This window comes from Callithrix jacchus, chromosome 1 (assembly GCF_049354715.1).
Source record: "Callithrix jacchus isolate 240 chromosome 1, calJac240_pri, whole genome shotgun sequence".
In the NCBI taxonomy this organism is placed as follows: Eukaryota; Metazoa; Chordata; class Mammalia; order Primates; family Cebidae; genus Callithrix; species Callithrix jacchus.
The window spans coordinates 176666605-176735829 of record NC_133502.1 but is presented as its reverse complement, the minus strand read 5'-3'; the positions used below and the strand labels follow the sequence as shown (position 1 = coordinate 176735829).

The 69225-nt window shown below is 50.6% G+C and overlaps 3 protein-coding genes and 1 pseudogene across 14 annotated transcripts in view; 3 read left to right on the top strand and 1 right to left on the bottom strand.

Moving 5' to 3' along the window:
* PTGES2 (prostaglandin E synthase 2) overlaps positions 1-3431 on the top strand; it is a 7671-nt gene extending 4240 nt beyond the window's left edge. For 2 of the 4 annotated variants that reach the window (XM_078328399.1, XM_002743345.6), the window contains exons 4-7: positions 393-542; positions 1105-1305; positions 1755-1872; positions 2853-3431. In XM_078328399.1, coding sequence (XP_078184525.1) covers positions 430-542; positions 1105-1305; positions 1755-1872; positions 2853-2981 — 561 coding nt within the window. In that variant the 5' untranslated portion in view covers positions 393-429 and the 3' untranslated portion in view covers positions 2982-3431. The remainder of the gene's footprint in view (positions 1-392; positions 543-1104; positions 1306-1754; positions 1873-2852) is intronic. The other 2 variants (XM_078328394.1, XM_078328389.1) reach the window with 1 other exon arrangement.
* A 9245-nt stretch (positions 3432-12676) lies between these two features.
* Positions 12677-50017, bottom strand: SLC25A25 (solute carrier family 25 member 25). Of its 8 annotated transcripts, XM_078328326.1 has the most exons (12): positions 49657-50017; positions 42240-42356; positions 20583-20709; positions 20409-20496; positions 19505-19540; positions 19135-19246; positions 17888-18046; positions 15951-16103; positions 15571-15678; positions 15310-15477; positions 14662-14812; positions 12677-14581 (listed from the first exon to the last, which is right to left on the bottom strand). In XM_078328326.1, exons 1-12 carry the CDS (start codon positions 49912-49914, stop codon positions 14397-14399), a joined length of 1662 nt encoding a protein of 553 aa, XP_078184452.1. In that variant the 5' UTR covers positions 49915-50017; the 3' UTR covers positions 12677-14396. The 8 variants fall into 8 exon arrangements, with proteins under 8 accessions (XP_078184452.1, XP_078184459.1, XP_009001655.1 ...); XM_078328333.1 differs by lacking the exon at positions 19505-19540; XM_009003407.4 differs by lacking the exon at positions 42240-42356.
* LOC108593238 (thymosin beta-4-like) lies at positions 47548-47857 on the top strand (annotated as a pseudogene).
* A 949-nt stretch (positions 50018-50966) lies between the features above and the next one.
* NAIF1 (nuclear apoptosis inducing factor 1) lies at positions 50967-56519 on the top strand. Of its 2 annotated transcripts, XR_622636.5 has the most exons (3): positions 50967-51720; positions 53965-55848; positions 55933-56519. XR_622636.5 is itself a non-coding variant. In XM_009003428.5 (2 exons), the coding sequence occupies exons 1-2, from the start codon at positions 51210-51212 to the stop codon at positions 54435-54437; spliced, it is 984 nt and encodes a 327-aa protein (XP_009001676.1). In that variant the 5' UTR covers positions 50967-51209; the 3' UTR covers positions 54438-56519. The 2 variants fall into 2 exon arrangements, 1 of the variants encoding a protein (XP_009001676.1); XM_009003428.5 differs by having other exon boundaries at positions 53965-56519.
* The last annotated feature ends 12706 nt before the right edge of the window (positions 56520-69225 follow it).

Sequence of the window (69225 nt, the reverse complement as noted above, 5' to 3'; positions counted from 1 at the left end):
TTAGCCAGGCGTGGTAGTTCACACCTGTAGTCCCAGCTACTCGGGAGGCTGAGGCAGGAGAATCTCCTGAACCTAGAGGCAGCGGTTGCAGTGAGCTGAGATTGAGCCACTGCACTCCAGCCTGAGTGACAAAGCAAGACTCAATCTCAAAAAGAAAAAAGATTTCTGGAGTAGGCCATGGCCGTCCTCCTCTGAGACGCCCCCTTCATCCTCCCCACACCTCCCTGTCTGGGGAAGTTGTGCTGCATCCACTCCAAATCCCTCTTACTGCGAGAGTGTGAAGAGCCTGTTTGTTGTCCTGGCTCCACTCTGAGGCTGGGGCAGCCGGGTTGGTAGGCCACAGGGGACAAGAGGGGAAAGGAGTCAGGGTGAGACGGTGGCTCTCTCCAAAGGCAGCCCCTGGAAGAGATCATCACCTACTACCCAGCCATGAAAGCTGTGAATGACCAGGGCAAGGAGGTGACTGAGTTCGGCAATAAGTACTGGCTCATGCTGGACGAGAAGGAGGCCCAGCAGGTGTACAGCGGGAAGGAGGCCAGGACGTGAGTGGGGCTGGGGCTGGTGGGGGAAGGTCGGGAGGCAGGGTCTTCTCTAGAGAAGGCCAGGCTGAGCCAGACGCCATGAGCGGCGAGCAGTGTGGGAGACTGGGGGGACTGGGGCCGGGCCACGCTGGCTGTCAGTAAAGACCTTTCTGTGGCCAGGCGCATTGGCTCACGCCTGTAATCCCAGCACTTTGGGAGGCTGAGGTGGGCAGATCACCTGAGGTCAGGAGTTCAAGACCAGCCTGGCCAATATGGTAAAACCCCCAACTCTACTAAAAATACAAAAATTAGCCAGGTGTGGTGGCACGCGCCTGTAGTGCCAGCTGCTTGGGAGGCTGAGGTGGGAGGATCGCCTGAACCTGGGAGGCTGAGAATGCAGTGAGCTGAGATTGCATTACTGTACTCCAGCCTGGGCGACAGCGCGACACTTTGTCTCAAAACAAAAACAAGCTTCCTGGCCAGGCTTCGCTTCCCACCCATGCCGTGGGTATGTTCTAGAGAATGCAGCCTGCTCCCAGCACTGCCCAGGTCCTGGCTCAGGAAGTCTCTCCTGTGCCCGCAGGGAGGAGATGAAGTGGCGGCAGTGGGCGGACGACTGGCTGGTGCACCTGATCTCCCCCAACGTGTACCGCACGCCCACCGAGGCTCTGGCGTCCTTTGACTACATTGTCCGTGAGGGCAAGTTCGGAGCCGTGGAGGGCGCTGTGGCCAAGTACATGGGTGCGGCGGCCATGTACCTCATCAGCAAGCGACTCAAGAGCAGGCAAGTGTGTGTGCACGTCCGGGGCCTGCTGTTCCCAAGCCTCCAGCACCATGAGCATGGTGTTCCCATCACACCTGTCAGGAGACCAGTGGGCTGCTGAGGCCTAGGGCAGGCGGGAAACGAAGTATGGATTATGTGTCGCTTGGCGGTCAGGACTCGCACCCAGAGCTCCTGCTCACCTCCCCAGGGGCAGCAGGGCCGGCCTTGAAGCTGGGAAGCCCGGGCCATGACTTTGCCTTCTCTGCAGCTTTCTCCCTGAACTGGTCTCTTGCCCTTGCCACAGCCTCCCCATCTGGGACAGATGCTCTCTGAAGTGGCTATAGGTGTGATGCTGTCACCTGGCGTGCCGCCCTGGCCTCCACACCTTCCCACCTTCCCCAGAAGAGACCCTCTTCCCTGCTGGGCTGGGACTGGCACTCCCCTGAGAGGCTTTTCCCTTCCCCACCCAGGCACCACCTCCAGGACAATGTGCGTGAGGACCTTTATGAGGCTGCCAACAAGTGGGTGACCGCTGTGGGCAAGGACCGGCCCTTCATGGGGGGCCAGAGGCCGAACCTTGCCGATCTGGTGAGTGTGGTGGTGGCGGGCAGTGCCCAGACCGAGGGTTCTGTCCTCAAAGAGGGGGAGGTTTGCAAGGGAGCATCCGGACAGCACCTGCGCCAGCCAGAGGAAGCTGCCTCTCCGCCATCACGGACAGAAACTCACCTCAGAGTGGCTCCAGGAGAGAAACGACAACCAGCAACAGCTTGGGTCAATATAACTGACAAGTTCAGGGAAAGGGTCGGCTGCAGGCCCTGCTGGATCCAGAGGCCCTGGTGGCGTTACCAGGGCCAAGGCTGTCCCTCTCGCTATCAACCCTGCCCTTCTTGGAATTGGCCTCAGGCTCAGGCAGGCTGGGTCCGTCTGGTGCTCCAGGCTTCTTCCAGCAAGACCCCTGGGACAGGGTCTCACTGGCCTGGCTTCCTTGCTCTTTTTTCGAGATTGAGTCTCGCTCTGTCACCCAGGCTGGAGTGTAGTGGCACAATCTCAGCTCACTGCAACCTCCACCTCCCGGGTTCAAGCAATTCTCCTGCCTCAGCCTCCCAGGTAGCTGGGATTATAGGCCTGCGCCACCACACCCAGCTAATTTTTGTACTTTTAGTAGAGACAGCGTTTCAGCATGTTGTGCAGGCTGGTCTTGAACTCCTGACCTTGGGTGATCCACCCACCTCGGCCTCCTAAAGTGCTGGGACTATAGGCGAGAGCCACCACACCTTGCCAGATGCTCATTTTTAAAAATATCCTACCCCTGGGCGGTGGGCTCTCTTCTCTCCAATCTCAGGCCCTGAGAGTAGAGGAGGGCATTTATCCCAAGGAAACTTGCTGGGGGGTTTGTAGCAGGTGTGAAGCAGGCGAGGCCTGCAGCCACCCCACATGCTTTGTTCAAAGCCCCACTTGTGCTGTTGGCCCTTGAGTGTGTCACGAGCCCTGGCACACAGCTGGCAGAGAAGGGGAAGGTTTGGATGCCTATCAGGCCAGCTGTGGTGATGCTTTTGTTTCATGCCCAGGCGGTGTATGGCGTGCTGCGAGTGATGGAGGGGCTGGATGCCTTTGATGACCTGATGCAGCACACGCGCATCCAGCCCTGGTACCTGCGGGTGGAGAGGGCCATCACCGAGGCCTCCCCAGCTCACTGAGTGTCTCCACGAGCAGCAGGGGGAAGGCAGCGGAAGACGCCAGCTGCCAGGGCCTGGGGCCACTGGGCCAGCACCTGGCAATGCTGGTGGGGGAGGATCATTCTGGCTCTTGTCCACTCCCTGACCCCCCCAGCCCTCTTGCTTCTAACACAGGGCACCTGCTGGGGCCCAGGGATGTTGGGATGAGTTCCAGCCCTGCCCCTGCCCTGGGCCGGACCTTCCCTGTCCTGGCCTCGCTGCTCTGCTGCCTCTCTCCCAGGCCCTCAGTGGCTGTCCCGTGGCTACATCCTGTGGGTGGGGGCCCTGGCAGGACAGTAGGATGGTTCATTTTCAGTGGAATCCCATCACTGGGTTTCCCTGGTTCCCACTCTTCCCAAGCCTCCTGGGACTGGGACATGTTTGCAATAAAGGAAAGGTTTGTGGCCCCCATCACGGCGGGCATTGCTTGGAGCTCTGTGTGGCTCAGTGCTGCGTGGGGCTGGTGGTCAAGGGAGGCGTCAGACTTGCGCTGCAGCGGCCCTGGCGGTAACTAACCGCTGGCCCGGTGCTTCCCAGGTGGCAGCATGGGACGGCTGCGCAGGATACCACTCGGCACATAGCCTGCTGTGGAGGGTGCAGGTTGGGGCTTGTCCATATCCACGGTGGGACTCTGAGGTGGGATCCCTAATCAGGCCTCAGTTTCTTCATCTGTCCCTGCCGTGCAGGAGAGTCCAGTGATAGGAGCAGGGCAGGCTATTCAGATGTCTGAGCTACAGAGGGGACCCAGTTTCAGGGAGCACAGGCCCCTCAGGTGGCCACCCCTGGCTTCAGTCCCAGCTAGGCCAGGGTCTATGGGAGAAGAGGCTCCGCCTTTGAGGGTGAGTATGGGTTCCTGCACAGAGCATCCAGGAAGGGGCTCCTCAGTTCCCTGACTTCACTGAGGTTGGGTGCACTGCTGGGGGCCTCCTACTGGGCCCTCCCAATTTCATGGACTGGGCAATGCCCCATGGGAATTATGGGTATTGCCCTCTTGAGAAACTTTTTTGAGACAGTGTCTTGTTCTGTCACCCAGTCTGGCATGCAGTGGCATGATCATAGCTCACTGTGCCTTGACCTCCCAGGTTCAAGTGATCCTCCCACCTCAGCCTCCAAGTAGCTGGAACAACAGGCCCACATCAACATGCTCAGCTAATTTTTAATTTTTTTGTAGATATTGGGTCTTGTCATATTACCCAGGCTGGTCTTACACTCTAGGGCTCAAGCGAACTGCCTGCCTCAGCCTCCCCAAGTGCTAGGATTACAGGTGTGAGACCCCATGCCCAGCCAGGCAACTTTTTTTTTTTTTTTTTAAACAGGGAGTTATTTTATTTTATTTATTTTTAGAGATGGGGTTTCACCATCTTGGCCAGGCTGGTCTTGAACTCCTGACCTCTGATCCACCCATCTAGGCCTCCCAAAGTGCTGGGATTACAGGCGTGAGCCACCACACCCGGTGAAACTTTGTATTTTATTAGTAGTATTTTAAAAAAATAATTCCCATTTCTGTAATAGCTAACATTTGAGAACTTGAGGCAGGCAGTGTGACATTTGGAAGCACCGTGTGACATTTGGAGCCATGGGTAGGGGCAGGTACCCTGTGTGGTTGGCGACCTCAGTTTCTCCCACAGGGGCTTGTTTGCCACCTGCTATGTTCTCATCCCCGTCCTGGGCATCTCCCTGTTGGCTTGTGTGTCACACTGGCCTGTCCGTATGGCTGCACGGTGCCCTGCCACCTGGATGCACCACAGTCCACCAGCCAGCGCCCCCACTAGCTCTCTGGGGGTGCTAACTCCAGGTACTGGGGCTGCAGGTGGGAGGCGGCAGCCAGGCCTGAGGCTGTGCCCATCTGTGACCTGAGGAGCCGTGGCAGCCACCTGAGGGGCCAACAGGTGTGGGAGCCCCAGAGCCACCACAGTGCCCAGAATGGCATTTCCACTTCACTGGTCAGGCCTAAAGTCCTGAGGGGCCTTTGCTCCAGGGACCCCTCCATCCCCGCACCCCTCCATCCTCCATGCCTCCATTCCTGCATCGCTTCGCCTTTCCACCCCAGCATCCTCCATCCCTGCTCTGTACTCTCACTTCCCTTCCCAGACAGGCTTTTCCTGCTTCTTCAGACCTCACCCATGGTTACCTGATACCTTTCCAGCTGCACATGGAGGCTGACTCACCTCTCTCTCTTCTTTTTTTTCTTTTATTCCCTCCTTCCCTCCCTCCCTCCCCGACTCACCTCGCTTTGTCTCAGAGCCAGAGTCCTGAAAGAGCATCTGATGTGGCCAGCTTGTTACAAGGCATCCACCTTCTGTTCATAACACGGAGGCCAGGGAAGGGTCTCACTGCCCAGAACCCCACCCTGTGCTCCCAGCCCTTTCTGTTCCTCCTGCTCAGCCCAGTGACTGCAGGTCGGTGCTCTTCCCTACAGCCTCCCGTTGAGGCCCTGGTCTGTCTTAGGCGGCCCCGGATGTAGGCCTGGCCTCAGCCACCAGGCATTGACCCTTTCTCTGGCTTCACAGACTCAGGGATAAGGTTTCCTTCCTTAAGGAGGAGGAAACAAGGAGATCCTGTTGGCAGCTGAGCCACGCTAGGAACAGGGGCCTGAGTCCTGGACCAGGGCTCTTTCCCCGGGGCTGCTGATGGGGAGGAGCCTGCACCCTCCTCCCCTGAGTGCTCACTTTGATGAAAGGGCCCAGGACTGTGCTAACCAGACCTCTCTGACAGGCTCACCTCTCTCTGGAGAATGGCCAGTCAGCCTGAGGCCACCGCAGGACACCGCTTCGACTCAGCTTCTCCCCGCGAGTTTCCCTCTCCCAAGAGGCCACAACTCTGCCTCATTTTCCCCATTGTTTCTCCGTCAGACCTCTTGATATGGTTCCTGACAGCCACCAGAGGGCGCCAGAGCCCACCAGGCCGCGTAGGAGATGGAAAGAAGGTCTGGTGCTTCCACCTCGCGGCCAATTCCTGGAATGAATCTCGGAACCCTCATTACTCAGCGACTCTGCCCATCTGTAAAATGGGCTTAGCTGTAAGAGTCCGAAAGTAAGTGGCTAGGAAAAAACATGCCTCTAGAGGTTGGGGCTCATCCCTGCAAGCCCAGCACTTCAGGAGGCTGGGGTGAGAGGGTCATCTGAGCCCAGGAGTTTGAGGCTGCAGCGAGCTATGATTGCACCACTGCACTCCAGCCTGGGCAACAAAGTGAGACCCTCAAAAAAAAAAAAAAAAAAAAGGCTGGGCATGGTGGCTCACGCCTGTAACCCCAGCACTTTGGGAGGCCGAGGTGTATCACCTAAGGTCAGGAGTTCGAACACCCTGACCAACGAGGTAAAACCCTGTCTCTATTAAAAAAAAAAAAAAAAAAAAAGCCTCTTCTTAGGAACTGGCCCAAAGCCAGGAATCCCTGCCCCATTAGTGCCATGTTCAGGTGATGGCATGGCCCTTGTGGTCTTTTTTTCTTTCTTGAAAAAATAGAGGCCAAGGAGGTTGCAGTGAGCCTAGATCACACGGCCACTGCACTCTAGCCTGGGAAGCAGAGCGAAACTCCCTCTCAAAAAAAAAAATCTTGGCCAGGCGTGGTGGCTAATACCTGTAATCCCAGCACTTTGGGAAGCTGAGGCAGGCAGATCACTTGAGGTCAGAAGTTTGAGACTGGCCTGGCCAACATGCAAAACCCCATCTCTACTAAAAATACAAAAATTAGCTGGGTCTGGTGTTGTGTGCCTGTAATCCCAACTACTCAGGAGGCTGAGGCAGGAGAATCACCAGAACCCAGGAGATGGAGGCTGCAGTGAGCCAAGATTGTGCCACTGTACCCTAACCTGGGTGACGGAGCAAGACTCCATCTCTAAATTAAAAAATTATAAAAAATAGAGATAGGTTCGTGCTATGTTGGTCAGGTTGGTCTTAAATTCCTGACCTCAAGCAGTCCTCCTGCCTGGGCCTCCCAAAGTTCTAGGATTACAGGTGTGAGCCACCATTCCCGGCTCCCTGTGGTCTTGATGGCTTCAGAAGGTCTGAGTTCAGGACCTGGCCACTGGCCACTGGGCACTGTGTCCTTGGGCAAGCCCCATCCCGACTGAGAAATGGCATCAGTAAACCTCCATGGGACGGGTAAGGCCAGGGCTTGGAAGGTGTTGTGGGTGATGATACACAAAGTCGATATTTGAGGGGTGTTTTATGAAGCTGGCAGGGTCTGCTGTCTGTTCTCAGAACATACTCCCTGCTGTGTTCCACACTGGCTCCAAGAGCTCAAGGTCAAGGACTCCAGGAAGTAAGAACGGAAAGTCCTGAGAACAGCAAGCTCCCTCCTCCCTGGGGAGAGTGAGCTCATGGGGGGGATGCTGGTTTGCTTTTGTGTCTGTTCCTTTTTTTTTCTTTGAGACAGGGTCTTGCTCTGTTGTCCAGGCTGGAGTACGGTGACATGATGATGACTCACTGCAGCCTTGAACTCCTAGGTTCAAGTGTTCCTCCACCTCAGCCTCCTGAATAACTGGGACTATGGGCACATGCCACCATGCCTGGATAATTTTTTTTTTGAGACGGAGTCTTGCTCTGTTGCCCAGGCTGGAGTGCAGTGGCGCAATCTTGGCTCACTACAACCTCTGCTACTGGGTCCAGCTCGGCCGTAGAAACCCCCACCCAGGCGGCGCTGAAGGCATTAAGAAGCAGACACTCAGATAGAACAGCAAAGAGGGACTATCCGGGGGCCAGCAGCCTTCCGAGCTGTGAGCCTCAGGGGCTGACAGCATTCCGGGCTGAGGGCCTCGAGCGGACTCTGACCCGAGTATTTAGTCCCTCTGAACAGGTGATTATTATTAACAAACAGGTGTCCTGTGTTTTCTCATAGAACAAAAATAAACTAGGTAGGCAGCTGGTGCCTGCTTACCACTGATCACAGACAAACTAAAAAGTATTCTCCACGAGGGAGCCCAGGGGGCAGGGTCACGCATCCCGTGCTTAAATAATTGTTTTAACCGGTGTATGATATACATATACTGTTTCGCTACTTTAGAGTGCCCCAAGTAGTTTTCCACTTGGTGGCGGGGGGGAGGGGGCGGGCGGCCAGGTTTGCCTTGCCATCATTCTCAGCAAACAATATACTTTATCATACATATTAGGACTTGTCCCAGTACTCCACCTCCCAAGTTCAAGCTAGTCTTCTGTCTCAGCCTCCGGAGTAGCTGGGACTACAGGTGTGAACCACCACACCCAGCTAATTTTTGTATTTTTAGTAGAGACTGGGTTTCACCATGTTGACCAGGATGGGCCCGATCTCTTGACCTCATGATCCACCCGCCTCAGCCTCCCAAAGTGCTGGGATTACAGGCTTGAACCACCGCGCCTGGCCAGAAAAATGTTTCTTTTAATGTTTTGCAGATATGGACTCACTATGTTGCCCAGCCTGGTCTCCAACTCATGGGCTCAAGTGGTCCTCCAGGTTCAGCCTCCCAAGTAGCTAGGACCACAGATGTGTGCCACTACACCTGGCTAATTTATGTATTTTTTGTAGGATGATATCTTACTATATTGCCCAAGCTGGTTCAAGCAATCTGCCTGCCTTAGCCTCTCCAAGTGCTGGGATTACAGGTGTGCACCCTGGCTCCCAGCTATTTGTGTTGTTCGAAGTTACCAAGTATGTGGTTATTGGTCGAAGCTGCTCCAGGACACTAATACGTAAGATTTAAGCCAGGTGTAGTCTGAGAAACAGTGAAGAAGAGAAGAGAAACAGTGGTGGGGCACATGGTGACCTGGGCAAGTCCCAGGGCTTCCAGTCTGTCAGTTTCCTCATCTGTAAGATGAGGGGTGGGAGGTTGGGCTCTTTGGTTCTGCCAGGGGTACTCCATACTGACTAGCTTGGGTGGAGCCAGCTCTGTCTCTTTAGCCTCAACAACTGCTGTGGGTGATAACGGCTCCTCCTGGGCCACCTGTGGCCACTGTTCCCTGGCCAGCCCCTGTGTTCAGAGGAGCTGTGAGCAGGAGAACCTAGGTTTATCTTGCCCCTCGGAGAACTGGGGCAGGCCTGGAGCCCTCCCTGGCCTCAGTTTACCTGTCTGCAGGATAGGGGTGCTATAATGACATGCCCTTCCTGCTGCCTGTTCCTGGCCAGCCCAGGCCACGTGGCCTGCTGCTGCTGTAGGTAGCAAAGTCCGCACCTGGGCAGCTGGGCCCAGCACACCCGCCCTACCTGTTCCCACCCTTCCCCTACTTTCCAATGCACTCAGACCTGTGAAATCTGGACTAGGGCAGCACAGGGCAAGCCCCAGGTGAGAACAGGGCTTCCGGGTCAACAGAGCTGGTTTGAATCTGTTTCACATTGACCCTTTACATGAACCAGAGCAGCTGCTTCCCCCACGAGCTGTCAGAAGGCTAACACCTGTCTTGCTAGTGAGGAAACTGAGGTTCAGAGAGGCAGAAGACTTGCTCAAGATCACGCCACCGGGACCCAGGGTTCAAGTGCAGGCCTGCCCAACATTTCCCAGGTTCTCTGTGGCCTCCTGGCTTCGAGGAGGAAGCCAGAGACCAGGTGCCACCTTTCTGAGGTGAGGCAAGGAACGCCTGGCCCTGGGGCATGTCTGACTTGGTGAAGATCCCATGGGTTGGTTGCGGCACGGTTCCAGCTTGCAGGGTCTGGTGTGGGCAGCAGCTCTCTGCCTTCCCCCCGTTCCTGGTGGGTGGCGCCAGCAGAGCCCACCCCAGCTTCACTCCCCTGCATGCTGCTTGCCAGTCGGGGGTCTGCTGCATCCAAGGTCCTGGCCAATCCCCTCCACTCCTGAAACCTTCGTTTCCTTGTCTGTGAAATGGGGATGTGGAGGCACCTCCTACACCTGCTGAGAGCTGAGTGAAGTCCTGCGTGGGCAGTGCCCCGGCAAGGAGGACCCACCGACCACACGGCTCAGGCGGCTCTCTGGTTGGCTTTGGATTTCCTCACAGATGCAGGAGATCCCAGGCAGAGATGATTGAAGTGGGATTACTGTGAGTGTGTCTGAATGCTGGAGGAAGAAGGGCAGCTGGGAGATGAAGCCAGTAGGACTGGGTCAAATCCCATTTCCTGCCTCGTTTCAATTCAACTTTCCAACAGCCCTCCCAGTCTCATCTTGCTCTTATCTAATGGACAAGCAAACAGGCTCAGAGAGGTGGTGTGACTTGCCCAAGGTCGCTCAGCTTGGATGCTGTGGAACAGGGACTTCCACTGCCCCAGTCTGTCTATGGGAAGCCACTCTGTAGCTGCCCTGACCCCTCGTTCTCTGGACCAGTGTGGCCCAGCTCCAGGTTCTTGGGGCCTTTCCTGAGAGCAGGCAGCTGTGACTGTGTCCCCAAAGACCTTAGTGTCTGAGAGGGCCCCACAGAGCTTGGGCTCCCTGGTGGAAGAGGAGGGGTCTGCCAACCACCCACCCTACCCCTGCCCCAGGGCTCCCCTAGAGCTTCTATGCCAGCCGGATTCAGGTGGGCCCCAGGGAGCATCGTGCCTCGAATCAGACTTTGAGATGTGCCCTGTCCCCCGTGCCCTTCCCTGCTCAGGACTATGGTTAGAAACCCTGACTAAGGCCGGTCGTGGTGGCTCATGCCTGTAATCCAAGCACTTTGGAGGCCAAGGTGGGCGGATCACCTGAGGTCAGGAGTTCAAGACCAGCCTGGCCAACATGGTGAAACCTGTCTTTAAAAAAAAAAGAAAAGAAACCCTGACTAGGGCCGGGCGCGGTGGCTCATGCCTGTAATCGCAGCACTTTGGGAGGCCAAGGCGGGCGGATCACCTGAGGTCACGAGTTCAAGACCAGCCTGGCCAACATGGTGAAACCCTGTCTCTACTAAAAATACAGAAATTAGCCAGGCGTGGTAGCATGCCCCTGTGGTCCCAGCTATTTGGGAGTCTGGGGCAGAAGAATTGCTTAAACCCAGGAGGCAGAGGTTGCAGTGAGCTGAGATTGTGCTACTGCACTCCAGCCTGGCAACAGAGCAAGACTCTGTCTCAAACAACAACAACAACAACAACAAAAAACCCTGACTAAGGGGATTTTATCTCCACCAGGGGGCCAGTAGGTGGGAAGTGGCTTAAACAATGTAGGTTTATCATCTCACAGTTCTGGAGGTCAGAAGTCTGAAATGGGCCTCACCGGGCTAAAATCAAGGTGTCTGCAGGGCTGTGTTTCTTCTGGAGCCTCCAGGGAAGGAAGGGGAGGATCTACTTCTGTACCTTTCCAGCTTCTGGAGGCTGCCTGTGTTCCTTGTGGTCCCTTCCTCTACCTTCGAGCCAGCAGCAGAGGGCTGAGTCCTTCTCATGCCGTGTCTCTGTTCTCTCTCCTGCCTCCTTATCCACACTGAAGAACCCTTGTGATCACACTCAGGATAATCTCCCAGTTTGAAGGTCAGCTGATTAGCAACTTTCATGCCATCTGCTACCTTCATTCCCCTTGGCCATATGATGAGATTCACAGGTTCTGGGGATTAAGACATGGACATCTTGCGGCAGGGGCATAATTCTGTTGATGACACCAAGAAATACCTGGATGTTAAGGATTCACTGAACACTGTTCAGGCTCCAGGTGCTGGGAGCAGCAGTGAACAAAGCCGACAGACACGGCCACCCTTAAGGAGTTCGTTCACATTCAAGGGTGAGGGAACAGAATGAAACCCGGCAATGAAAATAAGTAGCATAATTGACAGAGAAGACATGGAGAATGACATCCGGCCCCTTATTTCTTTTCTGTTTTCGTCTGAGATGGAGTTTCACTTTTGTTGCCCAGGCTGGAGTGAAGTGGCGTGATCTCGGCTCACTGCAACCTCTGCTCCCGGATTCAAGTCATTCTCCTGCCTCAGCCTCCCGAGTAGCTGGGACTACAGGCACCTGTCCCCACGCCCGGCTATGCACTTAGGTTTTTGAAGGGTCCCTCAGGCTTGGGGTGGAGAGTGAAGGGAAGCAGGGGGCAGTAGTTTAGGTCTTGCAATTGTCCAGGCGAGACATGACATTGCCTTTGACGGTGGCACGGGTGGAGTTCATGAGAATCAGTCAGAGAGCACATCTGTTTTGAGGCTGGAGCTGAGGGTATTTGCTGGTGGACTGCCCTAGAACAGAGGTTAAGTGCAGAGTCGGGCTGACTACAAGCTGTCTGGTTTAGGTTGATAGAAGAAAGAAGTTGCGTTTGCGGCATGAGGAAAATGGAAGCAGATTTTGGGAGGAGAATGAAGGGTTTGGCTTCCAACACGCTGCGCTCGAGGTGCTGTTTAAGATGTGGAGTTCAGTTATACTGATGAGGCTGGAGTTGGTTCAAATATAAAAGGAGGGTCATCTAAATATAGATATTAAAGGTAATCCTGAGGGAGATGAGGTTACTGAGAGGGTGTGGGGAGGCAGGAGCAGAGTGAGGCTGGGGAGGGGCAGCTGGGAGGAGGGAGAGAAGCCCAGCGATGTCCTTGGTGTCCCTGTGAAGATGGCACTTCCGGCGGTAGGAGAGACCACCCCTCCCTCCCTGCTTCTGAGATAGGCTGAGAAATGACCCTACACAGCAACTCAGGGCACTGGTGACTGTTAGCACACCCCAAATCAAACAAACACCCATTAAAGAGGGAGTGCCTCTAAGAAGCAAAAGGGGTGCTGCCCAGGCTTCAGAGGGGAGACATGGGTTCATTTTCTAACATGCCAATACCCCTAGACCACCCATGCCCCTGTCAGAAAAATCCTGGCTCCACGATCAGCTTTGAAACAACTTTATTAGAAGGCTTCTTTAAATGACAACTTCCAATTCTTTCTTAATTTGCTTTTTGACAATTCCAGTTATAACTATATATATATATTCATATATAACAGTATTTTTGCATTGATCTTTGCATCCTATTGAAGGTTTGCCAGTGGGCCGGCGTTGTTGAGCAAGGGCAGCAGAAGGCTGGGAGGGAGGGAGCCAGCCCCCCACCCTCTCTTCCAGCCCTGCCCACCGCAAATGCACAGGGAGAGGCACCTCACTGCCTTGCCGTTCAGAAAGAGTGAAATACAGAAACCCCCCCAGTGCAGGAGGTGACTGGACTTCCACCTTCAAGTTGATTGGGGATCCCCCCACCCTCTCTAAGCCCCCAGTCAAACCCTGAAATCCTAAGGCTCCCTGGGGGTGGGGCAAGTCCTTCCCCCGCTCCTCTGCCTTCAGTCCCAAGAAGAATTTCTTTGAAATTCTAAGACTGTGGTTGCCCAAGGCCCCTCCTTCCTCTCCTCTTCCCACCCCAGCAGGCGGGCTTGGGAAGGTACAATCAACCATGAACATAAATATGAATAAAAAATGAACTTGAAAATGACAAGCTATTAATTAAATCTATAAAAATAGTTAGGACATAACTCTGTTCAAATAAATACAAAATAAATAGGTTCCAAGCAGTGACACGAGTGGAATGTGAGGCTGGTCCCGCTGTGGCAGGGGCTGAATAGGAACCCCCAGGGACATCAGAACAGAGTCTGAGCAGACAGCCAAACTCCCGGCTCCCTTGTCTTCCTCTAGAAGCACAGAACTCGCTCGTTTGTCCAGCTTGTCTTTCTGGACAAAACCCTTTTCCCAACAATGCATAATTAAGGCCTCCAACACCTTTTCCTTCCCTCTCCAGGACACACAAACGCTCTGCCCTTCTCTCTCAAACACAGTGTTCCACTGCCCTCAGGCCACAGCGGGACAGTGAGTTTGGTTTGGAGCTGGTGCCAGTCCTGGCAGGGTCTGGGCCAGCTCGGAGCACCGTAAGCCCAGCATTTGCCTTCGGTGCAGCTGGGTCAGGCGGCCCAAGCCCCCTGCACTCCCATGCATGCCCAGTAGCCCCAGCCATCAGCAGGGCTCAGACACCAGTCAGTGCAAGGCCAGACCCTTTCCTCTTCCTGGCACAGCCAAGTTGGCATCAGTGCCACAGGCTGGGAAGTCAGGCCTGGGAGGCCACGTGACCTTACCTTTTATCATGGATTTCGGGATTGGATGAGGTGGTGGGATGTGGCCTGCAGCCCTCCTCCCACCCTATTACATCAGCAGCGAGGCAGGAAGCAGAGGGAACAGGGAGATACGTGGCAGGCCAGAGGGCAGGGGCCGTGCCAACCCCTGGCTGCAAGGATGAAATGGAAGAACTAAGCCGGCTTCCAAGCTCACTGTTGGTAGGCACTGCAGAAAATGTCCCGTCACTACACATGTGAGCCCAGAGCCTGCTGACCCTGGACCCTGAGGAATGCCTGTGGTCTTCCCTGGAACCAATAGGAGGGTCTGCTGGGGTCAGCAGGACCAGCCCCGGGCCTGCCAGCTCTCCCCACCCTCCCTGCGGGTTCGTCCAGGGTTTTCACAGCTTGGCTCGAGTCAGCTTAGTGTTGGCACATTCACAGAATGAGATGGCTGCATACCCTGGGCAGCGGCTGCCCAGGATCAGCGAGTCCACCGCGTGGTGGCCCTCCCCCCGTCACCGCGACTGCACGCCCAGGGTGATCTTCAGGTTCTCGTAGACCACATAGCTGATGCTCACGGCTGGGATGACCTTCATGAAGTTGGGGGCCAGCCCCCTGTACAGCCCAAAGGCCCCTTCAGTCCGCAGGATGTGTTTGAAGAGGCTGCTCATGGTCACCTCCGGAGCGCCCTCAATGGAGGCTGCAGGACAGAGACCACCAGTCAGATGCTTCCGTCTGCACCCTTTGACCTCCCAAAAGACTGCTCAGGGCCAGCCTTACCTTGTGCCTGCATCCGGGTCCTGACTAGGGCCAGGGGGTAGCTGGCCAGCTGGCCACAGGTACTGGACATGGTGCCACAGGCCAGGAGCACAAACACGCCGGGGTCCGCACTGTTCACTGCATAGCGCTGCAGCCAGGCATTCTTGAGCGTCTAGAAGGGGAAAGGAGCATGGGATAAGCCCTAGGAAGGGCTAGTCAGGCAGCAAGAGATGGGAGGTGGGGCTGTTACTGGATCCTTAGGCCACTGGAACCCAACTGCCGGGCCCAGGCCTGGCTGCCCTGTTTCTGCTGTCACTGGGAATTCCAGGACAAGGCAGAGGGAACACCTCCTTCCCCACACAGAAGGGCTGACTTCTGGGGTCTGTCTGGAGTGTGCTTGGGCCTTCGAGCCCCTGGGGCCACCCTGCTCTGGGGATCTGCCTGCTGAGCCCCTGGCAATGCAGAGCCTAGGGAGCTGCTGGGGGCTGCCAGAGACAGTCAGGGTAAAGGAAAGCCTTGCAATGAACAGAGGAGCTGGAAGGAGGCGCAGTGGTTTCCTGTGCTAACCATGCATCCGTCAAGGAAGGAGACAGCAGGCGGAGGTGTGCTGGGAGGGGGTTTCTAAACCTGTCTGGCTTGGGCCAGGGGCCTGAGCCCTCTTGAGCTCACCTCGTAGACTGCTAGGTCAATGCCGGCGTAGGGGATGATGCCCAGCATGTTGGGGACATAGCCTTTGTAGAAGGCAGCCACCCCCTCTCTGGCCAGGATCCTCCTGGCGCAGTCCAACATGCCTGAGTACTGGCCCGTTTTCCGCAGTGCCATCCGGGTCTTCAGGACCTGCACAACAGGAGCAATGGGCAGCGTGAGCACAGCCTGTGCCTCCCTAGCCCCAGGCACACTGCCTGCCCCAGGACCGAGGCGGCCCCTCACCTCCATTGGGTAGATGCTGCTCTGGGCGATGGCTCCTGCCAAGGACCCTGCCACAAGCCTCTCGTGAATCCTCAGAGTCTCCTGGTCACTACCAACAAGGCGCTTGATCTAGAACCAGGAGCAAACAAACCACCCGATATACCCAGAGGCTGGGGCACCTGCTGCTGCCCCTCCCTTCCTCCTGGAGCCCCTGGAGTCCCTGGCACATTTTATGCTGCCCAGAAATGTAGAGAACTGACAGTGAGCCCAGGCCTTTCACCTCGCCCTGCCACCCCCTGGCTGGCTCCAAGTGTTAGGGAGCTCAGTCCAAGGAAAGCCAGCAAGTGCAGGCAGTGAGTAGCCGCTGGCCAGTGACACTCTCTGGGGAGCTGGGTCCTCACCTGCTCATAGGCCATGAATTTGATGGCTGATTCGGGGGCAATTTTGAGGACGTTGATGCCATTGCCCCGCCAGAGTGACCTGGCCCCTCCTTCTCGAATCATCTGGGTGAAGCCGCCAATAATGCCCATGTGGTTGCTGCGGGAGGCGTGGACCTGGGAGAGAGGAGCAAGCAGTCAGTTGGACCCGAGGGCTACACGGCTGCCTCATCCAGCCAAGAGCATCTGCTGGCCAACCAGCTGAGGCCAAAGAGAAGGGTCTTTCTTCCGTGGGTTTTGCAGATGAGCTTGGCACCATGAGACCAAAGTAACCCTCTAGCTAAGTGAGGTTCAGCTAGATTGTACTGGGCATCCACTGGCTGCCAGCCTTGTCCTTAACAGCTCTGTAAAGATAACTTCAAAAAAAAAATCAAGGCCAGGCAGGGTGGCTCAGGCCTGTAATCCCAGTACCTCGGGAGTCTGAGGAGGGTGGATCACTTGAGGTCAGGAGTTTGAGACCAGCCCTCCAACATAGTAAAACCCCATCTCTACTGAAAATACGAAGTTAGCCAGTGTGGTGGTACGTGCTTGTAATTCCAGCTACTTGGGAGGCTGAGCCAGGGAGAATCGCTTGAACCCAGGAGGTAGAGGCTGCAAGTGAGCCAAGATTGCACCACTGTACTCCAGCCTGGCGACAGAGTGAGACTGTCTCAGGAAAAAAAAAAAAAAGGCTGAGCATGGTAGCTCATGCCTGTAATCCCAGAACTTTGGGAGGCTGAGGCAGGCAGATCACATGAGGTGAGGAGTTCGAGACCAGTCTGGCCAACATGGCAGGTCTTGAACTCCGTCTCTACTAGAAATATAAAAATTAGCTGGGCATGGTGGGGTGCGCCTGTAATCCCAGGTACTAGGGAGGCTGAGGCAGGAGAATTGCTTGAACCCAGGGGCAGAGGTTGCGGTAAGTCAAGATCACACCACAGCACTCTAACCTGGGTGACAGAGCAAGACTCTGTCTCGAAATAATAACAATTTTTAAAAATCGAGTTTATTATTAAAAAAACTTCAAACATATTAAAAAATAGAATGAATGCCCACCCAGTTTCGACAATGATCAAACCACAGCCAATCTCTAGCTCCTGCTGCCCCCACCCATGCTGATTTAAAGGCACATCCCAGGCCTTTTATCATTTCACCCAAGACCTGCTTTTAATCTCCACAACATTCCTGATAATTCTGCTAAAAAAACAAGCCCCTATTTTCACAGAGGAGGGGAAGTCCTGGGAGGAAAAGGCCTCAAGAGGGAGGGAGGCAGCTGTGGTGGCGCCCCGGGCAGAGTCCAAGTCCAAGGCTCTCTGCCCTGAACCACCTGCTTCCTTTGTCTCTGTGCAGCACAAGGAGGCCCAGCGAGGCAGGGGGGAGGGAACGGAGGCAGCTCTTCCAAGCTGGGCTCCTGGAACAAGGTTAGGTACAAGCAAGGAGATAGGTGGTGGCCAGTCACCATTCAGACATCAAAGTCCACAAGTGTCATTGTGTGGGTCAGTTTCCCAATTCTGCCTTAATGTCAGCCCAGCTTATCTCTGTTGTGTGGACATGGATTTGTGTACCTGGCCAAGGTAATGGCGTGGTTTCCGACTGGGGTCTGAGTCAGGTGAGGACAAGATGTGCTTATAGAAATTGGTTCCTGCCTCACCCAGCCTCCCTGGCTTCACTTGTCCACGTTATGCCCTTGTAATGTGATACCTGGCTTAAGTGCCTCAGATAAAATTAGATCCACTCTGCACAAAATGTCACCTAGAGTAGATATGATGGTACTCCTGTCTGAGTAACAATTCCAGTCTAATTTATTGGGTTGGAAAAGTTTGGGCCCAAAGTAGGCACCAGTCAGAGAAAGGGAAAAGTAGCCAAGCAGGATCCCCCAAGTGAAAACTGCCCCCCAGGTCTGGGGCCTTTTCCTTACATACCTGCATGAGCACCTTGAGTCTGTCCAGGGGGGCAGTGCAGGTTCGGGATACGGCTCCTGCCCCACCTCCTGCCACCAGGTGTCTCCACCACATCCCCGTCTGCCTCTCCTCCACTGTGAACTCATCAGGGACCGTCAGATTCTCACCCACATCAAAGATCTGTGAGGAAGGTTGGCACAAGCCTGATTCAGGACCCTTGGGGCAAGGCTGCTGGCACCGGTCACCTTCTACCCTCTAGCATGGCTCCAGGCCAGGGGCCACAGGACAGGGAGAAGGCCAAGGACCCTGGGTAGGAAGTGGGCTGGGGCCCTGGAGAGGCACAGGTTAGAGTCTTAGCTGAACACAGCAGGAAGGTGCCAGTACCAAAACCATCCACCAACCCTTCCCAGTGCTGCCAGGCAGCTCCTGCAAGAAAAGCTCACAAGGCCTGTGTGAGGTCACCAGGCTGGCTGTGCTGGAGGGATCAAGTCGGGATAAAAGCCGTCCGAAACCTCACGTGTAACCGGATCACGCTGGCCGAACATTATGCAAGGCCTCGGCAAACACGAGGACTCACTGCCTGCGTAACCTCTCTCCGAGTGGCATCCAGACTGATCACAGCCACCTCCGCTCTGATCCCAGGGCTAAAGGCCAGAGTTCTGGGCCAGCTGCTCCCACCCCTAAGCTGTCCACTTAAGTTCACTCAACGAATCCTGGCCTGGCACTGTGAAAGGCAGATGAGGAGCACCTCTGGCCTCCCCTCCTGGAGTGGATAGTCCACTCCAGGACTGCACACCAAGACTCAAGAGAGGGACACGCCATGCTGAGGGGCTCGGGGGCAGAGGCTGACACAGACTTGCATTTCTGAACATGAAACCACAGTGAACAGGGGTGAACGGGCAGCAAGTGTGCCACCGTGGGGACACCTCATAGCTCTCTGCAGAGTAGCTTCTGCTCTCGCCCCCTCCCCCTGGGAGGAAGGGTCACACCAGCTTTGGGAGAACAGGCAGCACTGTGGAAAGGGGTACCTGAAGTGGCCCATGAAGAGCAGGGAGCATGTGGGGACAGAAGGCGTTCCTGGAAGAGGAACCCTGTGTGTGAACAATGGGGCTGTTCAGGTTGGCCGGTGCCAGAACAGGGGGAGCATGTGGAGAGCTCTACTGGGCTGGCAGAGGAGGGGACAGTCTCCTGTGGAAGAGGAGGTGGCTGGAAAGCCTCAGCTGCACTGAGTGGTGCTGGGCTCAGGGTCCCTGGGGCATGGGGCTCACCGTGGAATGCTTCCAGTAGAGGATGATCTCCGGGATGTTTTCCACAGGGTGCAGGAGGTGGTAGTCTCTCCACTCGTTCCAGTCAATGGTCATCGTGCCATTTTTATCCATGCTGCGAGACAGAGGCGAGGCTGCCCACGGGTCCACATGCCCACCTGCCAGCTGCACCCCCCCCACCGCCTCCCAGTGAGCCAAGGGCAGGTGCCGTGGCTGCCCAGAAAACACAGGAGGCGCCTCTGCCCCCAGGAGAAAAGGCAGGGGACTCCACACCCCACTTAGCACAACAATGGGAATATAATGGCCCACAAGAACCCTGTTCTGATCAGGCACAGAAGTCAAGGGAGGCAGTCACAGCTACAAGGATACTTACTAGGTGACAGGGCCCCAGAAATGGCCCGTTCGTATTCTGACAGACAGACAAAGGATGCAGAGGAGAGAGGAGAAACAATGCACATAAGTGGTTGGAGCCATGTTAGTGAAGCAAGCACATACCCAGAGACGTGGGCACAGCACAGCATGAGATGAGCCCGCCACAGCGACTGAACCCAGGGAGTGGGCGCCAGGGCTGATGTCCCTGAGGACCAGCCAGTCTTCAGCCCGCAGGGTATTGGGAAGGCCCAGCCAGGAGACCCGGGAGCGGGTGCCAGGGCTGCCGTCCCCGGGGACCAGCCAGCGTTCAGTTTACAGGGTTTTGGGAAAACCACAGTGGCTGAACCCAGGGAGCAAGCACCAGGACTGCTGTCCCCGAGGACCAGCCAACGTTCAGTCCACAAGGTCTTGGGAAGGCCCAGCCAGGACAGATGGCAACTCCGGGGCTGTTCCATGCGATTTCCTGGCAGCTGCTCCTCACCAGGGAGCTATCTTTTGGGGCAGCACCTCTGACTAAAGAGTTAAGTGCAAGTTACCAGCATGGGGAAGAAATTTACCTGGGATCCAGGCTGCAGTGTGAGCCCCTCTGCACCACCCCCAACACATGCACAGGTGCTCGGTGCTGGCCTTTTACCTACTTCAACCACCCCCAAATTAGTTTTCACTTCATGGCTGCTGGCCAATGGGCAAAATTCCAGGTGATCTGTGATTCTTCAAATGAAAGCTGGCCTGCAAGCCTGGGGAGGGGCTGGCCTCCACAGGGGTTACTTATTCATCCTTTCAAACCATGAGAAGGCCAAGTTCAGAGCAACAGGATCAGCACAGGGAATAGCATTGCAGGGTTAGTCTAAGAGCCTTCCTTTCATCACACTTAATCCAAATGCAGAGGCTGGCTGAGCACTCACCTCTTGAGAATTTTTTCTGCCTGCTGTTCAGATATCTTAACTCCCAGGTCCCGCAGGGACTGCATGATCTCCTGTGCGTCGATGCGTCCTACAAGAACAGAGGCTGTGAGCAGGAGTCGGACACACAGGGAGGCCCGAGGCTGGACCAGGTGCAGCTCTGAAGGCAGCACTTACCATCATTCTTTTTGTCCAAACTCTTAAACACTAGCCTCAGTTTCTTCTCATGATCTTGGAGATAATGGACAAATTCTTCAAAGTCTAGTTGCCCATCAAGGTCCTTATCCCCAGCTTGTACAATTTTCTAGAAAAGAAAAGTAAGGTTTTGGGTTTTGGCTCCTGGACCAGCCTTTCCTTGTCCCTTGTGGGGCCCCATCCCCAATGACTGCACTAATCCATGAGCAGAGCTGGCCCCAAGATGCTTCTGCTCTACCCCCAGAGCCACCACCTAGAGCCCCAAGTGCTGGCCAGAACCTCCCTCCCAAGCAGAGGGAACAAGGAGCCTGGGAAGAGCCCTCTGGACAGAGGCCAACAGGGACAGCTGGGTGCGCTCTCAGTCTGAAGACCCGCATGCTGTACAGCTGGGGTTAGCTGCTTGGCCCCATTGCAGTGCCGTCCCTGGATCCCTGGATCCAGGCTTCAACCACACATGCTCCCTGCTGAGACGTGGGGATGACCATTTCTGACAAGAACGCTGCAGCTTGCTTTCTCTCCTAAACGTGGCATTAGTCCAAGAATAATTTGGTGGCCAGGGTGAAAATAGGGGGCAGAGCCAGACCCTGCCAGAGAGCACTCGAGGCTGGGGAAGTGTAGGGAGCCAAGTGTATGTGCTTGATGGTACTGCCAGTCCTTGTTCTCCGGGAAGCCAGGTGATATTGCGACCCTGGCTCTCTCAAGTCAGTCACTGAAAACCACTTTAGTGACCCAAGAGACTCCATTCCTTGGCTGTGAGGTTCCAAAAACCCCCACCATGTCCCCGCTTCCCAGGAGGTGGGCTTCGTTCAGCAGCTGTTAATGGTTTTGGATGCCTGGCAACTGGGACTTCATGAGAGCAAACATCTCCCCAGCACCTAACATGGGCAGCAGGGTGTGCAAAATGTTTGCTTCTAATAACACTCACCCCTTGCAAACAGTTCTAGGAGGTAGGAAATGTCATTTTCCCCATTTTACAGGGAAGGAAACAGGAGTTGAGAGGGGCTAAATATTTACACAAGGTCAGACAGCTAGGGAAGTGGTGGGCGGGATGCAAGTCAGGCTGTGGTCCTCCCAGGCCACCTTCCTGCAGATCCTGCTGCCACCCTGGAGGCTAACCTCCAGAATGTGGGGGATGAAAGTGAGTCACCCTAACTCAGCTACACCCTGAATCCGGAACCCAAAACTGTAACCGAGAATCTCCCAAGGAAGATGTTATGGTCTTCCTGTGTCCCCACACTTCTCACTGAGAGAAATCAACTGACAGCCAGTTGGGGTTTGGAAATGGATGTCCCACTGCTAGCTTGGCCCTCAAAGGATCACCCCCATGCCTCTCTGACACACTACTGACAGTGCCTTGTGATTCCTCAGCTGCCAAGGGTGCCAGGGGCAGGGAGGCCTGGACAGAAACCCCATGACCTGGTATGATCAACAGGCTAATGCGAGGGGTGTGGCTGGAATGTGGGACAGATGCTCGGACATATTTTATCTGCTATCTGAGGTTACATTTAACTTCCTGTGGACATCTGTGCTCTCAGCCAAGGGTGACATAAATCACCTATAGGGTGACTGCTCCAGATCCCTGACAGGAATGGAAATAGAGTGGACAAGCCACTTACGGAGGAGGCGAACGTTAAGCACAGAGCCCTCTGGTACCCTGGCTGCCTGCTGCCAGGGTGAGCCACATGCCTCCCTGGGGTGGGCGCTGTCACACAGACACCCGGAGCAGAGGGTGTGCTTGCTGCAGCTGGCTTCAACACATTCTCAAAGTGCTTGCTTCTGCCTCACAGGGCCCGGGACTCCTTCTGTCTCCTTCCTTGGATATGCAGATCCTTCTCAGTGCACAGTAGGCATGGGGCGGGGGGGGGGGGGGGGGGGGCGGGGGGGGGCGGTATCAGGGAAGCTGATTACCCAAGAAGGAGAAGCTGAGGAGGCAAGGGGCCCCCAGACTCCGAAGCTCAGCTTCCTCACCTTTAGGGCAGACACAGGCCCTGCTCCCCAGGGATGTCTGAGCGTTGAGAAGGCTTCCTCACCCCCACATCAGGGACAGGCACTTCACCCCGTAGCACCCTCCCAACTCCTGGGCCTCCCTGCCTTCTCCCATGTGGTCCTGGCCTACCCCCCGGACCCCTTTGGGGCCCTGTACTTCTCAAGAACACCCCCCCATTCCAGCAAAAGGAATTTCCTTTCCGAAAGTCCATCTCCCATAATAGCCTTCGCTAGAATTCCAGCCTTCCCGGGAAGTCATATGAAAACCAGTCACTCTGGTTACGTACACGTGCCGGCCACAGCCACAAGACGATGGGAAAAACTCCTACATTTCAGACATTCTTTCCTCTCGGCAGGGGACGCTTCCCGCACACTCAGCCATTCACTCAACAAATACCGGTTGAAGGCGCCTTTCCCTGCTGCGCAGTCCCCCTACAGACCTGCTTCCACTGGCGGTAGGTGGAGAACTCCTGGGAGGGGATGAAGACACTGAGCTTGAAGATGGACTTCAGCTCGGCAGGAAGCCCCTTGGACTCAAAATACTGGAACTCGGTCTGGGCCTCCCCAATGACCGGCACGTACAGGCACAGGCAGAGCATGCTGGCGGCCTGCTGGATGCTCCGCTGCCCTCGCCACCCGGAGCAAGTTCTCTAAATGCAGCCGGTCTCGGGAAACTTGCATAAGACAAGCCGGGCCTCAGCTACCATTGGCTGCTTAAGCCCCGCCCTTTTACTTAATTGAAAAAAGAAAAAAAAAACCTCCCACGGAAGGTCTGCTAACAGCCAATGAACACAGAGCCCGGGGGAGAAGGCGCATCAGGTTGCTCAAGTGAGAGGCACAAAGATCCGGGCTGACGTCACAGCTCCCACCCTGCAGTTAACTCTTGGAGAAGAGGCAGGATGACGCGTTCTGCTTGTCTAGATACTAGGTCCGGAGTCCAAACAAACCTTCACCCTCTGGCTGCCAACCCCTCCAAATGAACAAACAGCCTATAGCCTGTTTTCACACAAGATCCCCAAACTCGTCACACAACACAACAGTTTGCCCTTTTAGTAAATCATTCCCAATCAAAAGATCAGTAGATAGAGACGGAGCTGATTGCCACTGAAAATGGGTCCAGTTCAGCTGTGAGAGGAGGCTGAGGGGTGTCTGAGAGCCAGGTGCCCGGCCATCCAGGAAAGTGGACCCCACCATGGGTCCATGCATCCTGCAGGGGAGTTGCCCTGGCTGGCCAAGACCCTGGCCACACATGGCTCCTGGCACAGTTCTAGCTGACTCCCGCTTCAGGGAAACTCCATAGACCACATGTGCCCTTCACAGCCCACATGTGATCAGTGCATTGAAACCTTTTCCAGGCCATTCTGCAATGTGAGCACTGAGGAACCGGCCTTCACCTGGGGGCCCCAGAGTGCCCAGGAGCTGACATGATGGGGATGGGAAGAGGACACCATGCTGAAGGACTCCCCATAAGCATCAATCTGGGGTCAGCCGAGGCCTCACATGAGACTCACAGTCTTCAATGCCCACATCCACTCAGAACATGTAGAAGTCCAGTCTTAGTCACAGCTAGAACTTTGCTGTTCAACACAGAAGCTTTTTAAATATAAAGTCATAGCTGACCGGGCATGTGGCTCATGCCTGTAATCCCAACATTTTGGAAGGCCGAGGCAGGCGGATCACTCGAGGTTAGGAGTTCACGACCAGCCTGACCAACATGGTGAAACCCCATCTCTACCAAAAATACAGACATTAGCCAGGTATAGTGGTGGGCTCCTCTGGAACACAGGAGGCGGAGGTTGCAATGAGCTCAGATTGCGCCATTGTACTCCAGCCTGAGCAAGAGTGAAACTGTGTCTCAAAAAAAAGTAAATTCATTAATAGCCAAAAGAACTCTGGCAATAAAGAAAAAAAAAAGTAAACTCTATAAAATAAAATGAAATGAACAAACTCAGTTCCCCAGGATAGCCACACAAAGTCACTGGGCATTTCCGCCATCACGGAAACTTCCACTGTTCTAGAACAGCTCCAGAACGACCTTTTCAGGGGAGGACGATCCTCTGCAGGCCGGGCTGAATTCTCTACTTCTTCCTTCCCCCGATTCGTGCTGCGGAGGAAGAGACCACGTCACCAAGATGAGAACAGGCTTAGTCTCACCCTTGTTCCTTCCACAGTGCGCCACTTCCTAATATAGACTACATCTTCCCACTACTGGGATGGATAAAAATGGATAGTTATTACTTGGGGATCACAGAAGTAAAAGGACTTCTTAATGCACTAAAAAGCTTGTTAACACGTAAAGAGGGTGTTAGAAGATGTTGATACTTATATACAACATTATGAAACAGAGATTATGACAAGTGATAATGATACCTAGGCCCTTCTAACAGAGATCTGATAACGAGTCTGTGAGAACAGGTCTTGGACTACCCTAGTGGCAGATCCTATGAGGTTTCACTGGATTATCCAGGCAGATTCCTGTTCAGCCTCCACTAAATCCATGACACTCAGCTGTCTCTTAAGCTGCACAATCCAGAATGTTCTGCCTTGGGCTATTTTAACACGCATTTTATCTCTACCACCAGGGTCCTGAAGGTAGAAGGCTCTTGCTTCAAACCCTTGGACCTCCTTGTCTGGAACTAACCTCTTGCCTTGATCAAATAAGGTGTTTCATAAACAGCTTCCAAATGAGTGAATCAGCTTAGAGGGCCTCTAAGACCTCAAGAAACAAACTTATGACCATGCTTGATGAAGGCCTATTTTTCTGAGCACCTGCAAATAGAGTTGTCAGGGCATTATATTGGAATGAACAAAATAATGTATCATTTTTATTATTATTGAGACAGACTCTCACTCTGTCACCCAGGCTGAAACATCCGTTTCCCAGGTTCAAGTGATTCTTGTGCCTCAGCCTCCCAAGTAGTTGGATTACAGGTGCCCACCACCACCTGTAATTTTTGCATTTTTAGTAGAGACTGGATCTCACCATGTTGGCCAGACTGGTTTCCAACTCCTGGCCTCAAGTGATCTGCCTGCTTCGGCCTCTCAAAGTACTGAGACTACAGGCCTGAGCCACCACGCCTAGCCTCTATTATTTTATTTTAAAAAAGGTTCACGTTGCCGGGTGCTGTGGCTCCCAGTACTTTGGGAGGCTGAGGCGGGTGGATCACAAGGTCAGGAGATTGAGACCATCCTGGCCAACATGGTGAATCCCTGTCTCTACTAAAAATGCAAAAATTAGCTGGGCGTGGTGGCAGATGCCTGTAATCCCAGCTGTTTGGGAGGCTGAGGCAGGAGACTCGCTTGAACCTGGGAGGCGGAGGTTGCAGTGAGCCGAGACTGTGCCATTGCACCACTCCAGCCTTGGCAACAGAGTGAGACTCCGTCTCAAAAAAAAAAAGAGCTGAGTCTTAAAATGCTGGTCTTCAGGAATTGCTTACTCTATTTTATAGAATGAGATGTTGCCCTTAAAAAAAAAATGCTGGTCTTCCTTTGTTAAATTATTCATGTTTCCTTCTGAAACTAAAATAAATTACATAGATCTGTTAAGTCTCTCATTTTAGTGATGACTGCAGTCATTCTAATATAAAAAAGCAAAATTTTTGAGCAAGTTCAATTGAATATTTCATTTTCTAATAAAGTGTATTTTAAAAATAATTATGGTAGATATAACTGTACTATTGAGTTTTATAACGTATTTAACAAAAGAAATCTGAGAAGAGATTTGAAAATGATACTAAATAAAAGTGAAACATGTCTTTGGGAGGCCGAGGCGGGTGGATCACGAGGTCAAGAGATCGAGACCATCCTGGTCAACGTGGTGAAACCCCGTCTCTACTAAAAATACAAAAAATTAGCTGGACATGGTGGCGCGTACCTGTAATCCCAGCTACTCAGGAGGTTGAGGCAGGAGAATTGCCTGAACCCAGGAGGCGGAGGTGGCGGTGAGCCGAGATCGCGCCATTGCACTCCAGACTGAGTAACGAGTGAAACTCCGTCTCAAAACAAAAGAAAAAGTGAAACATGTATTCTTCTTCTTTTTATTTTTTAAGACGGAATCTCGCTCTGTCGCCCAGGCTGGAGTGCAGTGGTACGATCTTGGCTCATTACAATTTCTACCTCCAGGGTTCAAGCGATTCTCCTGCCTTGGCCTCCTGAGCAGCTGGGACTACAGGTACCCACGAACATGCCCGGCTAATTTTTGTATTTTTAGTAGCGATAGGGTTTTACCATGTTTGTCAGGCTGGTCTCAAATTCCTGACCTCAAGTGATCTGCCCTCCTTGGCTTCTCACAGTGCTGGGATTACAAACGTGAGCCACTGTGCCCAGCCTGAAACTTATATTCTATATTATAAGGCAAAATTATTAAAGATTATCAAATAGGAACAATTGTTTTCTAGAACACAAAAGAATGGAATCTCCTTGATCATAACAAAGCTCTTCACAGACCAAGAGTATCATGGGGTCAGGAAATGTCTCTGAAATGGTCTGCACTTACTTGTCAACATGTTATTTTACAATACTAACATCAATTCTACTCCAACATTAGTTTTTAAAAAGGGTTCTAACCTATTTGCTGCTGTGACTGGGTCCCACAGAATGTCTTCATTGGATAAACGTCAATTGGCGTTTGCTTATTTAAATTATCCATCCTACTGAGTTCCACAGGCAATTCAGAACTCCATCTTCATGCAAAAATGGAGAATTCTACCCAAATAAGCCAATCTCCAGGTGCCTAGTGTCCAGGACAACTGCTCTATTTCTGGAATTGCAGACTGCGGGGCCCAGAGGGGCTCTGGGATCATCCCTTAATCTCTGAGTGGAGCAAACAGGCCTGGGAGAGGTGACCTGATTTGCCCAATTCCCAAAGCCTGTCAACGCAGGGCAGGGCCTCGCACCCAGGGCTCCTGTTACAACATCCACTTCAAACAGCACCCAAAACTGAGATTTCAGTATTCAGTTCCCAAAGAATGTCAGTAAGCCAGATACTGGGAATGACAGTAGGTAATACCTCATACTGGAAGGCAGCAGGTGTGTGGGAAAGGTGTAACTTGAGCAAGTTGAGCCCTATCTAAATACAACCAAAAATGATGTTTGTGTCACAGCTTCTGAATACCTCTATAAAAACTAGATTATGGAGGAACTAAAGCAGACCTTGGGTTTCAGCCCTGATGTTTCACACTGGCCTGCTCCACACTCCAAGATCTGGGCACAGCACACATTGTGTGTGATTCCTCTCTGTTTTATTATTCTGACTTGGGTGGCACAGACCCCCATCTGTTTCAGCTCCTCTGATTTCCATTCCTGTGACTAGTATTTGGAAATAGTGACAGCAACACTAGGTCCCTTAGGATTCAGCGGCATCAGATTGCAATTAATCTATAAAGTAGCAGTTCCTCTCCTGAGCATCTTCACACAGCAAATCTGCCAATGCCACCAAAAGCTTTCCTTGTTCTACCACTCTGTTACACGCCAGAAGAAAGCAGATGCTTCCTGTAAGGGCCGGAATATCATGAATAAGAACAGGGCAGGTACAGTACCTCTGGGAGTGTAGCATTAGGTCAGAAAGTTCCTCTCCCCTCCTCTGCAATGACTCAGACTGAACCAGAAATATTAATATGTGGAGGGAGCCTTGCCAGCATCCAGCTGCAAGCCCCACCCACCCTTAAGGCTCTCAAACCTCATTGGCAGCTGTGGCCACAGTGTCATTTGATGATCAGGTTGCCATGACAGCCTAGTGTAGCCACTTTCCAATGAAACCTACCTACACTTGGCAATTACACACACAATGAGCAAAATTCTTTGTGCTTCCGAGAAGACAGCCCCTCAGGATTTGAAAACTTGAATGCCACTGAGGGCACCTCCCACTCCAGAGTAATGGCTTTCTTCTCCAACTGCAGATTAATTGTAGGACAAAGATAAAGGGAAAAACTGGAACAGTTCCTAGAATAAAAGCTTGCAGGAACCTGACTCACTGGCAGACATATTTAAACAGGGGAAGTGAGAGCAAAACAAAGTAGTGCTTCTGGGACACTGAGAAGCCAGAGAACCAAAGTGTGCTTTTCTTTTTCATTCTTTTTTTTTTTTTTTTTTTTTGAGATGGAGTCTTGCTCTGCTACCCAGGATGGAGTGCAGTGGCACAATCCACCTTCCAGGTTCAAGTGATTCTCCTGTCTCAGCCTCCCTAGTAGCTGGGACTACAGGTATGCACTACCACACCCTGCTAATTTTTGTATTTTTAGTAGAGTTGGGGTTTCACCATATTGACAAGGCTGGTCTTGAACTCCCGACTTTGTGATCCCCCACCTTGGCCTCCCAAAGTGCTGTGATTATAGGTGTGAGCCACTGTACCCGGCCTAAAGTGAACTTTTCAAAAATGTTTCCAAAACATTCTGGAGGTCCTTTCATGAGAGAATTGGTGAGGCCAGCCCCAGTCAGTGATCACAAACCCCAAACACCTTCAGAGCACTGCTCTGGGAAAGATGTGGGCTGCATCCCTGCTCCTGTTACTCCGGTTCTTGGTCTATCTGCTTTGTGAGTCTATGCTGCCCAGATGTGCTTTCTCCCTTGCTTCAAACCCAACCAGCTGCCTCATCTCCCACTTGGGGCTCCCCCCATTTGCAGCCAGCTGAACTGTCTCTCTTCTGGGGATCAGCCAGTAAAAGGTGTGGGTCTCTTGATTCTGCAGGCCAGGAGCTAAGTTGTTCAAAACAGAAAGTCCTACCCTGAGGCCGCCCTTGGGGGGAGAGCTGGCAAGGGGGTACTGTATGATGCTGAAAAATAGAGCAGTTAATCACTGAAGACAAAAATAGGTGATTTTAAAAGGCAGTCGGCCATTTAAGGTAGTAATAAGGCAAGCAGGTCTATGGATAAAAGTTGCTCACAAGGCTAGTGCCACAGCCATTTCCAATCTTGTCTATAATAATGAAAAGGTACAAAGTGACACCCTCTCTTTGCATATTAAGTATGCACATCTCGGGCATAACAGACTCTAAGAGACCCATTGCTCCACTTGGAAGGAACCCGTCAAAGACAAGGACTTCTTCCCAGTGCCCATAGGACTGCAAGCGTCATTACATCAAAAGTCTCTATTAGCAAAGGCAAGATATTTCAACTTAACATTTCTGCGGTAGCTACAATGTGCCAAACAGGGCAGAATCTCCTTTTCTTCTCTGCTTTTTATCCTGAGTAAAAAGATTCTAAAATAACCAAAGTTCAGGAGGTGAACAAGGTCACTCCTCCAGCAGCAGGTAGGAGAAATCTGAGCCAAATGGCAATTTCCTTTCTAATACTGAACACTCCATTAGTCTCATTAAAAACTGCTTTCCTAAGGGAAAACAAGGCAGCACAGGGCAAGGATTTGGGGGGCAAAATCTCAGCTCCACTTCTCTTTAGTTGTTTAACCTTAGGCAAGTAATGTAACCATTCTGTACCTCGGTTTCCTCATCTCCGAAATGGGGATACTACCACTTACCTTGGCTCTTGTGAGGATGGTAACTCATGCTCAGGGCTCGAGAGGGATGAAAGACCCCGCAGTCGGCAGACCCGCAGTGGCCGCAGTCATTCCCAGAGGGTCACCAGCCTCTGCGCCTCATGACTCCAGCATCTCCTCGGACCCAGTCTCACGCCTTCACTCTTCCTCCCAGACCCAAATGAAAGATGGGTCGGACCCAGGCAAGGGGACTGTGACCTTCAGGATGCCAAGACCACCCCCACAGCTCCCAGCAACTGGGTTCCACGGTGGACGCACACTCTCTTGCCCTTCCTGAGCTGTTCAGATAAGCTAAGGCACACTTTCACAGTTTGTCCCTTACTTTCAGTTGGCTTTCTTCAGCCAAACTAACAAATCCTAAGGCAAATCTATTGCGACCTTCCTTCCCCCAACAGCCACATTGGGGTGACTGCAGTGGGTAATGTAGCTTTCACAGGTGCCACAGAAAGATTTTAGATGGAATTCGTGGGCCTCCTCATTGCCTACCACTTCTCCCTGAACCCCAAACTAATGTTATGAGTTCTCCCTTCCTCCCCACACTCATTTTTTCCCCAGGAAAATGATCCCAGACCAGTCCCTAAACTAGGAGGTCCTCCTGAGGCCAACATTACCTTAGGAAACTGATCTGCAGGTCCAACTACCAGCAAAATGGTGGGTCTCTTTTCCGTGGCCTCAGCCCTTCCGTCCTGTTTCCCCAAAAAGCTTGCCATCTGGTCTCTCCGGGCAGGGGCTGGGGTGCCTCTGACTTCATGATCGTCCCCCTCTCTGGAGCCTTGGCACCCAGCCCTTGGGAGAAAGCTAGCTAGGAAATGCCACAGCATCTGCAACATCACGGTCTCCTCCAAACGCCTCCGATGGCGACTGTTCACTTTTGAGGGATGTGACCACAATACCAAGGCTCTCTGGCTACACAGCTGCTGGGAAGACCGGCCTGGGAGTTCTCAGGCTGGAAGCTCTGCACGCAGGGGCCGTTTCCTGCTTTTTCAAATGTGCTAGCACTGCTGTCGTGCCCGGCCTGAGAAGTAGCTCACTCTAAGGGAGCCTTGCCGGGCTGCCGGCAATAAGGAGAAAGCAGCTGGAGCTTCTTCAATAAAAACTCACTTCTGCAGATGACGGTGAGCAAACGTTTGGCTTTTTTTTAAAAAAAAGGAAAACGCGACAGCCAAGCAGACCACTCCCAGAGGCAGAAGCAACTTCGAGCTCCCAATTATTCAGCTGTCCTCGCTCATCACCCAAGCCGAGGACTGGAGCATCCAGTCTGCATTCTCACTGCAGCAGAGCCCAGCCAATCACCTCTGCCGACACTACCTAGTTCATTATCCCCACCAGCACCAGCCCTCCAATCAGAGGCCGCTGATTTCCTGCATAAAACCTGGCAATTCTGCAGGGACATACAGACTCATGCTTCAGATGAGGCTCGGCTTACAGAATCCACTCTGAGCCAGCTCCTTAGAAAAAGTAACTCCCTACCCTCCACCCAGGTTGCTTCCAGACAGCACTCACCATCAAGTGCAACATGATCAACAGTCCTTGGCAACATGTCCTAAGAGCATTCTAGAAACATTTTCCTTGTCTGAAGATCCAGTTTTCTCTAACAGAGCACATGCCATATCACAGCAGCTACTTCTGTTATGTCTGCCTCTAAAAGATGAGCTGCCTGCGGGCAGGACCAAGTCATAGATCTTTCTACCCCTACGATCAGGTACAGATTAAGTCTATAGACTGAACTGAGTAAAAGGTCATAAATAAAAAGGAAATAATCTTTGATCATTTGTTTCTTAGTTTACTAACAGCTAAATGCACTGGCTACTATCACTCCTCACTGAGGTGAGACTCTGATAGTGTTCACGACATTCATTCATTCATTCACTGAGACAGAGCCTTGCTCTGTTGCCCAGGCTGGAGTGCAGCTCTTGGCTCAATGCAACATGTGCCTCCAAGGTTCAAGCAATTCTCCTGCCTCAGCCTCTGGAGTAGCTGGAATTACAGGTGCATGCCACCACACCTGGCTAATTTTTGTATTTTTAGTAGAGACAGGGTTTTACCATGTTGGCAAGGCTGATCTTGAACTCCTGACCTTGGATGATTCACTCACCTCAGCCTCCCAAAGTGCTGGTATTACAGGTGTGAGCCACTGCTCCCAGCCTATTTAAGTATCTTTAAAAGATAAGTGACGGCCGGGCGCGGTGGCTCAAGCCTGTAATCCCAGCACTTTGGGAGGCCAGGGCGGGTGGATCAAGAGGTCAACAGATTGAGACCATCCTGGTCAACATGGTGAAACCCCGTCTCTACTAAAAATACAAAAAATTAGCTGGGCATGGTGGCATGTGCCTGTAATCCCAGCTACTCAGGAGGCTGAGGCAGGAGAATTGCCTGAACCCAGGAGGCGGAGGTTGCGGTGAGCCGAGATTGCGCCATTGCACTCCAGCCTGGGTAACAAGAGCAAAACTCCGTCTCAAAAAAAAAATAGAAAAGATAAGTGACTATTTAAAGCAAAAATAAAACAATACACCGTGGTTTTATAACACGTGTAACAGTAAAATGCATGAGAACCACGGTTCAAAGTCTGGGAGCACAGAAATGGAAGTATACTGTTTAAGATTCTAAAACTAGGCTAGGCATGGTGGCTCTCACCTGTAATCCCAGCACTTTGGGAGGCTGAGGCAGGAGGACTGCTTGAAGTTAGGAGTTTGAGACCAGCCTGGGAAACAAAGTAAGGCTCTGTCTCTGTTTCTACAAAATACACAAAAATTAGCTGAGTATAGTGGCTCACACCTGTAGTCCTAGCTACTCGGGAGGGTAGGGCAGGAGGACTGCTGGAGCTCACAAGTTCAAGGTTGCACTGAGATATGATCACACCACACACTCTAGCCTGGGCAACAGAGTGAGATCCTGTATCCAAACCAACCAACCAACCCAACTTGACCACACTGACATTTACAAAATACTCCACCCAACAACAGCAGAATACACATTATTTTCAAGTGCACTCAGAACATATTCCACCCATGAAACAAGTCTCGATCAATTTCAAAGGATTCAACTCATACAAAGTATGTTCTCTGACCATAGTGGAATTAAATTGGAAAAAAATGACAGGTATGCACCTGTAGTCCCTGCTACTTGGGAGGCTGAAGTGAGAGGTTTGCTTGAGGGCAGGAGTTCAAGAACAGCCTGGGCAACATAGCAGGATCCAGTCTCTTAAAATAAAAAAAAAATTGGAGGCCGGCTGTGGTGGCTCACGCCTGTAATCCTAGCACTTTGGAAGGCCGAGGTGGGTGGATCATCTGAGGTCAGGAGTTCAAGACCAGCCCGGCCATCATTGGTGAAACCCCATCTTATAAAAAATAAAATTAAAAAAAAAATTGAAAAATACCTAAATATTTGAAAACTAAATAACACAATGGTAAATGATTCATGTGATATGTCAAAGAAGAAATCAAAAAGGAAATTAGAACGTATTTTGAATGGTAAGAAAGCACAACATATCAAAATTTGTAAGAAGCAGCCAAAGCAATACTTAGAAGGAAATACCTACATTAGAAAAGAAAGGTCACAAATCAGTGACTTCAGCTTCCATCTTAAGAAATCAGAAAAGTGGCCAGGTGTGGTGGCTCATGCCTGTAATCCCAGCACTTTGGGAGGCTGAGGCGGGTGGATCACCAGGTCAGTAGTTTGAGACCGGCCTCACCAACATGGTGAAACCCTGTCTCTACTAAAAATACAAAAATCGGCCAGGCGTGGTGGCACACACCTGTAATCCCAGCTACTCAGGAGGCTAAGGCAGGAGAATCGCTTGAACCCAGGAAGCGGAGGTTATAGTGAGCCAAGATTGCACTGCCACTGTTCTCCAGCCTGCGCGACAGCACCTAAGACAGGAATCAATGGAAATATGTTCAATTGCGTATCTTACCTATATGTATTCAGATATATATATTGCATATACAAAGATAGGCTCTTACTATGTTGCTCAGGCTGGTATTAAACTCCTTGGACTCAAGTGATCCCCCCATCTTGGCCTCCTCACCTTGGATTCCAGATATGAGCCACTGTACCTGGTCCAATTTTTTTTCTTTTTTGACACGGAGTTTTGCTCTTGTTGCCCAGGCTAGAGTGCAATGGTGCAATCTCAACTCACTGTAACCTCAGCCTCCTGCGTTCAAGCCATTCTCCTGCCTAAGCCTCTGGAGTAGCTGGGATTACAGGCATGGGCCACCACGCCCAACTAATTTTAGTATTTTAGTAGAGATGGGGTTTTTCCATGTTGGTCAGGCTAGTCTTGAACTCCCCACCTCAGGTGATCCACCCACTTCAGGTGATCCACCCACCTTGGCCTCCCAAAATGCTGGGATTACAGGTGTGAGCCACCATCCCTGGCCAGTTTTTTTTTTTGAAACAGAGTTTCTCTTTTGTTGCCCAGGCTGGAGTGCAGTGGTGTGATCTCAGCTCACCTGAACCTCTGCTTCCTGGCTTCAGGTGATTCTCCTGCCTCAGCCTCCTGAGTAGCTGAGACTATAGGCACCCACCACCATGCCCAGCTATTTTTGTATTTTTAGTAGAGACGGGGTTTCACCATGTTGACCAGAATGGTCTCGTTCTCTTGACCTAGTGATCCACCCACCTCGGCCTCCCAAAGTGCTGGGATTACAGGCTTGAGCCACTGTGCCCGGCCTAGACTCTCTCTTAAAAAAAAAGTTTAAAAATCCTGTTGCCTGGGCAACAGAGCAAGACTCTGTCTCAAACAAACAAACAAACAAGAAATATTAACATTCAGAAACCATGAGAGGGAAGAGAATTAACACTCTTTAGAAAGTTAACAGATGGGCCAGGCATGCGGCTCACGAGGTCAGGAGTTCAAGACTAACCTGGCCAAGATGGTGAAACCCTATCTCTACTAAAACTACAACAATTAGCCAGCCACCTATAATCTCAGCTACTAGGGATGCTGAGGCAGGAGAATCACTTGAACCTCAGCAGCAGAAGTTGCAGTGAGCTGAGATTGCGCCACTGTACTCCAGCCTGAGCCAGAGTGAGACTCCGTCTCCAAAAAAAAAAAAGAAAAAGTTAACAGATGAAAATGAGATTTTTATTTCACAGAGAGCCAGAATGATTAGACTGATTGATTTGATAAGGACTGGCACAGCCAATATGATCATACAGAAGACCTTTTCCATAAATTAAATAAAATCTGCAGCTGTAAGGTTTTAACCAAAACCAGAACCAAAACCAAAACCAGAAAATAAACTGTTTTTTTTTGAGATGGAGTTTCACACTGTCACCTGGACTGGAGTGCAATGGTTCGATCTTGGCTCACTGCAACCTACATCTCCCGGGTTCAAGTGATTCTCCTGCCTAAGTCTCCTGAGTAGCTGAGATTATAGGCATGTGCCACCACACCCAGATTACCTTTTGTATTTTTAGTAGAGAAGCGGTTTCACCCTGTTGGCCAGGCTGGTCTTGAACTCCTGACCTCATGATCCAGCTGCCTCAGCCTCTCAAAGTGCTGGGATTACCGGCATGAGCCACCATGCCTGGCCCAAACAAAAACATTTAAAGCTCAGTGGCTCACACCTGTAATCCCAGAACTTTGGGAGGCCGAGGTGGGTGATCACCTGAGGTCAGGAGTTCGAGATCAGCCTGGCCAACATGGTGAAACCCCATCTCAACTAAAAATACAAAAATTAGCCAGGCATGGTGGTGGGTGCCTGTAATCCCAGCTACTCAGGAGGCTGAGGCAGGAGCATTGCTTGAACCCTGGAGGCAGAGGTTGCAGTGAGCCAAGATCGTGCCACTGCACTCCAGCCAGAGTGAAGAGCAAGACTCAGTAAAATAAATAATAATAAAGCAGATGTACAAAATGTGCAAGGAGATATGCTGTTTTTAAAATTATTTCTGGGTGGTACAGGAGGTGAGAGTTTGAAGACTCTCTTTTATATACTGATATAAGGCAGTAACAGGATATTTCAGAGGCAGGACTGTAGCAGGTGAATATTGGTCTCTGCTGAAATGAACCGATCAGCCAGTGGAAACACTCAGCTCCTATGTGCTGCCTGCACTGGGTGGCTGGAGTTTCAGGCTGTAAGGCAGGACTCTTAAACGCCCTCCTGGTGTGACTCAGCCACAATTTGACAATGAAGAGGAGTCACAACTCACCTCATTTGGCACAAATGAAACTAAGGTATGGCAGATGACAGAAATGCAATAATGACAAAAGGAAATCCGTGATCTATTTCCATTTTAGGAAATAGAACCAGAAAATCTAGCTTTGACGAAAACTCCCTCAAGAAAACTCCTGTAACTGGAAGAAAAAGAGAAGTCTGGCACAAAACCTCCAGTCTTGTGGATGGTGTCTGTTTACTCCTAGTGAAAAGCCAGTCCCCACTGAGGTCCCAAGTTCAAGGTGAATGCCTATTAACAAAGATGTCTTTTTCTTTTCTCTAGAAGAAAGTTAGAGGCATATAAAATTTACTCAATTCTAAGTGTAGGATTCTGAGATGTAACAAAGTTCTGCAGAAGCAAGACTCTGTGTGGAAACATGGCATTTCTTTTCTTTCTTTTTTTTTTTTTTGAGACAGGGTCTGCCTCTGTTGCCCAGGCTGGAGTGCAGGGATGTAATCATGGCTCACTGCAGCCTCAACCTCTCAGGCTCAAGGAGTCTTCCCACCTCAACCTCCTAAGTAGCTGGGACAACAGGCATGCCTGGCTAATTAAAAAAAAATTTTTTTTAGAGATTGGGTCTCCCTATATTGCCCAGGCTGGTCTCAAACTCCTGGCCTCAAACAATCCTCCCACCTCAGCCTCCAAAGTGCTGGGAGTACAGGCCAGTGCCTGGCCTAATTTCTCTTCTTTTTCTGCTCTTACAAGAGCATGATTCTCCTTTAGATTAGACATGTGCACCAAGTATAAGGAGCAGGGGGGTGAATATGGTATGCAGGCCAGCATGCGACAACCCAATCACCTAAAATGTTCAAAAAATTTTGAAGTGATCCAACACTGGCCAGTGAGAGCCATATAACTCGTCCATGTGAGCCTACTTATTGCACCCACCCTGTCCTCATCCTCTCCTTTCCTTCTCCCATGTGAAAAAGCAAACCAGCAAATTCATTACTAAAGGAACATAAAATGTTTTTAGTTTCTGGAAACTGACTTCAGGATTGCACTCTCACCAGCTGCTTGCTCCGCTTTGTGTAAGAACTGCAGGCAGAAGAGAGGGCAAGGGGGTGAAACCCTCCCTGGGCTGCCTTACATGCAGCACAGCTGTTCAGGGTGGGAGGCCAGCTGGGAGAATGCTGGCTAATAACTGGTTTAAACCAAGCCAGTTCTCCTAAACAATTTGGCAAAGGAATTCTTTAGCTATAGAACTATCTACCCTTGAATCCTATTTTTCCTCCGTTTATAGGTTAGAGAAAGAGACTAGCAAACAAAAAAATACACCCAAGGTGTGAATGAAAAAAGGAAAAAAGTTAACTGTGTCCATACATGCATCACTAAGGGGTGCTGGGGAACCTTGTCTTCTCCCTAAGACCCCCCTGCAATGCCTATATAGGACACTGAACAGGTTGTTTAACTTCTCCGGCCTGTAAAATGTGAGGAGTGAACTGGACAACCTTGAAAACGCGCCAGTTCTAATGTTATATGGATTCCAACTCCATCTAAAGGCCTTAACCAAAAGCAACAACAGGGTTTTAGAAAAGGCCAACAAGGGTGATGAAGGTGTGCACCATAGCTGGTTTTAACCAACAGTCCCATTCAGACAGTTGGTTCTTTTTTTTTTTTTTCTTTTCTTGAGACAGAGTCTCGCTCTGTTACCCAGGCTGGAGTGCAGTGGCGTGATCTCAGCTCAATGCAACCTCTGTCTCCTGGGTTCAAACAATTCTCCTGCCTCAGCCTCCCAAGTAGCACAAGTGAGTGCTACCACGCCTGGCTAATTTTTTGTATTTTTAGTAGAGACAAGGTTTCACCATGTTAGTCAGGATGGTGTCGATCTCCTGACCTCGTGATCCACCCACGTGGGCTTCTCAAAGTGCTGGGATTACAGGCATGAGCCAATGTGCCCCGCCTGCCGGAGTTTTTTAAGCTTTTCTCCTGCCTCAGCCTCCCCAGTACCTGGGATTACAGGCACGTGCCACTAGGCCCTTCTAATTTTTTTTTTTTTTTTGCATTTTTAGTAGAGACGAGGTTTCCCCATGTTGGCCAGGCTGGTCTTGAACACCTTACCTCAAGCAATCCACCTGCCTTGGCCTCACAAAGTGCTGGGCTTACAGGTGTGAACCACAATGCCCAGCCAGTTGGTTAGTATTCTTGGTGATCTAAACTACCCTCTCTCCACTTTTTATTTTTATTTTATTTTTTTGGCATCAGCAGCATTTCAATCAATGGTTTTTGAGAGTCTTCTTACACAACGCATGCGGTTTTGTGTTTTGGTAAGAAGCATCGTCAGGTGCGGTGGCTCATGCCTCTAATCCCAGCACTTTGGGAGGCTGAGGTGGGCAGATCACCTGAGGTCAGGAGTTCAAGGCCAGCCTGGCTAATATGGTGAAACCCTGTTTCTACTAAAAATACAAAAAATTAGCCGGGCATGGTGGCAGGCACCTGTAATCCCAGCTACTCCGGAGGCTGAGGCAGGAGAATTGCTTGAACCTGGAAGGCGGCGTTTGCAGTGAGCCAAGATTGTGCCATTGCACTCCATCTTAGGCAACAAGAGCAAAACTCCGTCTCAAAAAAAAAGCAGCATCACATCAGACTCCAGCCAACAGGAAAGGAAGACAGGAGGAAAGGTATGGGGCCAGAGGTTAATAAAACAACACTGAAAGCTCCAGGCACTGACAGGGACAGGACAGCCATTTCCCAGTTTCCTCATAAACCTGCAGAAAATGAGTCATGACTCACCTCCTCGAACTTCCCAGAAAAGCCAGCCAAGAGCTTAAAGTAGATAAGAAGTTCCTTAAGGCCTACCTTTGCTATTCGTTTACATTTAAAGGAAGATGCATTTTTAAGACAACAGCTTCTTTTTTCAGGTATTGTATTGTCTTTTATATCCCATATTAGGAACAGGGTACCTATCATTTTAGTCACTGCTTCCCGTGCACTACCAGGGTCTTAAAATGCTGAGCTGGAGTTATCCACAGGTATGCCAATGTCATAAACTAAACAACTAAATGTGGCAAAGTTTTAAGGGCAAGTTAAGTGTCCACAGTCAATGAAGGAAGGAGGCACTGTGTTAAGCTAAATGGAGCAGAGTCAAAATCCTGGGTTCTGGAACTGGCTTGGCCTCCAACCAGCCCAACCTCAAAGCCTTCGTCCCACTTTGCAAAGTAATGCTGGTTAGTGAGATAATCTCCAAAGCTTTTAGTAAGCTCTACTTGAGCTTCCATGTTCACAACTTCAAGGTCAACTCCGTACTTAAGGAAAGATGATCCAGGGCTTAGGAGAGGGCAACAAGCTTGCAAAATGAGGAGGTCCTGTTTCTGTCCAGGGAGACATGTGCAGCAAAGACATCTTTTTGTGTAGCTAGAGTGAGTGATTCCACTACAACTTTTTATTGTTTCTTTGCTGTTTGATGTCCACAGGGTCCAGGTTTCTCACAACCGACACCCCCTCTACACCACGGAAGCTCCTCCCTCTGGCCAGGTACCCTTGAATGCTGATGTCTCCAGGGAAGGCCTCCCTTGCCTTTCACTTTTTACCGAAGCAAACTAGGGGCAAAATACAGAGGATTCTGACTAATTCTGGGCACCTTTTATTCAAAGAACTCACTTGGTGAGTATGTGCCAGACCCAGTCCTGGGCTCTTTTATGTTTTTTTTTTTGAGACAGAGTCTCACTCTGTCACCCAGGCTGGAGTGCAGTGGCACGATCTCGGCTCAATGTAACTTCTGTCTCCCAGGTTCAAGCGATTCTCCTGCCTCAGCCTCCTGGGTAGCTGGGACTACAGGCACAAGCCACCACACCCGGCTAATTTTTGTATTTTTAGTAGACGGGGTTTCACCATGTTAGCCAGGGTGGTCTCAATCTCCTGACCTCATGATCCACCCACCTCAGCCTCCCAAACAGCTGGGATTACAGGTGTGAGCCACTGTGCCCGGCCTTCTTTCTCTGCTATTTTTTTTTTTTTTTTTGAGACGGAGTTTCGCTGTTGTTACCCAGACTGGAGTGCAATGGCGCCATCTCAGCTCACCGCAACCTCCGCCTTCTGGTTCAAGCAATTCTCCTGCCTCAGCCTCCCGAGTAGCTGGGACTACAGGCGCGCACCACCATGCCCAGCGAATTTTTGTATTTTTAGTAGAGACGGGGTTTACCTTGTTGACCAGGATGGTCTCGATCTCTTGACCTCGTGACCCACCCGCCTTGGCCTCCCAAAGTGCTGGGATTATAGGCGTGAGCCACCACACCCAGCCCTTCTATGCTTTATGTAATTTAACCCCCACACACCCCTTATGCAGTAGGTCCTCATACCGACAAGTTTCTGATAAGGAGAAAGACTTAGATCAGGTGAGTCATTTGCTCAAGGTCACACAGCTAGCAAGCAGCAGAAGCAACATTTGAACCCAGGTCTTATACCATACAAATCACCATTTATTTATTTATTTTTTTTGAAACAGTCTCACTCTGTTGAGTCTCACTCTGGAGTACAGTGGCATGACCTCAGCTCACTGCCAACTCTGCCTCCCAGGTGCAAAGCAGTTCTGCCTCAGCCTCCCCAGTAGCTGGGATTACAGGTGCATGCCACCACGCTCGGCTAATTTTTTATTTTTAGTATCTCAGGGTTTCTCTATGTTGGCCAGGCTGGTCTTAAACTCCTGACCTCAGATGATCCGCCTGCCTCAACCTCCCAAAGTGCTGATATTACAGGCATGAGCCACCCATTTAAAGTGTACAGTTCAGTGGTTCTAGGTATCTTCACAGATATACGCAACCATTACTCCAGTCAACTTGAGAGTATTTTCATCACCTTAAAAAGAAACCTTATCTCTCTTCCTTATCACCTTCCTTCCTCATTCCCGCATAGACAAGCACTACTCAACTTTCTGTCTTTATAGACTTCTCCACTCTGGACTTTCACCTAAATAGATCATACACTGCATTGTGACTGGCTTCTTTCACTCAGCATAACATTTTCAAGAAAAGTCTGTACTATAAACCCCATGGGTTATTACTGTCTCAGCTGAGGGAACCGTGAGAGGTGTGGATAGCACGTCATGTGAGAAGTGCATGATGATGATGATGATGTGTGTGTGTGTGTGTTTTGAGATGGAGTCTCTCTTTGTCACCAGGCTGGAGTGCAGTGGCACAATCTCAGCTCACTGCAACCTCCACCTCCCGGATTCAAGCAATTCTTCTGCCTCAGCCCTCCTGAGAAGTTGGGACAAGTATATGCCCCCACACCCAGCTAATTTTTGTATTTTTAGTAGAGACGGGGTTTCACCATATTGGCCAGGCTAGTCTCGATCTTTTGACCTCATGATCCACTCGCCTTGGCCTCAAAGTGCTGGAATTACAGGTGTGAGCCACTGTGCCTGGCCGACAATACCTGTTTTTAGCAGCAGCAACAGCAGCAGAGATTATAGAAAGAGAAGACCACAGATTTCAGATAAAAAGCCTTGGATCACTTTTCTGTCTTGCTCCTGAAGGTACATGTGGGGTAATAGGCAGCAGCAGGTATAAGATTTCAGTCTGACATGACAGAGAACTCACAGTGACTCCAATTATCCACAATAGAACAGGTGGATGACCATCTATGAAGGATGCTTCAGGAGGACTTATCCTGGGTGGAAGGCTGGCTAGTGACCATGATGACCTGTGATCCTTCCGAGACTAAATTCTATGGTTCTGCCAACTTCTGATTAGTATAATTAATGGTTAAAAATAAAAAGTTAGGCTGGGCATGGTGGCTCATGCCTGTAATCCTAACACTTTAGGAAGCCAAGTCGAGAGAATCACTTGTCTTCAGGAGTTTGAGACCAGCCTGAGCAACATGGGGAAACCCCATCTCTATAAAAAATACAAAAATTGAATGGGCGTGGTGGCTTACGCCTGTAATCCAAGCACTTTGGAGGCCAAGGCAGGCGGATCACCTGAGATCGGGAGTTCAAGACTAGCCTGACCAACATGGTGAAACTCCGTCTTAAAAAAAAAAAAAAATTAGCTGGGCATGGTGGTACGCACCTGTAATCCCAGATACCTGGGAGGCTGAGTGGGAGGATCACTTGAATCTGGGAGGTTGAAGCTGCAGGAAGCTGTAATTGTACCACTGCATGCCAGCCTGGGTGACAGAACAAGACCCTGTTAAAAATAATAAACGAATAATAAAAAATTGGCTGCCAGGCACATGTCATCAAGACCCCTGAGACTGTGTCACAGGCATAATAAAATAAAATGTTGGCTGGGTACAGTGGCTCAGGTTTGTAATCCCAGCACTTTGGGAAGCTGAGATAAGAGAATCTCTTGAGCCCAGGAATTCAAGACTCAACTGGAATAGAAATGAATCCCAGCAAAATATTTGTTTCTATCATTCCATTGTGGGGATGTGAGGCTTCAGCAAGTAATAACTCTTTTTTTTTTTTTGAGATGGAGTTTCGCTGTTGTTACCCAGGCTGGAGTGCAATGGCATGATCTCAGCTCACCACAACCTCCGCCTTCTGGGTTCAAGCAATTCTCCTGCCTCAGCCTCCCGAATAGCTGGGACTACAGGCGTGCACCACCAGGCCCCGTTAATTTTTGTATTTTCAGTAGAGACGGGGTTTCACCTTGTTGACCAGGATGGTCTCGATCTCTTGACCTCGTGACCCACCTGCCTCGGCCTCCTAAAGTGCTGGGATTATAGGCGTGAGACACAGAACTCTCTTTTTTTGAGATGGAGTCTTGCACTGTCGCCCAGGCTGGAGTGCAGTGGCATGAGCCTGGCTCACTGCAACCTCTGCCTCCTGGGTTCAAATGATTCTCCTGCCTCAGCCTCCTGAGTAGCTGGGATTACAGGTGCGCACCACAACGCCTGGCTAGTTCTTTTGTATTTTTAGTAGAGACGGGGTTTCATCATGTTGGCGAGGCTGGTCTCAAACTCCTGACCTCAGGTGATCTGCTCGCCTCGGCCTCCCAAAGTGATGGGATTATAGGCGTGAGCCACTGTGCCAGGCCCCTCATTTTTTTTTTTTTTTAATTAAAAACAGAGACGGGGGTCTTGCTATGTTGCCCAGGCTGGTCTTGAACTCCTGACCTCAAGCAATCCACCCATCTCAGCCTCCTAAAGTACTAGGATTACAGGTGTGAGCCACTGCATTCGGCCAGTAATAACTCTTTGAACATCAAAAAATTCATCCAGTTGAAGCTCCAAATCAGACAGGCTCATGCTCTCTCACTTTCTATCTATATCTGTTTTGAGACAGGGTCTTGTTCTTTTGCCCAGGCTGAAATGCAGTGGCATAGTCTCTACTCACTGCAACCTCAGCCTCCCAGGCTCAAGTGATCCTTCTGCCTAGCCTCCCGAGTAGCTAGACTACAGGAATGGGCAACCATGCCCGTAGTTTTTTTGTTTGTTTTGTTAATTTTTGTTATTGCTTTTGTTGTTTAAGATGGAATCTCGCTCTGGCCCAGGCTGGAATGCAGTGGCGTGATCTCAGCTCACTGCAACCTCCACCTCCCGAGTTCAAGCTAGACTCCTGCCTCAGCCTCCCAAGTAGCTGGGACTACAGGCAGGCATGTGCCACCACACCTAGCTAAGTTTTGTATTTTTAGTAGAAATGAAGTTTCACCATGTTGGCCAGGCTGATCTTGAACTCCTGACCTCAAGTGATCCACCAGCTTCAGCCTCCCAAAGTGCTGAGATTACAGGCATCAGCCACCACACCCAACCAATTTTTGTATTTTTTGTAGAGATGGGGTTTCACCAGGTTGCCTAGGCTGGTCTCCAACTCCTGGGCTCAAGACATCTGTCCACCTCAGCCTTGTAAAGTGCAAGGACTGCAGGCATGAGCCATCGTGCCCAGCCTCGTATATTCTTATTTGTTACTTGGTTTTAGGATCAGAGCTTGGGACTGTATCTTTCCAAGTATCAATTCATTAAAAAAAAAAAAAAAGTCTTCTATAGGACAGGCATGGTGGTCCATGCCTGTAATCCCAGCACTCTGGGAGGCCGAGGCAGGTGGATCACTTGAGGCCAGGAGTTGGAGAACATCCTGGTCAACATGGTGAAACCCAGTCTCTACTAAAAATATAAAAATAAGCAGGGCATGGTGGTGCAGGCCTGTAATCCCAGTTACTTGGGTGGCTAAGGCACACAGAATCACTTGAACTCAGGAGGTGGAGGTTGTGGTGAGCTGAGATCACGCCACTGCACTCCAGCCTGGGTGACAGAGCAAGACTGTCTTAAAAAAAAAAAAAGAAAGAAAAAGAAAAAAGTCGCTGGGTGCAGTGGCTCATGCCTGTAACCCCAGCACTTTGGGAGGCTGAGGTGGGCAGATCATCTGAGTTTGGGAGCTTGAGACCAGCCTGACCAACATGGTGAAACCCTGTCTCTACTAAACGTACAAAAAAATTAGTCAGGCATAGTGGCACATGCCTGTAATCCCAACTACTCGGGAGGCTGAGGCAGGAGAATTGCTTGAACCTAGGAGGTAGAGGCTTTGGTGAGCCGAGATTGGGCCACTGCACTCCAGCCTGGGCAACAAAAGTGAAACTCCGTCTCAAAAAAAAAAAAAAGCCTTCTCGTTGACTTGATGATTGTGACTTTGAGCCAGGGACTGATTTTGCAACAATATAACACAATTAGTTTAATATATGAACTCAATCCAATCTGCGAAAAGCATTTTTCTTTTCCTAAAGGGCTACTACTTTATAGCAAATAATGTCTATCTCTTGGAAAAGGTGCTTTCTTCTGTAGACTATCTTAAGTCTGGCTCTTTTGATAAACACCCACAAACGGCCATTTAAAAGGTATAGAGTTCAACAGTCTATCTGATTAAGCAATACCAACTTGACATTACTGATATTCCATTCAATAATTTCAAGTCAACAGGGATTGCCTCATGTGCATTGCTAGGGTCAGGGAGAGAAATAGGGTAGGGCGGATTCTTGTTCTTTGACAGGGTCAGCTGTGGATAATCTTGAAACATATACTTTGGGAGTAAAATATGTGGTTCTAAATGATCTCTCCTCTTTCTCAAGTTTCCCCAAAAGAACTTGAGAATTATCTTTGTGTTCCTGAAAAACAGCTGCATTAAGGCGAAGAGGAGCAGGAATCAGAAGATGGTTTCAATTCCTTCTCTGGTCCAATTTCCTAACGATCAAATGACCTTTGAGGTTGTTCCTTCCCTAGTAAAATGGGGTTAAAAATCATTTTACTGACATGCTTACTTCACAGGTTTTTGTGGGGTTCAAACGAGATGGTGTGGATTCCAGTCTCTAAATGAGCAAACTGCAGCCCCCTTATAAGAGCCCACAAGCCTCAGTTGAAGAGACAACTGTTTACATGTAACACAGCTTGCTTGCTTCCTCTAATTGGCTGCCTGAGTTCTAACCTATGTTTTAAATTTGTTTTAAGACACAGATTTTGTTTGGTCACATGAAAATGCCTTAAACAGGCAATCTATTATTAGCTCTGGCTGCGTCTCTTCTCCCAAAGTCACTACTGTTGTCGTCATCATCTTTCTTTCTTCTTTAATGACCCCTTCCCCCTTTTTTTTTGTCCCAGGACAGGGCTTCTCGCTTACACGCCCTTTCACAAAGAAAATTTCCCTGGCTGGCTGCCATCGGTTCCTCTGCCCACTTCCATTTTAAGCAATTTTTATGAGTGTCCCATCTCCTTTCAAACAAAGGCAGATGGTAAAACTTGCTGGTTTACTTTTAAAGAAAGCTTGACACAGACTGTTATAAGCTAACAAGAGGCTTTGTAAAGTCACACGGCCTGGGTTTACCCATCGCCCGCTGATAAGCACTCACAGCTGATTCCTGTGCAAACCCTAGCCTTTCAGACCAGTTTCATATGGGCTATAGGAAGCAGCTTCCAAAGTTTGATGTGTTCTTCAATGCCTATTCCCATGACAGATGACCCATTTTGACCCAGGGGGCCCCAAGTTCTCTTCCGGCTCCTGCTCTTTCTGTAAGTAGTTAATACTAATGCTAATTCAACAGGAAGTGGTATGGGGGTACAAGAGGCAGGGTGTCTTCCTGTTGCCCAGTTATTTACAAAAAGGCAGATATTCTCTCTGATACTTCAAACATTCCCCACAGTACTAACTTGTGCTCCTTTACAGGTAATGAGCTAATGAATTATTTCCCATCTCAAAGCTGTATAACAACTGAATTTGTTCAAAAGTCAAAAAAGTTGTAGAAATAGTCTATATTGCTGGGTGCAGTTGCTCACGCCTGTAATCCCTGCATTTTGGGAGGCCGAGGTGGGTGGATCAGTTGAGGGCAGGAGTGACCAACATGGTGAAACCCCTTCTCTACTAAAAATATAAAAATTAGCTGGGCATGGTGGTGGGCACCTGTAATCCCAGAGCTACTGAGGAAGCTGAGGCAGGAGAATTGCTTGAACCCAGGAGGCAGAGGTTTCAGTGAGATCGCACCACTGCATTCCAGCCTGGGCGATAGAGGGAGACTCCATCTCAAAAAGTAAATAAATAAAGGAAATATAGTCTATACTAGAATCACACACAAAAAGAATAAAGAATAAATGCTTCATATCATAGAACTTAGATCTGTCACAGAGTCAAAGATTTTAGAGCCAAAGTGACCCCAGTGAGCTAGGCTCCCTTTAGTTAATAAAGGTTTTCTTTCAACACTGGAAAGAAAAATGATCACTTTCTCCTTATTTGCCCCAAGAAATTCACCACCCAAAAAAAAAAAAAAAAACAGATTAGGATGAATATCAGATGTGTCTCAAATCTCATGCCACAAAGCACAAAGCATGGGGTAAACATTTTTTTTTGAGATGGAGTTTCACTCTTGTTGCCCAGGCTGGAGTGTAAAGGCACAATCTCGGCTCACTGCAACCTCCGCCTCCCGGGTTCAAGCGATTCTCCTGCCTCAGCCTCCCAAGTAGCCAGGCTTACAGGCGTACATCACCATGCCCAGTTAATTTTTTATATTTAGTACTGACGGAGTTTCACTAAGTTGGTCAGGCTGGTCTGGAACTCCTGACCTCAGGTGATCCACCCGCCTCAGCCTTCCAAAGTGCTGGGATTACAGGCATGAGCCATCATGCCCAGCCAGCATGGGGTAAACATTTAACATGCTCCAGCAGCCAGATGTTCTCAATGTGCCTGGCAGTAATGCCAAGTGGATAGGTTCATAAAAGCAGAAACAGAGACCCTCTGGGTTTAGTCAACCTATCTTTTCATGTGAGTATTCATCAGACACATAGGGGAAAATCTCCAGTTCACCACACTATTTTGTGTAAAACTGACTGGAAACTTTTTTTTAAAAAAACTTGTCGAACAACTTGGTGGTGGCCACTGCGCAGACCAGACTACGCTCGTTCGTGCCCCTCACTCCGCTTTTCCTCCGCAACCATGTCTGACAAACCCAATATGGCTGAGATCAAGAAATTCGATAAGTCGAAACTGAAGAAGACAGAAATGAAAGAGAAAAATCCACTGCCTTTCAAAGAAACGAAGTGAACAGGAAAAGCAAGCAGGCAAATCATTATGAGTCGTGCGCCGCCACTGTATATTCCACAAGCATTGCCTTCTTATTTTACTTCTTTTAGCTGTTTAACTTTGTAAGATGCAAAGAGGTTGGATCAAGTTTAAATGACTGTGCTGCCCCTTTCACATCAAAGAACTACTGACAACGAAGGCCGCGCCTGCCTCTCCCATTTGTCTATCTGGCTGGCAGGGAAGGAAAGAACTTGCATGTTGGTGAAGGAAGAAGTGGGGTGGGACAAATGTGAAATCTACAGTAAAACCAAGCTGGCCCAAGGTATCCTGCAGGCTGTAATGCAGGTTAATCAGAGTGTCATTTTTTTTTTTAAATGATTTTAATTATTGGAACGCACAATTTTTTAAATATGCAAATAAAAAGTTTAAAAACTTGTCTCTAGCTGGGTGCAGTGGCTCATGCCCATAATCCCAGCACTTTGGGAGGCCGAGGCGGATGGATCGCCTGAGGTCGGAGTTTGAGACCAACCTGGCCAACATGATGAAACTGTCTCTACTAAAAATACAAAAATTAGCTGGGTGTGGTGGTGCGTGCCTATAATCCCAGCTACTGGGGAGGCTGAGGCAGGAGAATCTCTTGAATCCGGGAGGCAGAGGCTTAGTGAGCTGAGATTGCACCACCATACTCCAGCCTGGGGGACAGAGCCAGACTCCATCTCAAAACAAACAAACAAACAAACAAACAAAGTAACTAACGCTAAAGGCCTTAACTAAATGTCCTGGACCTAGCTCACTGATTCTCTCTTGCATAGCATTAATCTTGGTCTTCTTAGGCTGATCCTAATAGGTTAAATATCTTGGATGTTGACTCAAGAGATCTTGAACATGAGTTAACAACACTTTATGTACACCCACCCAACAAATGGGTTTAATTCACTGGCGGTTTACCAGATTCTTTGCATACCTGGCTATGAGATTCTCTAATTGTTGTGTGTACAAATGGACCAAACTAACTCAGCAAAGAAACAGGTTCTTAGGTAAAGTACTCAGGAGTCCTATTCCAGGTTCCAGGTTGTAAATCAGGCTAAGCTACAGTAGATGAAATACTTGGGAAAATGGCAGCTACACCTGCCAAGTCGGACTGAAGTGGAAGAGACAGAAGGAAAAGAAATAGCCTCTGCTCTGAGCTTTTTATACAGAAAGGCCAGTACTTCACTTCCTTGCAGGCCCAGGGATGACCATTTCTCTGTGCCCCTCTGCCCCTACCTTGGCCAAGAGCCCACAACAGTGACAATCTCGCCTCTTACATTTTCCCCCGCTTTGACTTTTAGAAAAAAAAATTCCCCCAGATTCCTTCACTCTATCATCACTCCAACCCGCAGGGATCACGATCCCATTTTTTGGATAAACAGGGCAATGGAGATGAGCCTAAACCATGAGAACTGTCAGTCTCCGCCGCCCACGTCCACACGGATCTGCCTGAAACCCCAATACCAATTTTTTTCAACTCCCACATGCTCCTGAGAGGAACTAGATCGGGGCCTAAGGCCGGCATGGAAACGAGAGGGAAAGGAGGAGGTGCTGCTGAGGACTGATGGATGAACCCATCATCCATGGGTGAAGGGAGTGTCGAGCTTGGTCTTGAGGTCAGGAGGTGACAAAGGCACATTCCTGAGACCTGGCCTTCTGCTCTGGGGAAAGCCCGGGCAAGAAAGGGCTTTTCGCCCATCAGAAGGCCCAGAGGGTGCCCACCTGTGTCCACAAAGAGCCCGGCCCAAGAACCCAAACAGGTCAGGAAGGAGCCCCACTCCCACCAGGGCATAAGTGGGGTGTCCTTCTGTCAGGGGCACCCTTCCTCTGGACAGTGGGGGTCCCACCCAGCCCAAGGGGCCGTCCCCCGAGATCTGTCACCAGCGGCCCGGCCGCACCTGTGACCCAGCGCTCTGGGGGCTCCCTTCCCGGCAGTGCCGAGGGCGCGCGCAGCCTACCTGGAGTTCGCCCTCGGTGCGGTGCAGTCCCAGGCGCCGCAGCCCCACCGCCAGGTCGTTGACACACAGACCGCCGTCCCTGTTGACGTCGAGCGTCTGAAAGAGGCTCCACAGGCGCAGCCGGTGGTCCGGGCCCCCACAGACGGCGCCGCCGCAGGGGTCCCCCACCGACGCCGGCGACGAGGCGGACGAGGAGGCGGCGGCGGCGGCGTCCGGCGGCGGGGAGGCCACACAGCGGCACAACACACTGCTCACCATCGGGTGCGAGGCAGGGGCTCTGAACGCGGGCGGGGGCGGCGGGCCGGCGGGGACGGCGCGGAAGGCACGCCGGGCACCACTCTGGAAGTGCAAGCGCGGGCTCGGAAACGCCGGCAAGCTGGAGGGAGGGGAGGCTTCCGGGAGCCCCGCCCCTCCCGCGCGCTGCCTCACAGGCCACGCCCCCAGAATCCTCGAGGCCAATCACAGGCTCGGACGGAGACCCTGGAGGGGCGGAGCCGACTAAGAACAGCCCACAGCGCCCCGAACTACCCGGATTAATGGGGTGGGCGGGGTCATCCCGTTCCGCCTGGGGCCGATTCAAACTGATGGAGGCGGTGATTGGCTGAGCGAGAGACGAGAGAGTGAGAGAGAGAGAGAGAGAGAGAGAGAGAGAGAGAGGAGAGAAAGGAGAGAGAGAGAGAGAGAGAGAGAGAGAAAAAAAATTGAGGAAAAATTACGCAGCGATAGGCAGAAGTCATATGATTAGGCGGAAGACCCCGTGTCCAGTTTCCATTGATGAACTCTGTTTAGACTATGGGATCTTAAAGATGGGAGGAGCGGTCGTGTACGGAGAGATCGTAGCCTCCGGTGGGAAATAGGATTTGTGTGAGAGCATTTATGAACTGCAGTTGCGAGGCGGAGTTTGTGCCGGTGAGAGGAATTAAAAATTAATTGACTCACAGCTCACGGCCGAAAGCACTAAGTATCCTCAGGAAGCAGGGTTTTGGTAATCTAACTCCGTAAACCATCAATAAAATAGCTGAGTTTAACGGCTTAATAGTCATAATACTGATAATTGAACGACAGAATGATTTCCCAATGAAAGTGAATTAAGCTTAGGTGGGCGGGGCGCTCTGGACGACAGACACAATTTTAGACCAAAGATCAGGCTAATTCCAGTAAGTAGGCGTGCTCTTTAGCTGAGCGACAGACAGAAAGAACCAGTGATCGATGTGATATTTGAGCCGCGCCCCACCGGGAGGGCGGGTTCTCCCGCAGAAGGGCTGGGAGGCGGGAAGAGGGGAAGTGGGCGGATCTCCGCACACCCCGGCGGAAGAGGCAGATTCAGGAAGCCATTACGCAGCTGGCTGGCAGCGGCCGGGCCGGTTGGGGCTGGGCCCTACGCACTTTGCGTAGCGAGGAGGGTTACCTAAGGCCTAGTGCTTGGCCTCGAGCAAGCCCGGCCTATCCCCCTATAGGGGGTGGGTGAGGGGCGAGGCTGAGGAAGAAGAGTAGGGGAATTGGGGCGCTTGAGGGGATTATAATTTCTTTAAACAGAGGGGAGGGGACAGGCCATGGCAGTCCCAGCCAAGAAGAGGAAGATGAACTTCTCGGAGCGGGAGGTGGAGATCATCGTGGAGGAGCTGGAGCTGAAGAAGCACCTGCTGGTGAACCACTTCAACGCCGGGGTACCCCTGGCTGCCAAGAGCGCGGCCTGGCACGGCATCCTGAGAAGGGTCAACGCCGTGGCCACCTGCCGCAGGGAGCTGCCTGAGGTCAAGAAGAAGTGGTCTGACCTCAAGACCGAGGTCCGTCGTAAGGTTGCCCAGGTCCGGGCTGCTGTGGAGGGTGGCGAGGCCCCGGGGCCCACTGAGGAGGACGGAGCTGGGGGGCCTGGGACAGGCGGTGGCAGTGGCGGCGGTGGCCCAGCTGTAGCCCCCGTGCTGCTGACCCCCATGCAACAACGTATCTGCAACCTGCTGGGTGAGGCCACCATCATCAGCCTGCCTAGCACCACAGAGATCCACCCCGTGGCCCTCGGACCCTCGGCCACCGCAGCCACCGCCACGGTCACCCTGACACAGAGTGAGTGACCTCTCCTGTTCAGGCGGCGTGCATAAGTGGGAAGGGCCAGCAAGCTCTGGGGTGGCCTGGGGAAGGTTGGCTGCCAAGGGTCAGAGGTCAGATGGGGGTCTTGGAAGACCGTGAGGCCTTCCAAGAGCAGCACCCCAGACAGAAGTGATCTTGCAGGCTGGGCGCAGTGGCTCACACCTGTAATCCTAACACTTTGGGAGGCTGATGTGGGTGGATCACCTGAGGTCAAGAGTTCAAGACAAGCCTGGCCATCATGGTGAAGCCCCATCTTAAAAAAAAAAAAAAAAGAAGTGATCTTGCTCTCTCAGGGACTTCCTCAGCATGTGGCCTGGACTTCTGATGTGCTGGATAGCTCGCCATTGAGCATTGTCACCATGTTTCCATGACTTACCTCCAGTTGCCAAACTGGGTGGTCCTTGAAGACAGAGACCATGTCTGTATCCCCACAGGACTTTTTGCAGGGCCAGGCATGTAGTAGACAGCCAGGCCGTATTTGTTGAAAAAATAGATGGGAATAATGCTGCCCAAGTGAGACAACAATTCTGGATTGTGTTTTCAGTGCCAGGGAACTTTGATCAGGTGCTGCTCGGGAGCCTCATGGTTCCTGTTGTTAATCTACTCATTCATTGATTCATTCATTCATCAAACATTAGCACTTATTCTGTACCAAACCCTGTACTGGGCATTGGGATTACCATGTTGTCTAAAATAACAGGCCAGTTATGTTCTAGTAGGACAGAGATGGCATATATAGGAATAGCTTCACCATCAGTTAGGAAAACCTAAGGTTCCAAAAGAGAAAGGGGGCTTCTTGGTGGCATGGGGATACGTAGCTGACATTGGCATTGAAGGGTGTAGGAGCTTGACCTCTTCTACATGCGTGGAGGCCCAAACAGCCCAGCTAGGATCCTTTTCAAGGTTCTCAGCTAGAAATAACAACAGAACTAACTTTGGTTGGATTTTTTTAGTTCAGAGAAGGGTTTGTGCCTGTGACTGTTAACTCTGCTTGTTTGTAATGGCTGTGAGCTGGATCCATCAGTGATTCTTAGTAGGGGTTGAGGGAGCTGGGTGGATGTGTGAGTGCCATCCCCCTGTAATGCGTATTTCTCAAGAATATGTTGGGGTGGGTAAGAGGGACAAACACGGGTTTAAATCAGATGCTACTCTGGATCAGGAAGGATGTTTGAGTATTGCATTGACCCAGATGATGAAAGAGAGAGGGAAACATTGATTGGGCACTTTAGCTGCCACCACCCCATTCCCACCTCCTTTTCTGCTTGGCCACAGGGGACTAGGAAGTCAAGTCAAGAAAACATCAAAGGGCTGGGCGTGGTGTTTTACGCCTGTAATCCCAGCACTATGGGAGGCCGAGGTGGGCAGATCACTTGAGGTCAGGAGTTCAAGACCAGCCTAGCCAATATGGTAAAACCTTGTCTCTACTAAAAGTATAAAAATTCCCCGGGCTTGGAGGCGGGGTACCTGTAGTCCCAGATACTCAGGAGGCTGAGGCACAAGAATCACTTGAACCTAGGAGGTGGAGGTTGCAGTGAGCTGAGATCATGCCACTGCGCTCCATCCTAGGCAACATAGCAAAAGAGCAAAAATCCATCTCAAAAATAAATAAATAAAAAGCAAGCATGAAAGGAGGTAGGACTAATGTAGTGGCAAAGAGCATGTGTAGAGTCCCACCCAAGATGCCTACTGCACTGGCACCACAGGGAGCATGTGACCCAGCCTCCGAGGTGCCTTAGCTAGGAGCAGCCCCGCATGGAGATCAGGGCTCAGCTGTTTGGGAGACCTGGGTTTGCCTTTTGGCTCTGCCGAATGAGCTCTGTGACCTTAGCAAGTCAGTCTACATTTCTCAGTCTGTTTCCTCATCTCTGGAAAATGAAAATGACAGCACCTACCTCTTGCTGTCATTTTGAGGATTTGTTGAGCTAATGAGTACAAAGTGCCTGACATGTTGTAGTTGCTCTGAAAGTTTTGCTAGTATTATGATCAACATCTTCACTTTTGCCAGATCCAGGGCTGGCCCTTTGATTGCCAAGTACATTAAGATTCTGAACCCCTTAGATTCAAGATTTATATGTGAATAGCTATGCAGCCAGGGGAGGCCTGGATTTTCCTTTAATGTCGCTCCAGGACAGGACTTTCTGGCCTTCTCTCCACCCTATACAGCCAGCTTCATTCCTTCTAGAAAGTGACCTTCCTCAGCCTCTTCTTTCTACCCTGCAGTCCCCACAGAGACCACCTATCACACCCTGGAGGAGGGCGTGGTGGAGTACTGCACAACTGAGGCGCCTCCGCCGCTGCCGCCAGAGGCTCCCGTGGAGATGATGGCCCAGCATGCAGACACGGCAGTCAAGCCGCAGGCGCTCAAGAGCCGCATTGCCCTCAACTCCGCCAAGCTGATACAGGAGCAGCGAGTAACCAACCTGCATGTGAAGGAGATCGCGCAGCACCTGGAGCAGCAGAACGACCTGCTGCAGATGATCCGCCGCTCCCAGGAAGTGCAGGCCTGTGCCCAGGAGCGCCAGGCCCAGGCCATGGAGGGCACACAAGCCGCCCTGAGCGTCCTCATTCAGGTCCTCCGGCCCATGATTAAAGATTTCCGCCGCTACCTACAGAGCAACACAGCTAACACGGCCCCTGCCTCTGACCCTGGGCAGGTGGCCCAGAATGGGCAGCCAGACAGCATCATCCAGTGAGGGCAGGGGTCAGGCCAGCCTTCTGCCATGATGGGATGAAAACTCCATGGTCTTGTAAGTGGGTCCTGTGGTTGGCCTTGGCCTTAGGCTGGCCATGAGCACAGCTCCCTCTTTAATAAACACTTAGGGGTTCCATGGTTTTTGAGAAGAGGAATTTGTTGGGCTCCTGGGACCCAAACTCTTCCACTACTTGAGCTGCCTTGCTGAGATCCAGAAGATTGGTTAGCTGGGGGTCACGTACGCATGTGATAGAACATGTGTTATCTTGACCCAAGGCTTGTGACATGATGCAGACTTGGTCTTGGACAACTGTAAGGAACAACACAACAGGCTGTCACTGGGGGCCATCACCCTGCCTGGGTCTCTATGGAGCTGCCCCACCCCAGGTGCCATCCTTTCGAGTAGGTTAATGTCACTGGTGCTGGCAGTTGAGCAATAATATCTTCCTCCGTTGGGAGGCAGTGTGACTGAGCCTGAGGAGGAAACCGCACCGTTTCTCCTTCTCACTGTGCCTCAGTTCTCAGGGGACTCCATCGACTGTGGTCCTCTCCCCCAACCTCACTCCAGGCACAGCACAGGCGCTTGTTAGGTAGTGCCCTGGGAAGTCTCCATAATACACACAGGGTGCAGCCAGTCTGGCTCGGGAATGCTGTGTGTGGTCTTCCATAGCATCTCTGGGCAGCTTTTGATTCAGGTCAAGCTTTGGATGCTGTAAATTTTCGAGAAAGCCAACTAGTGTGGAAGTTCGTTGCCCCACTGCAGTGGGTCTGAGTGACCTGTGGGCTTTGTGGGGAGGCTTGCTTCCAGCCAGTTGTATTTATTCTGTGTGTGAACCCCTCCTGGGAAGGCTTTCCTCCTTTCCTCTCTGCTGACTCCACATTTCCAAAATTCAGCACAAAAAAAGCCCTGCTGGACATCACATGCTGGACTCTTCCCTTGCCACACCGCTCAGTGCCTCCTGTTCTTGTGAGACTCCTTCTGAGTGGCTGAGTGCATCCAAAGCCATGATTGACCCTGAATGTAGGAGGAGGAAGAGGCGAAGCTGACCTAAGAAGTAGGACCCTGGCTGGGTGCAGTGGCTCACGCCTGTAATCCCAGCACTTTGGGAGGCCAAGGCGGGCGGATCGCGAGGTCAAAACATGGACCGTCTTGGCCAACAGGTGAAACCCCGTCTCTGCTAAAAATACAAAAATTAGCTTGGCATGGTGGCACACGCCTGTAGTCCCAGCTACTCAGGAGGCTGAAACAGGAGGATCACTTGAACCTGGAAGGTGGAGGCAGCAGGGAGCTGAGACTGTGCCACTGCACTCCAGCCTGGAAACAGAGCAAGACTCCACCTCAAAAAAAGAAGTGGGACCCTTTGGATTCTATGCTTAGGGAAGAGCAGACAGAGCCTTGGAGTGTGAAGGAGGTGCTGTTCCCCGTTCCATCTTTACACTTTCTCTTCTGTCTGTAAGAATTTTACCCAGATGCCATTTGTCTGTTTCATTTTCAGACTTACCGTCAATTACCAAGGCCCTTGCATCTCGCCAGATTGTTTTCCAAGTTTGCTGATTTGCTGTTGGTGCCTCAGCCACATGTGACCAGTGGTTACAACTCAGGACTCCAGGTCTCAGCTAAAAAGTGAAGATGATGCCCTACTGGGCATGAACGTTTAGAACGCTCAGCTCTGCCATTGTGACGACAGGAACATGGCCCTGAAGATGCACTGAAGACAGTTGGGAGGGGACTACTGTACTGTCAACCTCTCTGGAGGCGTTCGTGCAGTGTCAGCTAAAGGGAGGTAGAGCGGGAGATCAGGCCCAGCGAGGAAGCTGGTGGTGAAGGAAAGTTCTCAGCATGGCTGGAGAACAGCAGCCCAGCAGCTTGGGCACCCTCACTCTGTGCAGTCTCATGGTCCCAGCAATGTTGCTGCAGGGACTTCCCAAGGATTTGGTTTGGTTTTTCTCTGGGGTTGGAAATCTGAGCCAATATTGTGTCTGTTCCATTGCGTGTAAAGAGGAAGTCTGGATCACTTCAACCGACTAGTTATTTCCAGGTCATAATTTTAAATTAAAGACATATCACTTTTTTATACACACATCTCTGTGTCTTTGTTGGTTATATAAAGAAGAGAACAGGGACTGACAGACTCTGGCCCACAAACTGAATCGGGCTCCCCACCTATTTTTATAAATAAAATTTTATTGGAACACAGCCACACCCATTCATTTATGAACCTATGGCTTTTTTTGTACTACCAAAGCAAGAATTGAATAGTTACAGAGACATCTGGCCCCTAAAGCCAAAGATGTTTACTCTCTGGCCCTTTATGGTAGAAGTCAGTCATTCCTGGCTTAAGGCAGTGTTTGGGGCTAAGAAATGCCTGAGGCATTTGTTAAATATACCTGATCCCAGACCTCACTCAAAACCTGGAGGGAAGACTCTAAGAATAGGCATTGTAAACAAGCCCAATCCCTCAATAATCCTGACTCTTTCTTTCTTTTCTTTTTTATTTTTTGAGATGGAGTTTTGCTCTTGTCCCCTAGGCTGGAATGCAAAGGCACGCACTCGCTGCAACCTCCGCCTCCCAAGTTCAAGCGATTCTTCTGCCTCAGTCTCCAGAGTAGCTGGGATTACAGGCAACCACCACCACACGCAGCTTAATTTTTTTTTTTTTTGTATTTTTAGTAGAGATGAGGTTTCGCCATGTTGGCCAGGTTTGTCTCAAACTCCTGACCTCAGGTGATCCGCCCACCTCGACCTCCCTAAAGTCCTGGGATTAAAGGCATGAGCCACCATGCCTCCCTGACAAGTCAAGTCCTCAGTAATCCTGATACTTTCTGAGGGTTATGAATTTTTTTTTTTAAGACAGGGTCTCCATCAGTTTTGGTGGCTCATACCTGTGATCACCTGAGGTCAGGAGTTTGAGACTAGCCTGACTAACATGGTAAAACCTTGTCTTTACTGAAAATACAAAAATTAGCCAGGCATGGTGGCACATGCCTGTAATTCTACCTACTGGGGTGGGGTGGGGGGCTGAGGCAGGATAATTGCTTGAACCCGGGAGGCGAAGGATGCAATGAGCCGAGATCACACCATTGCATTCAGCCTAGGCAACAAGAGTGAAACTGTCTCAAAAAAAAAAAAAAAAAGGGCTGGGTCTCACTTTGTCACCCAGGCTAGAGTGCAGTGGCACGATCATAGCTCGCTGTAGCCTTGATCTCCTGGGTTCAATTGATCTTTCCACCTCAGTCCCTTGAGTATCTGGGACTACAGGCATGCGCCACCACACTCAGCTACTTTTTTTTTTTTGGTAGAGATGGGGTTTCACCGTGTTGCCCAAGCTGGTCTCCAACTCTTGGGCTCAAGGGATCCTCCTGCCTCTGCCTTCCAAAGTGTTGGGATTACAGGCGCGAGCCACTACTCCAGGCCAGTTAACAACCTTAGCTCAGAGACTGGAAGACTTCAACTCAGCTGGATCCTGCACCAAGGATGGCTGGTTCTCCGAAGTTTCTGCTGAACAGTTGGGAAGTCCTGCCAAGCAGGGATACTCCTTTAAATAAGACTGGCCTTCCTTCTGGAGGGATCTTAGAATTCCTGGGCATAGCTATCACTCTCACCAGTATATAGTAACAATAAAAACTAACAATTATTCAGGACTTATAAGCATTCTCTCATTGACTCCTTGCAACAGCTGCAGGAAGTAGGCACTAACATTGTTCTGTTTGCAGGTGACGACATGGAGAATCAGAGAGGTTAAACAATTTTTCTAAAGTCACACAGCTACCTTATTACTCACTGTAGCCCATAGCCCATGCTCTTAGCTACTGTTCTTGACTACTCTGACCTTGCTGCCTGTAAGATTTGAGGTTACCTAGAGATGATTTGAGCCTGACTGACCTGAGGGTGTGTCTAGATCAAATGAGGCCTAGAGGCAGCTTGTGTTAGTATTTTTTTTTTTTTTTTTTTGAGACACAGTCTTGCTCTGTTGCCCAGGCTGGAGTATAGTGGCACTATCTTAGCTCACTGCAACCTCCGCCTTCTGGGTTCAAGCAATTCTCGTGCCTTAGCCTCCCGAGTAGCTGGGATTACAGGGGTGAGCCACTGCGCCTGTTCAAACCTTTTTTTTTAAAGACTCAAGTCTCGATCTTGTCTGCCAGGCTGGAGTGCGGTGGCAGGATCTTGGCTCACTGCAACTTCCACCTCCCGGGTTCAAACAATTCTCCTGCCCCAGCCTCCCGAGTAACTGGGATTACAGGCATCCTCTACCATGCCTGGCTAATTTTTGTATTTTTATAGAGATGGGGGTTCACTATGTTGGCCAGGCTGGTCTCAAACTCCTGAGCTCAGGTGATCTGCCCGCCTCGGCCTCCCAAAGTGTTGGTAGTACAGGCGTGAGCCACCGAGCCCAGCCAAACCTTTTATATTTTAAAACCTTTTGTTAGGCTTTTGGAAAGGCATGCTTTGTAAACTGTATTTTAGGTGAGAGTACTTTCCTTTTTTGTTTGTCTTGAGACAAGGTCTCACTCTGTTGCCTAGGCTGGAGTGCAGTGGCACAATCATGGCTCACTGCAGCCTCAACCTCCAGGGCTCAGGAGATATTTCCACCTCAGTCTTCCTAATAGGTGGGACCACAGGAGCACAGTACTATGCCCAGTTAATTTTTAAATTTTTATCGAGATGGGGTTTTGCCTTGTAACCTCCGCCTCCTGGGTTCAAGCGATTCTCCTGTCTCAGCCTCCCAAATAGATGGGACTATAGGTGAGCGCCATCATGCCCAGATTATTTGTGTATTTTTAGTAGAGATGGGGTTTCACCTTGTTGGCTAGGCTGATCTCAATCTCCTGACCTCGTGATCTGCCTGCCTTGGCCTCCCAAAGTGCTGGGGTTTACAGTGGCTTCAGTTGTCTTTGCTGTGTAACAAACCACCTTGAAACTTAGTGGCTGAAAACAATGATTATTTATTTGCTCATGATTTTGCAATTTGAGCAGGTCCCAGAGGGAACAGCTTGTCTCTGTTTCTCAGTGGCAGCTGGACCAGCTCCATTGAGGCTGGGCCTCTACCCCTCAGATGGCTCACTCACATGCCTTGTTTGGAAATCTCCCCAAAGTGCCTTCCTGACCCTTGCAGAAATTCTAGACAAATTGGTCCAGGTTCTTGGAGGGTGCCAAGGAGTGGCTGCCGGGAGGACCTGGCAGGGACAAGCCCAGCTCCTCTGGTTGGAGATGATGAACTAACTCCAGTATGCAGGTTTGCAAAGGGGGATGTGGTTCTCAAAATGGTCTGTCTGGTGGTGGAGGCCTAGAGGCTGTGGGGAGTATGCTGGGCCCCTGCCCCATCTCTTCCCCTGCCCAGCTCTTGGGTTGCCTTCAGGACCCTGTTTGGATGCCATTTCTTCCAAAGGCCTTTTTCCAGCTGTCATCAGTCCAGGCTAGCTCTCCCTGCCACCCATGCCCATGGCCCCCTAGATGTCCTCTCTAACTCTCACCCAACGTAGAGCTGTCCCTTCCCTCCCTCCCCGCTCCCCTCCCTTCCTTGCCTTTCCTTTCCTTTCCCTCCCCATCTCTTTCTTTTTAGAGATAGAATCTTGCCCTGTCACCCTTATCAGCCTGTATCAGCTCCTTAATGTGACTTGTTGCCACTTCCCTCCTCATACTCTGCATTCCAGTCACATCCAGAAATTTCTTTTTTTTTTTTTGAGACGGATTTTTGCTCTTGTTACCCAAGCTGGAGTACAATGACGCGATCTCGGCTCACCGCAACCTCTGCCTCCTGGGTTCAGGCAGTTCTCCTGCCTTAGCCTCCTGAGTAGCTGGGATTACAGGCACATGCCACCATGCCCAGCTAATTGTGGTTTTAGTAGAGACAGGGTTTCACCATGTTGACCAGGTTGGTCTCGATCTCTTGACCTCGTGATCCACCCGCCTCAGCCTCCCAAAGTGCTGAGATTACAGGCTTGAGCCACCACGCCCAGCCGAGAAAGTTTACTTTCTTACAAATATTGGGCTCTTACTTTGGGAGGGCAAGGCAGGCGGATAACAAGGTCAGGAGATGGAGACCATCCTGGTCAACATGGTGAAACCCTATCTCTACCAAAAACACAAAAATTAGCTGGGTGTGGTGGCATGCGTCTGTAGTCTCAGCTACTCTGGAGGCTGAGGCATGAGAATCATTTGAACCTGTGAAGCGGAGGTTGCAGTGAGCTGTGCCACTGTACTCCAGCCTGGGCGACAGAGTAAGACTCTGTCTCAAAAAAAAAAAGAAATTGGGCTCTTTTTCTTTTCTTTTTTGAAACAGGGTCTTGCTCTGTCGCTGAGGCTGGAGTACAGCAGCTTAACCTTGGCTCACTGCAACTTCTGCCTCCCTGGAATCAGTGATTTTCCTGCCTCAGCCACCTGAGTACCTGGGACTACAGGTGCACGCTACCACACTCATCTAATATTTTGTATTTCTATTAGAGATAGGGTTTGCCAGGCCGGGCACAGTGGCTCACGCCTATAATCCCAGCACTTTGGGAGGCCGAGGCGGGTGGATCACGAGGTCAAGAGATCGAGACCATCCTGGTCAACAAGGTGAAACCCCGTCTCTACTAAAAATACAAAAATTAGCTGGGCATGGTGGTGTGCGCCTGTAGTCCCAGCTACTCGGGAGGCTGAGGCAGGAGAATTGCTTGAACCCAGAAGGCGGAGGTTGTGGTGAGCCGAGATCGCGCCATTGCACTCCAGCCTGGGTATCAAGAGCGAAACTCCATCTCAAAAAAAAAAAAAAAAAAAAAAAAAAAAGAGAGAGAGAGATAGGGTTTGCCGTATTGGCTAGACTGGTCTCAAATTCCTGACCTCAAGTGATCTACCCACCTCAACCTCCCAAGGTGCTGGGATTATAGGCGTGAAGCCACTGTGTCTGGCCCAGGCCCTTTTTCTAGCCTCCAAACCTTTGCTTGTGGTTCCTCTTGCTCTGAACAACTTTCTTCCTTGTCACTTTCATAACTCCTACTCACCCTTCACATGTAGCTGGGTCTCCTCACTTTCTATAGAGAGCTTTGTTGGGTCACACCCAGCATGTTTCCACTCACATGTTTATGCACACACATGTAATTGTATGGTTTGTCTGTGTCCTGATTTATTGTTGTTGTTTTTTATTTGTATTTTTTTAGTAGAGGCAAGGTTTCACCATATTGATCAGGCTGGTCTTGAACTTCTGACCCTGTGATCTACCAGCCTCAGCCTCCCAAAGTGCTGGGATTACAGGCATGAGCCACTGCGCCTGGCAAATGTCTGTGTCCTGCTGTAGGAGGGTTTCTCAATCCCAGCACGATTAACATTTTGGGCTGGATATACTTTTTTTTTTTTTTGAGACAGAGTTTTGCTTTTGTTGCGCATGCAGGCTGGAATGCAACAGCGCAATTTCAGCTCACTGCAACGTCTGCCACCTGGGTTCAAGTGATTTTCCTGCCTCAGCCTCTTGAGCAGCTGGAATTACAGGCATGTGCCACCACCCAGCTAATTTTGTATTTTTAGTAGAGATGGGGTTTCTCCATATTGGTCAGGTTGGTCTCAAACTCCCAATCTCAGGTGATCTGCCCACCTCAGCCTCCCAAAGTGCTGGGATGACAGGCGTGAACCACCATGCCTGGCGAATTTTTGTATTTTTAGTAGCGACAGGGTTTCACCATGTTGGTCAGGGTGATCTTGAACTCCTGACCTCAGGTGATCTGCCCACCGTGGCCTCCCAAAGTGCTGGGATTACAGGCACAAGCCACCGCACCCGGCTCCTCCAGTTCTGACAATCAGAATGTATTCAGACATTGCCTAATGTCCCCTGGTGGGGGCAAGATTACACCAGTTTTGCCAACTGTCCTACAAAGACAACAACATCTGTCTTTTTCTCACTTTTTCTTTTCTTTCTTTCTTTTTTTTTTTTTTTATAGATGGGGTTTCACCAAGATGGCCAGGCTGGTCTTGAACTCCTGACCTCAGGTGATCCAACCACCTCAACCTCCCAAAGTACTAGGATTACAGGCATGAACCACCACACCCGGCCCTTATTCTCACTTTTTGAGTGCATAGCACAGTCCCCAAGCTGAGAATTTAATATACCTCTTATTTTTATGTCAGTTGCATTGAACACTGACAGCGTTCCTGTAAGCTATTTTGGATTTTTCACCCTTGAGAGAGGAAGAGACTAAAGAGCCAAAACTTGACCTGGTGCAATGGCTCACACCTGTAATCCCAGCACTTTGGGAGGATGAGGTGGGCGTATAACCTCAGGTTAGGAGTTCAAGACTAGCCTGGCCAACATGGTGAAACTCTGTCTCAGAAAAAAAAAAGAGCCAAAACACACCTGATGCCTCAGGTTTTTTTTTTTTTTTTTTTAAACAGAGTCTTGCTGTCACCCACGTCGGAGTGCAGTGGCACAATCTCTGCTCACTGAAACTTCTATCTCCTAGGTTAAACGATTCTCCTGCTCAGCCTCCCAAGTAGCTGAGACTACAGGTGCCTGCTGCCACGCCCGGCTAATTTTTCGTATTTTAGTAGAGACTGGTTTTCACCGTGTTGCCCAGGCTGGTCTGGAACTCCTGAGCTCAGGCAATCCACCCACCTCTGCCTCCCAAAGTGCTAGGATTACAATTGTGAGCCACTACGCCCAGCTGATGCCACAGGTTTTGTAAGTGGCAGAGCTGGGAGTCCGCCCCAGGTATGCCTGGGTGCACAGTTTCCTTTGTGAGTCAGCCTCCCGTGAGAGCATGAGCATGAATCATCAGCCTTCCGGAACTTTTGCCTGTCCCCTGGACTTGGGACAGGTGCATCAGGAGCCCCACCCAGAGTAGCCCGGCTCCATCTGAGTACTGTGAACTTGGGAAGTCCCACCTCCCTCACATTCCCATAGTGCTGCCAATTCCCCATCTGTGCAGCCTCTGAGGGCTGATAAGAAGACTCAGTGAATCAGTGAAGGCCATAAATGGTGTGAGGAGCTGCACACGGGTGAGGAGGATCCCCAGAGCCCTGCACAGGGCCTGGCCTGAAGACAGCAGGACGGGCCCCACCTGGGGACCCATCACTGCACAGCTCTCCAAGGATTCTGCTGATCCCAGCTGCATAGATTCAACTGCCTGCAGCCTACAGCCACTCAGGCAAAAATCCCTGGGCTCAGACAAGGATCCCAAGCTTGCGCCTGCAGGAGGCCAGTGGAGGTGAGCCTGGCTTCTTATAATCTTGATGATCAGGACTGTGGGCCTGTCCTGCTGTTTATTTTTACAAAAGAAGTCAGTATTCCAGGTTTTAACTGGACTCTCCCGGTTACACACATTGACTAGTAAGTATTTTTTGTTTGTTTTTTGTTTTTTGAGTCCCTGCAGTGGCGCCATCTAGGCTTACTGCAACCTCCGCACCCCAACCCCTACCCCCTCAAGTATTTCTCCTTCCTCAGCCTCCCGAGTAGCTGGGATTACAGGATTACAGGCACCTGCCACCACACCCAGCTAAGACTACTAAGTATTTGTAAGCCTCCTGTAAGCCAAACAAAACACACCGGTGGGCTGGCTTCAGTCCATGGAAGTCTGTTTGCAAGTTCCAGACCTTAACACTTTGGGGCCAGTTGTAGCCTGCTGGGAGGAGCCAGAGGTAGGCAGCTGGGGGCAGAGGTTGGTAGGTAAGTGGCCTTGGAGCCAGACCCCTTTTCCCCTGCACCTCACTCTCCTCATCCATACAGGGTAGGGTTGGCCATCTGACCTACCATGTTCCCTAGTAAGGATGCCTCCTCCTTTGCCCAGGCTGGCCTGACTTACTGGGACAACTAGACTGGGCTTTATGCTTTGAACTTGGCTGAGTCAATGTGGGCGCATGCTGGCAATGACACATAACAGGCCACCTGCCTGTCAGGAATCAAGTGCAAAAGGGAACTAGGTGCCACAGGGGAGCCCACTGACGCTGAGGCCAAGGTGGGGGTCCAATAGCATCCTATTTGGGTGAGAGGTTGGTCCAGAAGGCCTTCCTGATCTTTTTTTTTGGGCGGGGGGGGACAAAGTCTTACTCCATCACCCAGATCGGATCCCCCCGGCTGGAGTGCAGTGGCGTGATCTTGGCTCACTGCAACCTCTACCTCCCAGATTCAAGTGATTCTCCTGCCTCAGCCTCCCAAGTAGCTGGGATTACAGGTGCGAACAACAATGCCCAGCTAATTTTTGTATATATTTTTTTAAGACGGGGTTTCACCATGTTGGCCAGGCTGGCCTTGAACTCCTGACCTCAGGTGATCCACCCACCTCGGCCTCCCACAGTGCTAGGATTACAGGCGTGAGCCACCACACCCAGCCCTTCATGATCTTTTCTGGCTGTTCTAGTGCTTGCTCAGTATGCAGGCCTCATCCCAGCTGTGGCACTTGGTCTTGTTTTGGGGAACCATCTTTCCTCCATTCTTAGTTGTAAAATGAAACAATGCAAACTTTAACTCAAAGCCCTTTGAATTTTAAATCATTCTGAGCCTGAAGAGAAATGTGGCTATGCAGCCTGAGTCATGTGACATACAGTTGTCACTTCTGTTTTTTTCCCTGTAAATAATTAGGACTAAGTGGCACCAGAGATATGAACCCCTCAGATTATTGCCCCTCCTCAGGGAGTAATAAAGGAAACTTCTTTGGAATATAACAGTCTGTAACCAATCAGATCACTGCGGTGTATGCACAGGTCTTCTGTGGAAAATATAATCCTGCTAAAATTTCTGTCTCTGCCTGTATAAGTGAAACCTTAACTTCTCCCCTTTCTTTTTTCTTTTTTGTTTTTGACAGAGTCTCACTCACTCAGGGTAGAGTGCAGTGGCATGATCTTGACTCTCAGTAACCTCCACATCCCGTATTCAAGCAATTCTCATGCCTTAGCCTCCAGAGTAGCTGGGAATTCAGGCATACACCACCACATCCAGCTAACTTTTTTATTTTTAGTAGAGATGGGGTTTCACTATGTTGGCCAGGCTGGTCTCAAACTCCTAACCTCAAGCGATCTGCCCGCCTCAGCCTCTCAAAGTTCTGGCATTACAGGCATGAGCCACTGTACCTGGCCAACTTCTCCACCTTTTTTTTTTTTGATACGAAGTTTCGCTCTTGTCACCCAGGCTGGAGTGCAATGCTCAATCTCAGCTCACTGCAACTTCCACCTCCTGGGTTCAAGCGATTCTCCTGCCTCAGCCTCCTGAGTAGCTAAGATTACAAGCGCCTGCCACCATGCTCAGCTAATTTTTGTAGTTTTAGTAGAGACAGCATTTCACCTTGCCTTGTTGGTCAGGCTAGTCTCCAACTCCTGACCTCAAGTGATCCACCTGCCTTGGCCTCCCAAAGTGCTGGGATTACAGGTCTGAGCCATTGCACCCAGCCAACTTCTCCACTTTCCAATGCTGAGCCATTTGTTTGGATTTGGTGTCTCCCAGGTGGCTATCCTCAGGCTTCACACTCAAACTCTCTACTTAATCATATTTGCTGAATCTCAATATTTAAGGTCGACACAGCCCATGCAGTTTGGAGACCGGATGCCAATTCTGGCTCCCATGGTGAGGATGTGACCAGAGTTGACCCACAAGAGTCACACATCCTCTGCCCATAGTGATTGGTTCAGGGATGAGCACATCATCCACCCAGACCAGTGAGAGTCTGCCCTAGACTTTTGCTCTTTCCATTGAAGTTTTCAAGGTGGAAGGATGAAAACCTAAGGCTCTTCGGGTTGGGGGTGTTACTCAGGAGAAAGCTAAGCAGAAGATAGAGAAAGATTTCAGCTGGTTTTATTTTGTTTTTGTTTTTTTTGTTGTTGTTGTTTCTTTTTTTTTTTTTTTTTTTGAGACGGAGTTTCGCTGTTGTTACCCAGAGTGCAATGGCACAATCTTGGCTCACCGCAACCTCCACCTTCTGGGTTCAAGCAATTCTCCTGCCTTAGCCTCCCGAGTAGCTGGGACTACAGGCGCGCACCACCACACCCAGCTAATTTTTGTATTTTTAGTAGAGACAGGGTTTCACCTTGTTGACCAGGATGGTCTTGATCTCTTGACTTCGTGATCCACCTGCCTCGGCCTCCCAAAGTGCTGGGATTATAGGCGTGAGCCACTGTGCCCGGCCTGTTGTTGTTTCTTGAGCAGAGTGTTACTCTATCATCTAGACTGGAGTGCAGTCTTAGCTCACTGCAACCTCCACCTCCCAGGTTCAACAATGCTCGTGCCTCAGCCTCCTGAGTAGCTGGAACTACAGGTGCATGCCACCATGCCTGGCTAATTTTTGTATTAGGGTTTTGCCATGTTGGCCGGGCTGGTCTTTAACTTCTGGCCTTAAGCCTCAGTCTCTCCAAGTGCTGGGGCAGCTGGGGTTTTGATGCAGGGTAGGTAAGCCCCAAAGTGGGGCTTGGCCTGTGAAGGTTTTGGGATGGATTCTCACTCTGTCACCCAGGCTGGAGTGCGGTAACATAGTCTCTGCTTACTACAACCTCTGCCTCTTGGGTTCAAGCAATTCTTATGCCTGAGCCTCTCAAGTAGCTGAGATTACAGGCATGAGCCACCACACCCAGCTAATTTTTGTATTTTTAGCATGGATGGAGTTTCACCACGGTGCCCAGGCTGGTCTCGAACTCCTGACCTCAGATGATCTACCTGGCTCAGCCTCCAAAGTACTGAGATGACCAGTGTGAGCCACCCTGCCCAGGCAACCCCTTCCTCTTTTTATGGTAATCAACTCAGATGACTTCTTTCCATTTTTGGGGGGACAGAGTCTTGCTCTGTCACTCAGGCTGGAGTGGAACGGTGTGATGTCAGCTCACTGCAACCCCTCTGCCTCCCAGGTTTAAGTAATTCTCCTGCCTCAACCTCCTGAGTAGCTGGATTATAGGCATGCACCACCATGCCCAGCTAATTTTTGCAGTTTTAGTAGAGATGGGTTTCACCTAGCCAACTCAGATGATTTTTTTTTTTTTTGAGACAGAGTCTCGCTCTGTCACCAGGCTGGAGTGCAGTGGCACGATCTCGGCTCACTGCAACCTCCACCTCCTGAGTTCAAGCAATCCTCCTGCCTCAGCCTCCCGAGCAGCTGGGACTATAGGCACCTGCCACTATGCTAGGCTAATTTTTGCATTTTTAGTATAGACAGGGTTTCACCATGTTGCCAGAAAATTCTTGATCTCTTGACCCCGTGATCCACCTGCCTCGGCCTCCCAAAGTCTTGGGATTTCAGGTGTGAGCCACCACGCCTAGCCTGATAATTTCTATTACTTGTAACCAAGAGATCCTTACCTAAGATGTAGTTTATTTCAAGGTCTCAGTTTCCTTATCTGTAAAATGACAGTGCTGTGATTCAGGACACCCTCCTCTGATATGTAGCTGGTCCTCACAGAAGAGCCCCCACTGAAACCACACCTTCCAGCAGGAGAGGTCTCAGTGACATGGGGTACAGGGGACAGAAGGATTCTACTATAACAATGTTTCTGAAACTTTGATGTGTACTAAAATTCCTGGAAACGTTTTTTGTTGTTGTTGTTGTTGTTGTTGTTGAGATGGAGTCTCGCTCTGTTACCCAGACTGGAGTGCAGTGGCATGGTCTTGGCTCACTGCAACTTCTGCCTCCCTGGTTCAAGTGATCCTCCTGCCTCAGCCTCCCGAGTAGCTGGGACTACAGGCTCGAGCTATCATGCCCAGCTAATTTTTGTATTTTTAGTAGAGACAGGGTTTGACCATGTTGGCCAGGATGGTCTTGATCTCTTGACCTCATGATCCGCCCACCTCAACCTCCCCAAAGTGCTGGGATTACAGGCATGAGCCACCACATCCAGCCTTTTTTTTTTTTTTTTGAGATGGAGTTTTACTCTTGTTGCCCAGGCTGGAGTGCAATAGCGAGATCTCCACCACTGCAGCCTCTTCCCCCGCAGGTTCAAGCGATTCTACTGCCTCATTCTCCCGAGTAGCTGGCATTACAGGTGCCTGCCATACCCAGCTAATTTTTATACTTTTAGTAGAGACGGAGTTTCACCATGTTGGCTAGGCTGGTCTTGAACTCCTGACCTCAAGTGATGCACCTGCCTTGGCTTCCCAAAGTGCTGGGACTACAGGCGTGAGCCACCATGCCCAGCCTAATTCTTGAAAACTCTATAAAATGCAGATCCCCAGGCCCTACACATGGAATCTGTTCTATCTGTGAAACCATCATCATAATTAAGATTAAGAGAATTGGCCGGGCATGGTGGCTCAAGCCAATAATCCCAGAATTTTGGGAAACTGAGGTGGGTGGATCGCCTGAGATCAGGAGTTCAAGATCAGCCTGGCCAAGGTGGTGAGATCCTGTCTCTACTAAAAACACAAATATTAGGCCAGGTGAGGTGGCTCACACCTGTAATCCTAGCACTTTGGGAGGCTGAGGTTTATGGATCATGAGGTCAGGAGATTGAGACCATCCTGGCCAACATGGTGACTCTGTCTCAAAAAAAAAGAGCAAGACTCTATCTCAGAAAGAAAAAAAAAAATTAGCACCTGTAATCCCAGCTACTTGGGAGGCCAAGGTAGGAGAATCATTTGAATCCAGGAGGCAGGGGCTGCAGTGAGCTGAGATCGTACCCCACTATCCTCCAGCCTGGGTGACAGAGGGAGACTCAATCTCAAAAAAAAAAAAAAAGACCATGAGAATTGTCATAAAAAGCTTCATCACTCCCAAGTTTCTTGGTGGCCCCCGTATATAATCATCCCTCCCTCTCCATTCCCATTCCCTCTCCCACCCTCCCCACTCCACTCCATGAAATCATTGGTCTGATTTCTGTCCCTGGAGATGAGTTGCATTTTCCAGAATGTTAC

Excerpts from the sequence above, each read along its gene's own strand:
- SLC25A25 (XM_078328326.1), bottom strand. The coding sequence starts at position 49,914 with ATGGTGAGCAGTGTGTTGTGCCGCTGTGTGGCCTCCCCGCCGCCGGAC. Across the intron at positions 20,710-42,239 it reads CCAGGTATCTGGGATTACAG|AAAATTGTACAAGCTGGGGA; the intron begins GTGCGTACCACC and ends TTTCTTTTCTAG. Across the intron at positions 15,478-15,570 it reads GCAGCATCTACCCAATGGAG|GTCCTGAAGACCCGGATGGC; the intron begins GTGAGGGGCCGC and ends CCTGTTGTGCAG.
- NAIF1 (XM_009003428.5), top strand. The coding sequence starts at position 51,210 with ATGGCAGTCCCAGCCAAGAAGAGGAAGATGAACTTCTCGGAGCGGGAG. Across the intron at positions 51,721-53,964 it reads CACGGTCACCCTGACACAGA|TCCCCACAGAGACCACCTAT; the intron begins GTGAGTGACCTC and ends TCTACCCTGCAG.